The sequence below is a fragment of the Chenopodium album genome, chromosome 18 (genome assembly GCF_948465745.1).
Source record: "Chenopodium album chromosome 18, dcCheAlbu1.1, whole genome shotgun sequence".
NCBI lineage: Eukaryota > Viridiplantae > Streptophyta > Magnoliopsida > Caryophyllales > Amaranthaceae > Chenopodium > Chenopodium album.
The window spans coordinates 38043294-38115382 of record NC_137851.1 but is presented as its reverse complement, the minus strand read 5'-3'; the positions used below and the strand labels follow the sequence as shown (position 1 = coordinate 38115382).

At 37.2% G+C, this 72089-nt stretch overlaps 1 protein-coding gene across 1 annotated transcript; it reads left to right on the top strand.

The window, feature by feature from the left end:
* Window positions 1-19503: 19503 nt before the first annotated feature.
* LOC145590848 (homeotic protein knotted-1-like) lies at window positions 19504-51434 on the top strand. Its single transcript, XM_081647234.1, has 5 exons — window positions 19504-20001; window positions 20321-20446; window positions 20655-20790; window positions 49501-49754; window positions 51206-51434. The coding sequence occupies exons 1-5, from the start codon at window positions 19504-19506 to the stop codon at window positions 51407-51409; spliced, it is 1218 nt and encodes a 405-aa protein (XP_081503360.1). The 3' UTR covers window positions 51410-51434.
* The last annotated feature ends 20655 nt before the right edge of the window (window positions 51435-72089 follow it).

The window sequence follows — 72089 nt, the reverse complement described above, 5'->3', positions numbered from 1 at the left end:
ATAGCAAAAATATCACGAGCCATTGCCGACAAAATTGGATGTTTCACGGCTTGTGATTTCCATCAATCGAGGATGTCGAGGCCAAACTTCTCTTCATCGTCCATGCCTTTCATGAAGTCGTAACTTAAGTACATTTGCAACTCCGAAACATCGCTTTGTGTTCTCCTAGATGATGATGATTCTGTACCTGAATACTTAGACATCAAGTTAGCAGCTTGTGCAAATAAACCTTTGGCCCGTTTACTTACATTTTTGGATGTTTGAGAAGGGGCAAATCGAGACACAGTTCCATATTTACTTTCATAAACTCTATATAAGTTAAAAAACTCATCCGTCACCTTATTCTTAAAAGTTTCAACATCATCTTTAAAATTCATGTTACTATAATAAATATCAATTAATAAAAAGGTGCCATCATATTTTTGTCTAGGATCTAAAATAGAAGCAAAAATATAAATCATAGGAATATCGGTGTAATATTTACGCCATTTATCCTCCATGGATGGAAGATATCCACGATAAACATGTTGTGATCGGTGTTCCGCAAAAAGTTGTGCAAGTAAACATGCATTGCTAAGAAAAGAATGAGCACAAGGATTATATACAGAAGAAAAACAATGTGTCATACCATATAGTAATTGTAAAAACTGCATATATTTTTCACAATTATCCCAATCATCTTCTAGTAAAGCATTTTGTGGAAATTTCATATTATAAAAAAGTGTTAAATGAACCTTGTACTCGATTGCCCGACTCAACATTTCATAGGTGGACTTCCACCTAGTTGGACAATCCGGTGCTATTTTTATGGTTTTTATCCGTTGTTGCCTGCAAAAACCTTTCCATTCTTGATATCTCATGTTAGAGCTATTAATAGACATAATAGCATTCCTTATTTTGTGATAAAATGGACCAATTGCTTCTGTTCCATCCTTCACACACAAGTTAAGAACATGACAAATGCATCTAACATGAAGTGCATCTCCATCTAATATAACATCTTTCAATTGGGATTTGACCAAATTCGCACTATATGTCATAGAAGTTGCATTATCGAAAGTCATAGACATGATTTTATCCCTAAGACTATATGCATCAATGGCTTCCATTAAATGATGTGAAATGTTAAGACCGGTATGAGGGTATTCAAGCATTTTGAAATGAATGATGCGTTTTTGTAACATCCACTCATTATCTAACCAATGACGAGTAACACATAAATAGTGAAGTCCGTACCCACCATCCCATGCATCGGCGGTTAAAGAAACTCTACTAGGAAGATTAGCTAATTCATTTACTAATTTCAATTTGTACTCTAGATAAGTCTTCATGGCAGCAGATCAAACGGTTTTTCGGGAGATTTTTTTGTGTTTTGGTTGTAGTGCTCGGTTAATATAGTTGTTGAAGGCATCATTTTCGGCAAAAAGAAAAGGTTGTTCTGCATGTACAATCATTCTCCCAAGTTCATCCCTATCTCTCTCGTAATTGTAAATGAAACCTTGTGGATGGAATTGAGGAATTTTAGGTTGGGTTGGATCACTAGATGGTCCACCACATTTTTTTGTATGTCTAGTAAGGTGTCCCATCCCTCCCTTGGTATCGGCCGAGAAAATTTTACCACAAGTCCGACACTTGCATTTTTTTCCATCTTTACTTAATTGATAATGTGCCCAACATTCACTTTTTCTTTTGGTTTGAGCAAAATCCTCTTCGGTACACCACTCTAATATGTTAGGATTTTGGGTGGATGGTTCACTCGACCCGGAGGCTTGTGTTTGGCTACCTTGGGAAGGAGGAGGAAAAGGAAATTCATATTGTTGAAATTGGGTCCAAGGAGCCATATCATCCATTTGTTCTTGCCCTCCCGTGTTTTGGGGATGAAAGAAAGGGGTGGAAGTGTTTGGAAAGGGCATGTTAGGAGAGGGAAAGGGCATGTTGGGGGGGGGGGGGGGGGACAGACATTGAAGTGTTTGGGTTTGGTGATTCCCTACGTTTTGACTTGGCTTTTCTAGAGGAGGAGGAAACGTTCGGGGTTTGATGCCATGATTAATTAATAATAATAACACAACTAACAATAACAAAGTAACAATTAACAACAATAATAATAACAATAACAATAAGAATTAATTAGTTAGTACTTTTTATATAAATTAAATTTTTAAAAATAATTATAATAATAGTAGATTACTTGGATCAATGAGATCCCAGGTAGGAGAGGTTAGGAGCGACGTTGTCCAAAGCCCAAATCCCGCCTTAGACAGATTTCAACAATCCAAATAACCCACAATTAAAATCGAGAGTAGTTTTTATATAATTAAGTAGTTCCAAGAATACAATAATAATAATAATAATAATAATAATAATAATAATAATAATAATAATAATAATAACAATAATAATAACAATAACAATAACAATAACAAATTAAAATAAAGTTGAGTTAGATCTTACAATGACGCTTCAATGCTTTCCCAAATTTATTATTTCTCGAACTTATAATTTCCCGAATTTTTTAATTTCCCGAATGTAAATATAACAATTTTTTTTTTTTGGTAGTAGACTAATAAAAGTACTAATAGTAAAAATGTAAAATTTATAAGAGAGTAGGAATTTTTTTTTTCTTTTCACAAAAGAGAGCAAGATTGTATGATTTGTAGGAATTTGAGAATTGAGAATTTAAGAGTAAGAATATTAGAGAATAAGAGAGAATAGATGATTTGATGAATTGTGATATTTTTGGAGGAAAATATGAGGTATTTATAGGGAATTTGGGTGGGAAAAGGGGGGGAAAACTAGCCGTTTTAGAGCTGTTGGAAAACGGCCATAAACGGCTAGTTTTCCAACGGTAAGGCACGTGCCGGGCCGTGCCTGGCTTCGTGCCGGGCCGTGCCTGGCCGTGCCACGTGCCGTGCCGGCGGGTCGTGCCAGCGTGCCGGCCCACGTGCCGGCCACCGTGCCCGTGCCAGAATCCGGATTTTTGTTCACGGCACGGCCCACGGCCCACAGGTGGGCCGCCGTGCCGTGCCGTGCCGCCACCCGTGCCCGTGCCAGAGTCGTGCCGGCACGGCCCGTGCCCATGTTTATGTACACCAATAATTTGGTATCTAAACTTAGTAACTCTAAAAGAAAGTTGCTAAGTTTAGATACTCAACTTTGAGTCTCATTTGACAAAAAGTGTGGGCCCTTGTCAATATTCTAATATATTTTGCAATTTATTTAAGTTTTACCTTTTTTTTTTGTTTTTTAATCTTATAATATTTGGTATTAAAAAAGAAATGGATTTGGTGGGCCATAAATTGAAAGTGACATTTATATATTTTAAGAGAGTCTCACCATTAAGAAATTAGACTTCACATGAGTTCCTAAATTGAAAAATGGGTATGGTATCACCATTGGAGGTAAAAAACAATTCATTTTGTATTTCGTACTAAAACTTGAGTCTCACCATTGGAGATAGTCTATAAGCAAATGCTTGATGACCAAATTAAGAGGCCTTATAAAACTTAGAAAATATGTTTAATTTTAAAAATATATATTAATTTCTGCAATTTAAGAAACTAACTTCAAAAACATTCAGCAACAATCCAAATAAAGCCAACACAATATGAACCAGACAATATTCAATTTTTAGTACACTCATCTTTACACCTTGAAAGCAGAGAAATAACAAACTTGATATCTTGAAAAAACCTAAAGTTCTTGTAAATGCAACATTGTGCTAATTGAATTGATTTATGGAAATATCATGATAGGTTTAGAGAAGTAGAGCTTACTTTAGATGTGATCAGGTCAATTAGATTGTTCTAGCATATATATTCACTTGAACTATCATTCTATAAGAAACTTCGGTAGCAAATGAAGTCTATACACAGATAATATAACTTCCCACATGTTATCCAAAGCCAACAAAATTGATTATATTCTTCCTCATTCTATGACTCATATACTTCATCAGCCCAATTGCAAGTTTGGTCTAAAAGATGAAAACTAACATTTATCTCATTGTAACTAACATACATTCTTCAATTATATGGCAAGCAGTAAGAAGGGTGTCTATCCCAACACAACTATTAATTCAAGGTGGAGGGAGTACAACCAACCACAAACATAAAGTTACCAAATTTTCGTTTAAGCTAGGATTCACAAAAACATGTTGTATACTCAACAAGAAATCACCTTAATATAGTTCTAAGTTCCTAAACTGTCGCATTCTCCAGCTTCCTTGAGTCATTAGTTATGCTCAAAATTTCAGCTAATTTGCTTCCAACAACAGCATTTTGCTGCACAAGTTCACAACAAGCATTAATTAACCCATCAACCAAAAATAATTAAAAACCCCCCAAAAAATGAAAACCCCTACTTTTTAATTATATAGAAAAAAAACCAACATTTGAGACGTTTTTTGTGAATTTGGATTAACATTAACTGATAATTTTGCCGATTTCTTGTTTTTACCAGAACCCATTGCTTCTACTTAAATGGCAAACAGCCCTTGATGAATTTAATTTTGAGATCCTTCATAAATTTAACAATCTACCTAGATTGAGAAATTGCTATTCAATAATTTTATTTTTTTATATAAAAATCACCTAACCTTATAACCTGAATCAATATAGGAAAGAAAGCCCAGTTTGCAATTCAATGGAGAACTCATAGGCCGCTTTAATTGAGGAGAAAGGTAGAGGATGACAGAGAAAAGGGTGTTAGTTTAAGAGAAAGAAATAGGATAAGATTAGATTTAAGTATGAAATATTAAAGAGGGTGAATATGTAAATATACATTTTGAAGGATATAATTGGAAGAACACTATTCATAAGAGTATTCTTTCACTTTTTATAAGGTAGGGAAACACCTATATTAGAAGAAATTGTTAAAGCATTGTAACAGTCTCATATATTTGATTATGAGGTATGAAATTTTGAATATCAAAAGATTTAACAAAAGAATTTAAAAGATTTGTATATAAAAGTTGTAATTTAAATAATTACTTGAAAATATTGACAAGAAAAACAAAACTTTAATTTATAAATTAAAAATTTTGAAAATTCATTTTTGCATACTTAGGTTATAGCAAAATACTTGTTTAATTTGAAGAAAACTTATACTTCTTATAAAGAAACTCTATAATTATAATCACATAAATGACTTTCTAATTTAACAAAGAACTATCATAAGTAATAAGCATGTAAGGAACATCTCTCATCTTAATTTGCTTAACTCACGTAGATTAGTAACTTGATCTCAAGGTAAATTCCAAATATTTTACAATTTTCCTTACAATTTCATGAATCTTGATAATACAACCTTAAATTGTATCAATAACTCTTTGTATTTCAAATAAAACAACATTTCACCATTAAAACTTTCAATAACTTGATCATCTTTACTCATAACTTAATCAAATTCCTCAATTTGATTGTTGTAATCCATAACTTATAATATGATTCAATTGAACAAAATGCAATCATTGGTTCTTGCAACATCATTAATATAAGTTCTCTACATCAATTGACTTTGTTGTCAATCCCTTACAGTAAAATCCTTGAAGTAGCACAACCAATCCCTAGCTAACTTCATTAATCCCTTATCAAGATATAACTTCAATTTCAAACAAATTTCTTTAACTCCATTCTAGAATAACTTATTATTATTGTAATTGTAATTGTAATTGTAATTGTTATTGTTATTGTTATTATTGTTGTTATTGTTATTATTATTATTATTATTATTATTATTATTATTATTATTATTCAAAAACAGATAAAGTCATACAATTTACGTAGTACAATAAATTACTGGGAAGCCAAGATACAATCTGGCCCCCCACTCCTCTCGAAATAGAAAATCCTATCCTAGTAAATATATGAGCAGTAGCACGTGCCTCAATGTCTTGCGTCGTCGAGAACTTCTGAACCCGCTTCAGCAATACAACCGCCTCCTTCTCTAATTCCCCAAGCGAAGAAAATGAGAAGTGAATGAAACCATATCCAATCGTCTGACAACTAGATTCGTACTTGACCTGCTTTCGATGAATCACATCAGTCACAACCTAACCAGGAACATAGTTTGATAGCCCCGACCGTGTCAAAGGAAAAGATCCTATCAAGTCAACCCATATATTGCGACCTCGATCCCATGAATATAGTAACACACGTGCAGGTCCGAGGGCCCCGTCATTCCCTCCAAACAACCCAATGTCAACCTACAAAAACCTATAAAGTCAACTAAATTATTATTATTATTATCATTATTATTATTATCATTATTATTATTATTAGTATTATTATATTATCTAAAAAAATTACAAAAACCTACAAAGTCAACTAAATTACAAGAAATTAGTGGGGAGTCGAGATATAATTTGGCCCCCCACCCTTCTAGTTATAGCAAAATCGCTCCTGCTGAAGATGTGAGCAGCTGCACGAACATCAATATCATGCGTCCTAGTGAAAGCCTCTCAGCAACACAACAACATCCTTCTAATCCCTCAATGAAGAAACGGAGAAAGAAAGAAAACCATAGCCAATAAATCTGCAACTCGCTCCTACTTGTCCCGCTTCCGTTGAGAGCAACCGACACAACATGAGCAAGGAACGAAGTCAAATAACCCATATTATTATTATTATTATCATTATTATTATTATTATTATTATTATTATTGTTGTTGTTGTTGTTGTTGTTATTATTATTAGTTATTAATTATTATTCATAATTTATTATTTATTAATTTTACTTTTTATTTATAAATTTTAAATTATATTAAATTATTTATTCATCATTAATTTTTTTTTAATGATTATTATTATTACTAAGCAGAGCAGAGCAGATTTTGACTAGGCTTAACAGAGCAAAACAGATTTCAAAAGCTCTAAAGAACAGGGCATTAATTAGTTAATAAGTTAATGTTAGTCAAATAAGTTAATTTTACTCAACTAAGCTATTTACCAAACATAACCAATATATTACTCATTCCGTCTCTAAAAGTTCGACCCTTTTATCCTAATTTTAGTCACAAAATGATCGACCCATTTGTATTAAAGTACCCACTAATTTATAATAATATTTGTGCAAAATTAGCTTTTTCATATAAATTTTTATTTTTTCATGTACTTTTATTACTTTCTTTCTCTTTTTTTTTTACAAACCTCATGTAAATTTATCTTTCCGACATACTTTTATTTCTTTTTATTTAACTTTCTTAACACCCGCGAAATCAACCCAAAAAGGTCATTTTTCGGAGATGGAGGGAGTAATATATAGTTAAAAAAAAAAAAAAAAAATTTAATACGCTAATTATTCTAGAACGAATGGATTATCTTTAATTATTTTTATGACAGCCTTACATCCAATTTATAATATTTTATTTACTCTTTGACTACCATATTTAATACTTTCTCTATTTTTTTTAGTTAACACGTTTTTTTATTCACGTTTGTCAACGTATAACTTCAATCATTCATATTTTTAATTATCAATAAGAAAAAATTATGAAAATTTGATATTGTGAAAATATATATCACGACAAATATAACAAGATTTCATATGACTATATTTTTCATTATATATAAACCACAAAATACGGTGAAAGGAGAGTGTGTAAATAGTGATATAAGCAAAACGTATTAACTAAAATGAATGGAGGTAGTAGTTTGCAAAAAAGATCGACACTCAAATAATTGAGAAAATCTTGTTAATTATTTAAATAAATAAAAAAAAATATATATGAATGGTTTAATTTCCCTCCTACAACTCTTCTCCATCCTTTCTAATCTATAATCATTCTTTGGAAATAATTTCGTGAGGGAGAGAGAGATGAATGTCAACATCAAAAGAGTTAACATTTGAAATGATATGAAGTGGGACCAAATATCCTTTTCTTTCTAAAAGTTAAAATTTTTTGATTTTTCAGGATGTGAATTTCTGACAAACCAAAGAAAAAAAATAATTTTATTTTCCAATCAATTAAATTTTTTACAAATATTAATAATAACAATAATAATACTCGTAAAAAAACATAGGGGGCATGATGGTAGGACACTGCATTTACAGAAGAGGTGCATTGGGAAACAGCTCCCGCGCTGTTTTCGCGCGCTATTTCTGAAAGATGTCTCAGGACTTAAAAGTAGCTACGACAAAACCCTTATTGCTTAAAAGGGCCCCACTTTTCTATCAGAACATCTTCTAATTACTTGTGTCACGTTTACTGTTTTTATGTGAATCTTTCTCTTTTTTTTTTTTTTTTTTAGTATAAAGTTTTTGTGCAGTATTTGATTTATTGCTCCTCTGCAGTCTTTTGCTGCACATCGTTATTTCTTCTCAATTCTTGTCAGTTGGACTTTGTATTATATTGTTCCATAGTTCACTGTTACTAATAATACTACTTTATGTACATGTATAGCTCATTGGATGGCTGTATGTGGTTCGAAATACAAGGAAATTATTCAATCAATTAAATAGCTATGGAACTATGGATTTGAGATTTTGTGGATCAATTAACCAGACAATTAGGAATGTGGTTTCTCTTATTTTTTTTTTTACTTTTAAGGAGTCTTGATCAAATTTTCTAATTAGGTTGATCTGTGCAAGATTTCATTATGATAAGGTGCTTTTTTCCTTACTTGGAATAAAATATACTACGTACTATACATGTGTATATTTACGATTGGTTTAAAATTGAAGTTTTCATGGAAAAAAAAATAACCTGATTTTCTAACTCTTTGGTAAATCAATCTATAGAAGTGCTAAATTTAAGGATTCTATATGTAGTAATCTCTAACTTGCATTCTCTATCAAGATAATTTGCTTCATCATCTCAAGTACTCCTTGAGTCCTTGTTTAGTTAGCAAAGCTAGATTAGATTAGTGATAAAGGTTTGGTCTCATTAATGAAGGTTTTTTTTTCCTTGTTTAAGGCTAAACAATGCAGGGACATTTAGCATGATGTTTTCCAAACCACCAATTACCTCCAATACATACCAATGCATGGTAGTTCATTATCCTAACTAGACCAATTACCTCCAGTACGTCTGGATTACACACTAATTTTCAAATGTTAAAAAGGTAAACTAGTAAAGTTTTAATTTTATCCTAACTTATTCCCACATGATAAACATGAAATTTAAAATTCTTCAATCTTGTATCCATCAAATGAGGAATTAAGAATCATCAACGAATTTTTCACCCACAAAATCTCGTTCTCACTCCACGCCCTATATTCTTTAAATTCTAATTCCCACATGCTAAACAAACTAACTAAACAAGGCTTTCAAACCCTCCTTGAATCCTCGCCATCCAAGTTTTTTTTTTTTTCTTTTTTTTTTTTTTGGCAATAATCGTCATCCAAGTTAAGAGAGTCCAAAAACTTCATTATTACATTAAACTTCGTATTAAATTATGAATTTAATGGAAACAAATGCACGTACAAATGATTTATGGTTTTGCAGTTATCCGGTAACTTTATCTACGTTTATCATGAGAAGCAAAGTAATTCTCTGATTTATTGTCCTCAACAAGTAATAAATGATATTGTGAATTATAGATCAAGAAGTATATAACAAGATCCTATGCAATTAATTTTTGCCTGGCATATAATTCAATAAAGGTGGTCAATGCAAGAACATGATTATATATAAATTTATAAATTTTAGAACATGATTATATATAAATTTATAAATTTTCAAACGTTGCAACTAAACGTAAATGGAGAGATGGAAATTTTATTTCTTAAAGATTAGTGTAAGAATTAGGTCAAAATTTAATCAAATCTAAAAATCAAACTAGGTTAGAGGAAATTCATACTAGGCTAGTGTCATTAGACGTAGCATATATCTATGGTTGTGAACTTGCTATTCTTCTTCTTTTTTTTTTTTTTTTTTTTTTTTTTTTTTTTTTTTTGCCTTTTGACGTATGGTAACTCTTCTTGTCATAGTTCTTTCTTTTGACGTATGGTAATTCTTCTTGTTATAATAACAACAACGAATGATTAATTGTCACATTTGGCAACAAATCAAAGGACAAAATTATCCTTGTTATGTACATGACAATTTGAATCAACCTCCTAATCCATGAAAGGGATACGTGAATCTGTTCTAATCTTAAGAACACTGCTACATGCATAAATTTGTGAGTAATCTTCCAATAATCTTTTTATTAAAGGTCCCGCTTGATTGACAAAGGTACTTAATTATGATATGAAATAGTTCTAATTTGGTCATTAAGAGACATAAATGTAAAAAGGCTACATACAACTCACCTAACAAAGCATTTTGACAGTTGTTTTACTGTTGAAATATGATTAAAACGCTAAAGCATTTTGGATAAACTAGTTGATAAATTAGTTAATTGTGTGAATGAAATTGTTCCACGATCTTTTCTATTTCATCAAAGAGTAATTTATACTCCATTAATCTGGAATCAACCTGAGCAAGCGGGGCATCACTCAACTAAATGAAATTATTTGATCCAATGCCCAGAACGAATTTATACAGAATATTATCCCCGTTAGGGTTGTTCATTGGACCGAAAGCCAAAATTTAAATTCAAGAGCCAAAGACTAACCCGATTTTGCTTAGACTAGACTTGGCCTGGACCGATTAAACTAGTTTAAAACCTAAATCGGACCACTACATACCAGTTTTAGATTTTTTTAAAAAAAAATATTTTAATATCATAATTGAAAAAGTGAAAGAATATATGGATGGAAATTTTGCGCTAAATTATACCAATCATTGTCTATGTTGGCTATGTGTGCAAAATAATTCGATTTATGGTTTTGCTTTTAATTTAGCATTACCACCTATTCAAGTATTTGCACAAAATAGTACGCCACCGACTAAATTGAGAGTCTTAGGAAATATTGTATTATCACTACAAAATTAAGTCAATATAGCATCAACTAAAATTTGTTGCTATTCACCAAAAATTCGTTGCCAATTCTATTTAGCAATGGGTTGGAAATGAAAATTTGTTGTTGCTAAAAGGCTTGTTGTCATAAGATTATGGCTATCAGTTGCAAAGCAATTTTGTTACAATATTGCATCCATTTAAATATAGTTTCCATGATGGTTGCTGTTTTTGGTGCATTCGTTGCCAACTTTGGCAACAGATTACCATTGGTTGTTGCTAAAATTAGTAACAAATTATTAATGTTATTTCCTAAATAGCAACAAATTATTAATGTTGGTTCCTAAAAATAGCAAAAAATTATTAAAGTTGGTTCATACAAATTGCAACAAATCATAAATATTGGTTGTTATCAACACTACGAGACAAAAACCCAATCCCTATTAGCAATTCGGTTCAACCCAATCCCGGCCTTTACCAATCTGAAACCTCACTCGAGTCAACTTCTCTTTGAATCCTCGGTCTCAAGAATCGCAGTCGGTAGGAGTCGAACTTGTGACCTCAAAGTCACATGGTGATTCTCTTACCAACTATACCAAATACTATTTGTTTACTTCTATGCATATAATTTATAATAAGTGAACGAAATATTAGAGACGAAATTGAAAAATTTGTCTCTAAATTAGGGACGAAATCAAAAATCCGTCGCTAAATTAGAGACGAATTTGAAATCCATCTCTATTTGATGTCATTATAGCAACAAATAATAAGAAGAGTGTCTTCAAATAATTTTATACATAATAGCAAAAAGTGGCCTACATATAAATTAACAACAAAATGTAACACAACTTGTTTTCAATGTCAACAAATAAAAAAATACGTTATTATCTAGCAACAATAGTTTAGACGACTTGTTTCTAATGTCAACAATTCAAATATTCATTGCCTTTGTTTGTTTCTAAATCAATACGAATAAAATATTTGTTGCCATAGTTTGTTACTATATGGCAACAAGAGAAAAATATAATGACATCTAGTAACAATTAGTAAGAAAATTTGTTTTAAACAGTAACAAATCAAAAACATGTAGCCATTAATTATTAAAAAAACTAAAGCATAAAATATTGCTTTTAACTAGGCAATGAAAAAAATTATATTCATTGCTATTTAGCAACGTTTTAAAAATCTGTTGCCAAACTTAGTTGCTAAAAATCTTTTATTTTTGTAGTGTATGTTCAAATCTATTGAAAATCTATTGATTTGGGTGCAAGGACATGCTTTGTTTTGAGTGCTTTAAATCCGAGCTGCTAAAATTGATTTTTTTTAAAGATTTTGGGGGCTATTTTGGTTTTTAAGAGACAAATTAGAGATCGAAATTGGCAAGACAAAAAATCTCTCGAATTTTGTAGGTGCTTCAAAGTTGCAAAATTAAAAATTGCTCAATTTAGATTTTAGAGGTCATTTCAGACTTTAAAAACCAAATTTAATTAAGGCTGAAGCTGACAAACCAAAAACCAAATTGGTTTTTATGGAAGTAAATGGTTTGGTTTATGTGCATCATTTTCAAATCCAAAATTGTCCGGTTAAGATTTTAGGGATTATTTTGGTCCCAAAGAAATAGATTTTAGGCTAGCAATTGGCAATAACGGCCAAAAACACATTGGTTTGTAAGATACAACAATAAATTTGACCCTTAATAACCAAAATGATCCTCAAACCTTAGGCTTGTTTGGCATCGTTTTTTGTTTTCAGTTTTCTGTTTTTACAAAAAAGCCAAAAACAAGAAACAAGAAAAGGTATTTTCACTATTTTATTGTCAGTTTTCAAAATTATCATGAGTTTAATAAATTTGACTAATTTTTTATTTATAATATGACATATATCACATGACTTTGAAAAATAAAAAACTAAAAGATAGAAAATTACAGTGATGTCAAACGAATTCTTAGTTTACTGATTTCTACAATTCAATAAATGAAACACTCAAATTAAGGAAATTCCTTGCACGCAAATTGAGGATTTTTTTTTTTTTTTTCCAATTCTGACATCAAACTTTGCTCTAGACCGCCAATCAAATCTTAATCAATCAAGCAATTTTGCAGCTTGAAAATGAAGCACATAAACGAGGTATCAATTTATTTTTTTAATTTTTAAATTTTTTTTAATACAGATCATTAAATTTTTTAAAAGATAGATTATTTGAACTAATTAATAAAAATTTCCTAAGGTTTCAATTCTTGTCACTAGCGTATGTACTACTATATTTTGCACGAAAACTTGAATAGATGCTATTGTTGAGAGCAAATATCTTATGTCATATTATTATTTTGCGCACACGACAAAAGTTGAGATTATTTAATTTAAAGCAACAATTTTCCTAAATATAAAAAATGTTATTTAATTCCTATTTTGATCGTATATTATAAAATTGATCATGATGTAAAAGTATTTCTATCACGTTAAAGGTAGATATAGAAGTTTTATTCGATTTTTTAAATAAATAAAAATAAAATCAATTTGATTCTAGATTGATATTTAAATGGATATGAACAGAACTGAACCAAAAGACCAAAAATCAAATTTTGCTTAACCTAGAGACCGAATTGGTTCCCATCAATTTGGTCATGTTCTCTCTATTTCATTTTTTTGAGGTGATTTCCATAAAAATGGTTGAAAAAGTTATAAATTTCAAGAATATGTCACTTTTTGCTAATATTCCCTACATACTGTCCACGCCATCAACTATTTTTTATTTTTTATTTTTTTTATTTTTTACTATTTTACAACAAAACCGCTAATTCAATTAGCGATTTTATAAAAAAGAAACCGCTAATTGAATTAGCGGTTTCATTTATTTTGTTTCGTGTACAAGAATTTTAAGTAAGTAAACCGCTAATTCAATTAGCGTTTTACTTTTAATAAAACTGCTAATTCAATTAGCGATTTTACTTTAAAAAAAATATAAATCAATTATTATGGTGACATGAACGGTATGTAGGGAATATTTACAAATACTAACATAATCTTGGAATTTATAACTTTTCTAACAATATTGATGGAAATCACTCATTTTTTCGGCCCGAAACTGTTTTAAAAATATCCTAATTATTATAACAGTAACAACAAAATTTTGTTTTGCTCCTCTCCTATGTAACAACCTTAGATTATTCTACACATATTTTAGTATCGTTTCAATGAATGATCAACCTACACGATTTTAAAACTTTTATCCATGCGCTGATCTATAATACAAGTGTTTTGACACTGGATTCTCCAATCTACTCTTGCCCATCATTCAAATTAAAGGGTGTAACCTATGAGGAGAGAGAGAGAGAGCGATCAATTAGGGTATTTGTGTTATTGAGTATTAAGTAAACTTATTATGATTTGAGAAAGGGGCATTTTTGCCTGTTAGAATTCAGAGAGTGAGAAAACGATCAATTAAGATATTTGTGTTATTGTGTATATACAACAAACACAAGCGAGCGAGGTCGATGAGGAGAAAATAACATTTATTTAGACTTTGTGATTGTGATGCTAAAAAAAAAAAAACAAGTGGCAAAACAATATCTATATTGGTATAACAAGAAAACACAAGTATTAAAGTAAGACAACATTATGTAGAAAATAACATTTATTTAGACTTTGTGATTGTGATGCTAAAAAAAAAAACAAGTGGCAAAACAATATCTATATTGGTATAACAAGAAAACACAAGTATTAAAGTAAGACAACATTATGTAGGAAACTAAAATTTGATTCTCTCACCTCTTAAAAAAGCTTTATTTACCAAAAAAAAAAAAAAAAAAAAAAAAAAAAAAAGAGTTGCGGGAAAAAAAACTTTATCTAAGATCGAGACTTAATTGTTAATATTTTTGTTCAAGCTGATCATTTGCTTTCTTAGTGAATGAGCTATTGACAAGTTTTTACCAAGCTTTTTCACAAGTATTGTATAGACTCTTTCACGTATCTATAAATATATTTCTTGAACCCAATCATGTTTAATGAAATACTTTTATAGGGGAGTACTGTATGTCTGTATGTCAAGGGCAACATGCCAATTTATTTTTATTTTACTAAAATTTATTTTTGGCATCCATTACATACCTAATAGTCTAATAATGGTCAATGGACGATGTTCATGCCGTAATGTTGTACAGTTTAATTTTGATTAATTTTATTGTCCATTGCAAAAATCATTTGAATGATGACTAAATAGTAAATAGTTTATAGTACAAGTGTACAACTATGAGTAGTGTGTACATAGTGAATTTACCGATTCACAATAAATTGTACTCCCTCCGTTTTTTAATACTTGTTCCACTTTTTTTTTTCCCGCCATTTTAAATACTTGCTCCATTTCCTTATTTGGAAAGCTTTTACAATATTTAATTAATTTCCCCACCAAGTGGACCCAACAATATTAATTCCATATTCTCTCTCCTTCAATTCTCTCCACTACTTTTGGTTTTTATAATTTTTTATTCTTCCACCAACCCCACTATCACCATATTTTATTACTTTCTCCAATTTCTCCTAAAACTCCGCGCATGGAGAAATGGAGCAAGTATTTAAAAACGGAGGGAGTATTGAAAATGATTAACTACGCTTCAATATTCTATGTACTGTACATTATAATATGTATCATTTGTTTAGCCAACCTCAACGATTCTACGAACATTTCTATAATCAATTCTACCTACAAAATTAGTGAATAACTAATTTGATAATTTTGAGGTCACGAGTTCGAACTCCATCAACTATATTTATTTGGGAGTAGGGAGATTCCCTTACCCCCTCTAATCTCAAGCGCTGGGGTTTTTCATCTTACTTTAAAAAAAAAAAAACCTATGTAGAAGTACTTTCTAGCAGATTTTGCCATATGATGCTCTTACAATTGGCTATATTAGGGTTCGTTCTCTTTTCTTGATTGTCATTTGCTTTATGAAAATTATAAGATTATTACATGAGTTTAAATCTGAAAATCTTTGATTAATAGTCATCGATCAATACAATGTCTCAGCTAATTCCATGTGAAATTAAATGAGATTAAGTTCTTACTTAGCATGATTGTTAGATATATTTAGAAACAAAATGGCCGGTATGATGGAAAGTAAAAGTATAATTGATGTTAGGTTGTAAAAGTAAATAGGTAATGGTGAAAATAATTACTATGTATATTCATGCTAATCATTTCTATATATATATATATATATATATTTTTTTTTTTTTTTTTTTTTTTTTTTTTTTTGTAAAAAAGTTCAATTATCTTGTAAATATGATATTACTAGCTCGTGCGATGCACGATTTAAATATTATTTTATAATTTTAACAATATTATTTAGCTTATTTGTGTGTAATATGTACGTAGTACAAATAATTTAATCAACATCTAATAAATTGAGAAATTAATAAAGAGTGGAAGCCCCAATTCATATAATCTGTATAAAATATACAGAGTAGGAGAAAAAGATAATGTTTATAAGAAAATGAAATAGTCTGACCTTCCTTTAATTTTTCCAATCGAAATTGCATAATTAGTCAATTTAAATATAAAATCTGTTAGGAAAATGTATAATTAATTTATCATTTTCAAATTTTTATTTATGTTGAAAAAAAAAATAATGATGTCATTATTAGTTTTGGCGAGAAATTTTTTTATAAGATGTTGACATGTGGAAAGTAATGACATCATCGGTAATTATTTTAGTTATATTTATAGATTATAGATAGATAGGTGGTATGTGATGAAACCAAATAACTTCGGAGTACATAATTATTTACTTTCTCCGTTTTTTTATACTTATAATAGTTTGACTTCTACACTATTCATGTGTTTCACTTTGACTAGCTTTTACGATTTATACATAAATAAAAATATAATCATGTGAGATCTTGTTAGATTCGTCTAGATTTGTACACTTTTAGTATCAAAAATTTATAATTTTTACATATTGGTAATCAAAGATATTAACGATTCAAAACATGCATCGGCAACCGTGGAAAAAGAAGTGTTGCAACTATAAAAAAACAAAGGAAGTATTTCGTATCTTGGTTGGTAAATACTTTCTTAATACACATATAACAATAAGTCTTGTGTAAGTCGGGTGTACTTTAATTTTATTATAAAACGGTCAGTTTGAGGATAACTTTAACTATTTTAATAGTAACTTTAACCACTTTAAAGATAATTTTAATTTGTCGCTGGTTTGAATTTTATTTTAATTTTTAATTTCCTGCTCCTCCGTGTTTTAATAAGTGTTACACTTATCAAATCTGGCCGTGTTTTAATAAGTGTTACACTTTCTTTTTTGGCAAAAAACTACGTTAACATATTATATCTCTCTCCTCTCACAGTCTCCACCAAACTCACTACTACTTTTTTATTATAAGTTTTCTCTCACATTCATTACTTTTCAATAAATTATTAACCCCACTATCTTTCTTTTACCATTTTTTAATACTTCAACTACTCCACTTACCTCTTAATTTATTTAAGTCTATTAAATTACCTAAAGCTATGTGCCGGTCAAAGTGTAACACTTAAAAAAACACGGAGGGAGTATTTATTCATGATTACATACTATAAAGGTCAATATGATTAATTTAATGCATTATAAATTTTTTGTAAGATAATATTAAAAAGGAAAAAGATATATATGCAGTCCTTAGAGCTGCATATAAGAAGCTAAAAATGGAAAGAAAAAACAATAAGTAAACATTTATTACATCGATTACTCGTAAATTGTCGATAAATTTCCAACTTAATACTAAAAAAGAAAGTATATTAAATGCTTATATGCAGCCCTAAGGGTTGCATATAACATTACCCTATTAAAAAATAATAACTTTTGTAATATAAAGGATAACATTAAATATTTTTATGATAACTTTAATCTGTCTTATAATAAATTAACGTACACCTATCTTTTTGGAGAATTTGTGTTCATATAAATTAAGGAAATCATTTAATTGAACGAAAGTTCAATTCGTAATGAAGTTGTCATTTGGTTGATATGAAATGTTGTACAGTCTTGTTTCCCCATTTAGTTTTTATTTCGTATTCAAATTGCAAAAATTATTAATTGAGTATAAAAAGATTCAATTTCCACGGGAAATAGTTTAGGCAAGTAATTTCATTGCTCAATTTTTTTGGATGAAGGATTCTTAATATGTATAGAAGATACAACAACAACTTTGTGTTTGTTAAACAACTCAACATACTTCTGATTTATACCAATTTTCACTTCTCATATTTTCAAGTAAAGCAAACCTTAACTTTTATATACACAACAAAAAAAGAAATAAATGAGAGTGTTCATATCTATTTGAGAAATATTAAAATCATTGACAGACTCTTTATGATATTTGATATAGGGTTTGTCATTGGACAGTATCGTACAATTTTATAAAATGCTCCACAAGTGCTTTGATCACTGTACGCTTAAAAAAGAATTATGATCATCAAGAAGTTAGAAAGCACTGCTAAAATGCTAACTCCACAATCTCCGTATAGAAAAATAGTTTAAGCCCTAACTTTAAGAGACAAGGTACTATTTTATTTCATTAATTTACTACCAATAAACTTTAAAACAAACGTAGTAAACGTGACCAAAATATACTATGTTCTAAACTAGCTTTTGGAAAAATGATCAAGGTAAAAGTTCAATGTCGAATATTTTTCCACTTATTTTTTGTTTTTTAATAAGTAGAATATAAAACATTTTACTAAGTGTCTTATTAAATTTGGTTCGAGTTGTATAATTGATTCATATTTAAATGTTTTTATGCATAGTACAAAGAATTAATTTTTGAACTGTGTTAAGTATGACCAGTAATGTTTTACACAAGACTAGACCAATAACAATCTGTATTGAGAATTTTAGAAACCTAGCCTTAGTAATTCAAAATGGTGTAATTATAAAAAACAGATGAAATATTAGATACAACTATATGAATACTTTGTATTGTGGTGTACATTTTTTACATTGAATATATTGACACGAGTATAAAAAGTTGTAATTTACAAGTATATTTTAAAGGTCAAATCAGTTTTGTGAGGGTAATCCCTTCTACCATACAACAGGTACTAACACTGTCTAACACTTCATAATGGTGAATACCCCACAAAAAGATTAACCAAATTCCACAAAATTAATCAATATTTAATGTGTCATTATCTCTTTTAATAACCAATGGGGCCTAATCTACCTGACTAATTATCAACCATACTTCTTTTTTTTGGTTAAAATAACAAAAAGAATCATCTTTTTATCAATTATCAATCTCCCCTTCTGTCCAAACTCCAGAAAACAAAGCCATCACTATTATTTTTTGTGTAAACTAATCAACACAACTTCTTATCATATCTTCTTCCTTCATTATATTATTTCTTCGTTCTATTCTATTATCCGTACACTTCGTTAACATTTCTCTCCTTTCTCTAGTGCAACTCCTTATCTTTGTTTATTTTAACCCTATCTTCGTCTTTCTCTTCCATCTAATTTGTATAGTTCTACGATCCCGATTCCTTGTTCGAAGTTTCGAGTATCCATCGCTTGTTACCTGTTACGAATGGCGGGATCTTCTCAAAGGATCATCCGAAATATTTAGGGTTTTATCAAGAAAAAAATAATTTAAGCCTAATTTTTTATTTTTTAAAATGGAAGATTATAGTCATGAATTGAGTGAGAATAGTGGAGCTCGGAATTTTACATATGTAACATCATCAATTTTGGGACCGAACAACTCTTGTTCGACTTCACCCTCGTCGTCGTACGTTGGGAGAACAACGACATCATTATTTCATCCTCAATCTTGTTTTCTGCAACAACAGCCTCCGGTTGTGAAGACGGAGGCTGGTACAAATAATCATCATCAACAACACCACCATCATCCTCAACAACATTTTTCTAGATTTCATTACCCTTTACTTACGAGTTGTGGCCGAGGTGTAGAAGATTCGACACCGCCTTCGCTTCATCCTCATATGCAGCAGCACCACCACCAAGATCAAGACGATGTAGGTGGTGGTGAGCAAAATAATCATGTGAATACCACAAGTAGTTGTGGTAGTCATGAAGTTGATGCTATTAAAGCTAAGATCATTTCTCATCCTCAATATTCTAGCCTCTTGGAAGCTTACCTTGCTTGCCAAAAGGTATCCTCTCACCCTCTTATATTTTGCTAAATTAATTTTTTTGGCATGAATTTTATGTGAGATCTCATTGGTTTGACAACACATAGAGAACACCATTTTTTTTTCCCTCTTTTTTTTTTTTTTATTTTTTTATTTTAATTTTAGGTAAACCTACCAATGACCCCTATCTGAAGCCTCTTCCGACTAATTCTTGATTTGAGCCAAATTAAGACCAAAATGATTGGACAACTCTCTTATCAGTTGATCCGAATATGTATTGGACAGAGTAAAATAAAAACTCTTTTATGATGGACTTATATAGTGTTTCAATGTATGGTAGGTGGGAGCGCCGCCGGAGGTGGCTGCACGGCTAGCAGCGGCGCAGCAGGAGTTTGAAGCAAGGCAAAGGGCTTCCTTCTCAACTTGTAGGGACCCATCTAAGGATCCAGAATTGGACCAATTTATGGTGAATCACCTTAATCTAATCTCTAATTTATTATTTGTACAAACTTTTATCTTACTCTTCTAAATAAAATATGGGGAATTGATTTTGGCACTCCTATTAATACGGAAACCCATGTTTAAGTTACAACAGTAATTCTTATAAACTTGTAAGATTGTACTGTATTAATTAATGATTTAATTGTTGACAATAATTAATTATTTTTGGGCAGGAAGCATATTATGATATGCTAGTAAAGTATAGGGAGGAATTAACAAGGCCAGTCCAAGAAGCTATGGATTTTATGAGGAGGATCGAAGCTCAGCTCAATGTCCTTGGCAATGGTCGTGTCAGTGTCTTTTCTACAGGTACAGTTTGAACAGTTATGCAGCCTACTTTCATTGATTAATGCATTATTAATAATTAGACCTGTTAAACGAGTCGGTTTAGTCTGGTTCAAGTTTGAGAATGTCGGGTTTGGATCCTACTTAAATGAAATAAAGGTAAAACAACAAAATTCATCAGATAATACAAAAATTAGTTTCCAGTTAAACCTGGCTACCATCTAGATTGTGAGTGTACGGCTTTCTCACCTCACATTCTATGGCTGCAACTTTCTCGTCGTGATGATATATACATACGATGTATAAGCATTACATATTTTCTAAAATAATACACAGTATTTCTTGCTCAAATTTGAAAATTTATGACAAAATTAAGAGTTCATCAATGTTATTAATGCGTAATGCTTTAATACTTCATATTTCTTTCTTTAATCTTTTTAAATGCGGCCTATATAATTATTGGGTAAGGGTAACCCTAACCTATAATCACTCAATTCACGAGTTGAAAAGGGGAAGCATCCATTCTAAGTTGTAACGGTTTGTGAATAATTAAATTTTTTTTGCTTGTTTTTTCTTCTTCTTGCCTTTCTGTGTTCTTCTTCTTTTTGTTTTGGCATGGACTATTCTAGATATTTTAGTTTCCGTGGTAAGTGTCGAGCTGAAATAAGTAACCAAGTCATTATGAATGTCATTTAGCTTAGTTGATACGAGTAAGATTCTATCTGAAGATGATAAGTAATCTCGTATGATAATATCAAAATTTTGCCTAAGTTATTGCATTTTGTGGCTTTATTATACAAATCATAAACATGTTTTATATTAATCTATTAAAAATGTTATACTAGCATATAAAGTGTGTTTAACTTGTGAAAATTTCCTTTTGTTTTCTTTGTTTTTTTTCACTTTACAAGATGACCCCTTAGGCCTTTAGTGATAGGTTGCTTAAACCACGAAAAGAGATCAAGCGCCTTGTATAATCTTCACATATTTATGATATGCTATGTTCGACGTTTACTTTTTTAAAAAATTTGGTAACACATAGTCATATCAGAGTGAATTAAATAAGTTTAAAATTGTTTTGAGAAAATAAGTTAAGATCAATTTCGATCCACAATTATATTAAGCAATAAATTCAAATAAGTTTCAAACTACATATAAGTTAAAAAAAAAATTCAATTAAGTTTGAATAACACTCTCTACATTAAGTAGATATGTGAAGGATTGGTCCATATGGATATATCTAAAGATATGATCTATATGAGTTTCTCATAATAATAGGTTGTGTTCTTGTTCAATTTGGTTTGAATTACGAAAACTTATTTGAAATTCTCTAATATTATCTGAACTTGTATAAACAAAACAATAAGAGTACATGGTATTATTAGATATATTATAATGCTTTGCAACTTTCCTATCTAATACGAAGTATTATCTAATATTGGGCATACAATTCTTATGATTGATTATTGCTCCTGCATTCTAAAATGTTCCTAAAAAAAGTCCACAATAGTTTGGTAATTGGAAAATTTTCGACTTAATGAAATACTTGTAGCTTTTAGACATTTTGAGGCCAAAATTCTACAAAAAGGTCAGAGAAATGAACACGTACATTTGGTGCCACAAATTTTCTTCTCTATCTCTCCTTTATTTTCAATTAGATGTTTATGGTTTTTTTACTTGAGAAAATTATTCTCACTCCAATTGTATTGGCTAAACATTTGATAATTTAATTCAGATAGGTATCCATTTTGCTTTAGTTTCATACATCTCATGCGAACTCCAAAAAAATTGTTTTCTACTTTATTTCCTTTTTTAAATTACCAACAACATTTTCCTCTTTGTATTTTATCTTTGCCAATAATGTCCTCCACATAAACTGTTTTAGAGATACGGAGTAAAAGTTAACCTATTTGATCAATAAAAGTACTCCTGTTTATAAGATACTCTTTAACTGTTTTCTTTTGTTTATGCATTTAATTCACTTGATACTCATTTGTAATCTATTGTTCCTCAACTCCTATTTTGATTGTGTATATTTGTCATTATCCATTTTTTTTTTTACTATTTATTATGTATCTATATGTATGATTAAATTATATATATATTTTCTATAATGTTTGTTTTGTTTAATGTACGGAGTAGATGTTTTTTCATAGTTTTATTTCCTCTTTCTAAATAAGCATTACATATGCATAACAGACATGTTAAGATACTAACTACTTTAAACATAATTATTATTTAAGTACGTATTAATTAATAACATTATAGATATTTAAATTGGTATTTAGAAAATTCACATCGACATGATAAATCACTCAATTGACTATACAAGTATATATAATGATAAATCACTCAATTTACTATACAAGTATATATATATATATATATATATATATATATATATATATATATATATATATATATATATATATATATTCTTTTTTATTTTTTTAAAAGTAGCTATATATCGTATGTATTGATGGTCAACAATCGTAAATTTTGATCTTGAACATGATTTATGGTTTCATTTTTAGTACGGGGTAATTTATTTATATATTCTTATTTTAAAACCGAAACATAGCTCTTTCTTTAACACAAGTATAGATATTATGTGGTAATTAGAGTCAAACTGATTATTTTATTTTGTGATAAAAATTTTCTATCGCCTTTTCGAGTATATTTGTAGATTATTAATCTAATTTGATTTGTAAGCTATGAAGTACGGAGTATTATCTTTTGTATAGGGAAAGAGAATTTTTTGTTGGTTATATGTGGACGTAGCTGACTCAACGTTGATAATTCTGCCAAATATAAACTGGTATTTATGTGTTTTTTGCAATCTATCAGACTCCAAATTTCCCTAAGCCCCTAACTTGACATATTATTCTAAAGTCAATCAGTAAGTAAAATTATTACTATGAGGTAAAATGAAAATTAGAAACCAACACTTCTTTTAATTCTGTAGTTTTATCTGTACTCCGTAATTTTTTACTTTTTCTTTGATACTGAATAAATAATTTGGCCCCAAAAAAAATGTTTTTGCAGTTTATAAGACTATCTAATACGAGTATTCAATACGCGGGGATAAGCTTCTGCGTTTTATTGTATGGGCGTCAAAACTTAGTTATTGAAGTACTATCATGATGAAATTTTTTCCATGGAGGCGGATGCACAATGCTCCGTGTATCCATTTTCTTTTTAAAAGGTAGAATGAATATTTAGTTGTTCAATAAAAAACATACAGTTATTTTATAAAGAAAATCTAGATATTTTATAAAAAACCTCACATAGTTGTATTGTAATAACCATATAGTTGTTTTGTAAAGAACATATAGCTATTTTGTAAAAAAAAATCAAACTTTATGTTCTTTATACATATCTAAAGAACATCCGTAATATTAATAATAAACATGATAATTAGAGGTGGTCAACCTCAGCCCGGTCCGAAAATAAGGCAGGTTTGGGCAAGCTTAAAAATGCATTTTTAGTTGAAAATCCAAACCCGATCAAAAAAATGTTTTTGCAGTTTATAAGACTATCTAATACGAGTATTCAATACGCGGGGATAAGCTTCTGCGTTTTATTGTATGGGTGTCAAAACTTAGTTATTGAAGTACTATCATGATGAAATTTTTTCCATGGAGGCGGATGCACAATGCTCCGTGTATCCATTTTCTTTTTAAAAGGTAGAATGAATATTTAGTTGTTCAATAAAAAACATACAGTTATTTTATAAAGAAAATCTAGATATTTTATAAAAAACCTCACATAGTTGTATTGTAATAACCATATAGTTGTTTTGTAAAGAACATATAGCTATTTTGTAAAAAAAAAATCAAACTTTATGTTCTTTATACATATCTAAAGAACATCCGTAATATTAATAATAAACATGATAATTAGAGGTGGTCAACCTCAGCCCGGTCCGAAAATAAGGCAGGTTTGGGCAAGCTTAAAAATGCATTTTTAGTTGAAAATCCAAACCCGATCCGAAAAAGCCCGCCATATTTTCCAGGTTTGGGCACGAGATATTATGTTAAGGCTCGGCCCGACCCGAATTTTTGATCACCTATAATGATAATTTAATGTAATGAAAATTATTTTTATTCAACCACCATAATCTAAAGACAAAATTCAAAGAACATTTTAATATAAACAATTAACATTATGTTACGAATAAAAGTATATTATACTGATAATTAAAGAACATGAAGATAAAGAATATTATTTAACATTCTATGACGTGTTCTTTTCACTTTAACCGAATGGTCTATACATTTCTATACAATGTTTTTTACAATTCTATAACATGTTCTTTTTGCCATCATGATAACCATCTTTTTCTCATATTTTTTTCGAGTAATTTAATAAAGATGAATAAATAACAGGAAGTATATAATTTAAAGCAGTAATAATTAAGAAGAAATTCACACGTTTTCATTTTCTGTCTGTACTCTGTAATAATTTAAATTTCATTGTTTGAAAAAATAATTCCATTAGGGTAATAGTCCAATCCGACAGAAGACTTGTACTCTCTCTGCCTCAAAATACAAGACACAATCAACATTGCACATATTTTCTTACACTAGTTTGATTTTATTTTTATATAATTAAATATTAACGAAATTTATTTTATAAATTATATTATAAAACTTTAACTACATTTCTAACAACATGTTTTATGATTAAATATGTTTTTACTATGTTAAAAAAAATTATGATCCAAGCTAATGCATGAATAGTGAAAAAAGTCCAATATTTCATATATTAGGGAACGGATAAAGTATTTTTTACGGAATAACCAAATTTCATTTAAGGTCTTTTTGCTACTTTTTTTTTCTATACAATTTTACTATGTATAACAAGTCACAAATTATTTATCATTAAAGACGTGTGTAGCATAGGAAGTACTTTTAAAACAAAGGAGCACTCAGTAAAGAAATAAAAATAATCCTAAATAGGCATGGAAATTGTCGGCATAATAGAAAAATAATTAAAGAATCTTGGGGAAATAAAATAAAAATGACGAGAATAGTAATTAGAAAAAAAATTAAAGAAATGAACTTAGGATGCTTATGCTATAATGGTCGAAACAATGAGTGGGATAGAGTTCCTGTAGGTATAGCCTGTACGCTTTGTCAGAACATCTTTTCATATTAATGGCACTACTACTCTTCTACCACTTTAACTTCCTGTCAATCCATATTTCATCTTTCTTTCTTTTTTTTTTTCATTAATTTAGACTACTCCCTCTCTAATTTTTATTGTGCATGTGTGGTGTGTCTATATATATGAGCCTTGTTTGTACTACTACTTCTCTGTGGTAAAAATTGTCTGTTTCCTAGTGGAGAAATTTGAGACCACTGTCACTTCAACACTTTTTTTAGACAATTGTATCACAGTTAGTACTATCTCTTATTTATTTATTTGTTCATTTTTATGATTTAATATGGAGTATTTCTTGAAATCCGCACTAAAATGATTTATTATTAGTAAATAAAAACGAAGGAAGTAATAGTAGAGACAAGATGGACAGGAGAAGGAGCTCGAGGCTTGGTTTTGGGGTATAAGGTATGGTATGTTGGGCAAGAAACGAGCCACAGAACAAGGAATGGTGGAGCTAGGAACGGAGTTGGTGTGGTTCTCGATGAGAGGTTGGCAAAAGAGGTGATCGAGGTCTATCGGAAGAACGATAGGTTGATAAGGCTGAAGTTGCTATGTGGCAAGGAGATTGTGAATGTTATCAGTGCTTATGCTCCCCAAGTGGGTTTAGATGCAGAAGAGAAACGACAATTTTGGGAGGACCTAGACGAGGTGGTGCAGGGTGTCCACCACTCAGAGAAGTTATATATTGGAGGGGATCTAAATGGGCACGTTGGGGCGAGCCGAGATGGCTATGAGAGTGTCCATGGAGGCTTTGGGTATGGGCAGAGGGACGCCGGTGGTGAAGCTATTATGGATTTTGCCCAATCATATGATTTAATTTTGGCTAATACTTGGTTTAAGAAGAGGGATTCACACTTGATAACTTTTCGGAATGGAGCAAATGCAACTCAAATAGACTTCCTGCTCACAAGGAGCATAGATAGACAAAGTTGCATAAACTGTAAGGTTATCCCAGGGGAGAGTGTGGTCACCCAACACCGGCTATTGGTAATGACTATTCGTCTGAAAGAGAAGGCGAAGAAAAAAGTTAGACAAGAAGAACCAAGGATAAGATGGTGGACCCTAAGGGATGCAAAAGCTAAGGTTTTTACAGAAAAGGTAATTGAAGAAGCGGATTGGGATGGAGAGGTGGATCCGGACATGACCTGGTTACGAATGAAGAACTGTTTCCTAAGAGTGGCCAAAGAGGTCTTAGGGGAAGTAAGGGGAAGAACTTCGGTACAGAGAGATACTTCGTGGTGGAATGAAGAGGTGAAAGCAGTAATTAAGCAAAAAAGGGAATGCTATCAAGCCCTAGGAAAATGTAGGAGTGATGAAACCTTTGCAGCGTATAAGGAGGCTAAGAGTAAGGCAAAGGCAGCTGTTCGCCAAGCAAAAGAAAAGGCATATCAGGAGGTTTATGAAAAGCTTGATTCCAAGGAGGGAGAAAGGATCATTTATAAGATGGCAAAGAGAAGACAAGAGGCAAGGAAGGATATTGGCATGGTGAAGTGTGTCAAAGATAAGAACCAAATGGTCCTAGTGCAAGAGGAGGGCATCAAGGACAGGTGGAAGGGGTACTTCGATGAATTATTTAATGGAAGTAATGGAGTTGTGATAGGAGATACCTCTATGAGTGATGAAGAAATCAACATGGAGTATGTGCGAAGGATTAGGAGAGTAGAGGTGGAGATTGCACTGAGGAAGATGAAACCTAAGAAGGCGGTTGGCCCTGATGGGGTACCGATAGAGGTGTGGAGGTGTTTGGGTAAGATTGGTATTGATTGGTTAACAAACCTTTTCAACAAGATATGGACGGCTACAAGGATCCCACAAGATTGGAGGAAGAGCACCTTGGTCCCGGTTTATAAAAACAAAGGAGACGCTCAAGATTGTTCTAACTATCGAGGAATTAAGCTTATGAGCCATACTATGAAGTTGTGGGAAAGGGTGATTGAACAAAGGTTGAGGGCATGCACAAGCATTTCAGATAACCAATTTGGTTTTATGCCTGGGAGATCTACTATGGAGGCAATCCATTTGATAAGACAAATGATGGAGTTTTATAGGGTAAAGAAGAAAGATCTTCATATGGTCTTTATTGATTTAGAGAAGGCATATGACAAGGTGCCAAGAGAGATACTTTGGTGGGCAATGTTGAAGAAAGGTATCCCACGAAGGTATGTAGACCTAGTTAAGGATATGTATCGGGATGTGTCAACAAATGTGAGGACATGCGGAGGGTTGACAAAAGATTTCCCTATTACAATCGGATTGCATCAAGGGTCTGCATTAAGCCCTTTTCTTTTTGCAACGGTTCTAGACGAATTAACTAGACCAATTCAAGATGAGGTTCCATGGTGTATGCTGTTCGCAGATGATATCGTTTTGGTGGATGAGACTAAGGATGGGGTTAATGTCAAGTTGGAGCAATGGAGGCAAAGGTTGGAATCTAGAGGGTTTAAGCTAAGTCGGAGTAAGACTGAATATTTGGTATGTCGTTTTGGCACTCAGAGGGGGACAAGCAATGAAGTGGTGAGTTTGGATGGAAAGGATTTGACCATGAGTGAATGTTTTAAGTACCTAGGGTCGATCATCCAGAAGAATGGTGACATTGATCAAGACGTGACCCACAGGATTAAGTCAGGGTGGCTTAAATGGAGAGCGGCCACGGGAGTGCTATGCGACCGCAGCATTCCCTTAAAGTTGAAGGGAAAATTCTACAGGACTGCCATAAGACCAGTGTTGCTCTATGGTACAGAATGTTGGGCTTCTAAGAAAGAGCATATTAAAAAGATGGAGGTTACGGAAATGCGCATGTTAAGGTGGATGTGTGGAAACACTTTAAGAGATAGAATCAGAAATGAGGTTATTCGCAAGAAAGTAGGTGTGACGGGCATTGTAGATAAATTAAGGGAAAATCGTCTGCGTTGGTTTGGACATGTAAGACGGAGACCCGAGGGTGCACCGGTGCGAAGAGTGGAAGAGTGGGACCATGGAGGGATTAAACGAGGAAGAGGGAGACCAAAGATGACTTGGTTGGAAGGAGTGAGGAAGGATATGAAGTGCATGGATTTACGTGAGGATGAAGTTTTGGATCGTAAGGGATGGAGGAGAAAGATTTATGTTGATGACTACACGGAATAATCAAATTTGGTTCATGTTAGCCGACCCCACTTTTGGGATTAAGGCTTTGATTGATTGATTGATTGATTGATTGAAGTAATAGTTTAAAAGAAAAAAAATAAAAATACTGAGTATAATACTTACTACCTCCGTTTCATATTATTTGCAACGATTAGACATTTTTCCTCTCTACTTTATGTCAAATCGTTGCAAATAATATGTAACGGAGGCAGTAAAAAATTTGAGAGAGTGTTATATACACCGGGTGTACGGTGCACTCAAAGATATTTGTTTATTCATTAGACGATAAAATGAACAATAATCATCGAAATGAGCAAACAATAGCCTTAAGTGCACCGTGCACCTGGGTGTATATATAATTTCTAAAAAAATTGACCGCATTTAGAAATTTTAACACTTAAAAAGAAAGATGGAGGGATTATATGATTAGCGTAAAAGTCAAAATGATACATTTAGTAAAACAATAAATTAACTTTTAATCATTTTAAATATTTGCTAAAATATATTTACGATCTCTATTTCACTAATATTGCAGCATGTTGACCTATGCACTTGTCAACAAAGTAATTTTTAATTAGTTATGGGCCCGAGCAGGTCATTATAAATTTGTTAGTTTGACAGAAATTATTAAAATTATACTTTAGTCATGTTTGTCAATGGGAGCTTAAGTAAACTATTTGTATGAGCTGGTTTGGTTATAAGAATAATTTTTACAATATTATATAATGGATAAATAAAAGATCAAATCCTTATAATTTTGATGTCAATGTCTACTAATAAATATTACACTATAACTACAATTTTATGAATTAATGCACAAGAAAAAAAGAGTAATGATTAATTTCTTACAAATTATATTATTATGCAATTACTAAGGAGTTACATTCCAAGATAAATTTAAATAAGATGGTTATATATATGAAGAGTTTTTCAATCAAACAAAACAATTACTACATAGAGTTTAAACCAATGAAGAGTTTTTTTTTAAAGAGACTAAACATAGTTAAAATGTAATGATGGAAGAGTGATGACACGTAGGATGACACATAACGCTCATATAACACCAAAACATTTTTTTTTCTAGACATCACAATAAACAGTACAGACTACGTTACAAAGCTTGACAAACTAGTTCTACAGCTTTTAGCTATGTCATTTGCTATTTTAACATGATCCCTATCTGAAATTTAAAGCCCCATTGCTGAATGCCTTCAAAAGTCCAATGAGTGCTAATGGGTGTCGGCACCCCTCCACAAAGAGTCGTCACCGGCTCACAAGAATTTGTAAAAACAACAATGTTAGCGTAGTCTTTAGTGTTGGCCCATCTAAGAGCATATAAGAGAGCAAGGGTTTCCGCATGTAGGGCCGAAGCCGCCCTGCAAAAAGAGCCGCCACCATCCGGGAACACCACCCAATCCATAGAGATAGCCCACCCTATACCCGCATTTCGTGAGTGCTTTTGCCTAGTAGAGTCATTCCCATCCCCTCGTCCAGCGGCCTAGTAGAGTGAATAAACCCTAGAGGAGGGCCTAGAACACCAAAACATATCAAGGGAAGAATGACATGTGAAGATATCATGTTATCTCTTTGAGTTTTAATATATTTGTTATAGATATGTTTAACTCTTATTATATACTTCCTCCGTTCTAGTAATATTGCAACAACTAGAATTTTACACAATTTATTACGCTTGTTTGACTACATATCTATAATCAATAATAATATTATTAAAACTCAAAGGGACAACATGTTACGATATATGTCCCTCTTATGTCATCATGAGAATTTGACATAGTGTCACATGGATAATAACATGTCAAATGCAAATAATTATTTGGACCACATTAAAACCATACACCCTTTAAAATTTCCATCTTTTATTACCATTATTGTCGTATTTAGTGAAAAATTATTTCACATTGATTCACCATGAATAAAATTTCCATTTTATTTGTTGTATTTATTGTTTTTATTTCACAACAGTGTCATTTTATTACTAAAAAAAACATTCATTCAAAAAATTATACAAACTGAAGGTCATTTTTTAGAATTTGTAGTCAAAAGAAATTCGGGGCGACGCGCGAGCGACAAACTAGTCAATATTTATATGTTCAGTAAAATATATTCATGTGGGGTCTTGTTAGATACGTTTCGTATAATATTTTCACAATATTAACTTTTTGGAAAATGAAAGTAAAGCTTACCTTAATTTGCTTCAATATACATGCATTAATTCTACATTTAGCAACCATCTACAATTTTAAGTTCTCTATCTACTCTACCATGATCCCCACTCATTACATTTTATTGGTTTCGTTCTCCCTCTTTTATTGGTTTCTCATAAACCTCCCTTTAAAAAAAATTAATAATAATGTTTTTCTTAAACCACTTTCACAATATAGATTATTATACAAAAGTTGCACTAAAATGAATAAAACACTCTTACTGTTATATTGTCTTTTGCAATTTTAATTAAATTAAATTACCACTTGTTACTAATTACTTTACCCCTTACACCACACTTTTTCTTCCCTTTTTTTCATTACAATTTTCTTACATTCGCTTTTTTTTTTCCTCCTTCCTTTTGTACTATTTTCATTTTTTTCCTTACACAATCTAACTCTTATTTCCATTTTTTAATACTTCACTTTTTCTAAACGTGAATTGAGTGGTATTAGTTACTTATTATTAATTATTATTATCCATTTTAAATTATTGATTATTAATCTGATAGAGTAATTAGTTATATAATTTATGATTTGATCATAATTTCTAATTTATGATCTATTGCCTCTATACATCATAATTAGTACTCTCTTCACTTCTTTTGTTTATCCCATATAACAGATCTTGATTGATGCATCTTGTATGTTTTCAGGATATCAACTTCTTCTTGTTCTTTTTTATTTTTTTTTGTTTTTATTTTTTAATTTTTTTTAATAAAGTGTAACTAAAGGCATTTTAAAAATAATTTTATGCATTACAAAATTGTGCAAAAAGCAAATGTGACAAATAAAATGGAACAAAGGAAAGAGTCAATGATTAATCATATAAGTATCAATATTAAGTAGATAATAATTATCAATTGTACATTAATAGTTATGAGTTAATGTTAAGTAATATATAAATAATTATATGAAATCATTACGGAGTACTAAATTAATTAAATATTAATACTGTCATTTTATCCGAGTCTTACTTTTCTAGTAACGGAAATTAAGGTAACTTAAAAGGGGGCCATATTATTAAATATAATTAGATCACAAAAAGTGGGGTTGAAGATGATAAATACTCCGTAGTATGAGTAAAAGATTGACATAGATGAAATAAAGTAAAAGTAAATAAAAATTAGAAAAACGAATATAAAAATGAAAAGTGAGTAGAAATTAACAAAAAAGATGAGTAAAATAAGCGATTGTATGTCCATAGAGATTATGTTGCATAGTTATAGCCGAAGACTACCTGTTGATTTTACCGATCGAACATTAAAATATTACATATCAAAATGATAACATGGTGTTTAGAAGCATACCTTGTATCATGCTCCTAAATAAAAGAACATACATGTAATATCCGTGTATCATGCTCCTAAATAAAAGAACATACATGTAATATTAATGTACTTTGACAACTTTGTTAAATAATACTTCATATACGTGATATCCCATATACTTCATAATTTGTGATTTTTAAATTAGGACAAATATAGTAAAATGAGACGTTATAAATAAAAATGTTACTAATTCTTACAAATTGACAATTAAAGGTATCATTCGATTTCCAAATAATATAATTAATATTGCATTAAAACAATAACATGGATGTCATGTACTATAAACTAAGAACTTATATCCTTTTTATTTTTCCCTCCGTACATGGACAATACAAAATCTTCCATCAATCGTCTCTTTCTCACACACACTCACTCATTGTGGTAATCTTTTTATCTCCCTTTCCCTCTTTTATGCATCATCCCCAGCTTCTTGGTACATTTCGTAACCTTTAACCTTCTAACTAAAAACTTAACCTTGCTTCATTTAATTATTGCATTACAATGTAATAGGGTGAATTGGACATGCTTCAAGTGAAATTAAGCAAAATTGGTGGAGAATATGTAGTAAATTGTAATCCTGTACTCCTAAATTGTAATCCTATGTACCCTAAAAAAAAAATCCATAAATTAATTACCGTCACATGATTTAAAACCCTAATTCTAAAACTTATGGTTCATTTGGTATTGTTGTGGTTTTCGTTTTCTATTTTTTTGAAATCACATGATATATGTCATATAATGAATTAAAAACTAGTTTAGCTTATAAAAATTATGATATTTTGGATAACTAACAACAGTGAAAATACCTTTTTCTTGTTTCTTGTTTTTGGTTTTTTGTTTTTTAAAAAATCAGGAAAATAAAAATTAAAAATGATGCCAAACAAGCCCTAAATATTCTGGTTTTGAATATTATGTACAAATTCAACTTATATAAACCTAACATTACATTAGATAAATTAATTTAAAATTCAAGAATTATACAAAGCTCTTGTTATGATCACCAAATTTTTTCTAATAGCCTGCTTAGATGAAGAATTCTTATGATCACTGATTACCTTCTCATTAGCGTTGCGGAAAAATATATAAGTTATAATATTCCTAACCCTAGAATCCACAATATACTAGGAAGATATGAATTGACTACAATATACAAGATAAAATATCCTGTAAGATAATCCCTAAATATGAGATATGATATTATATTAGTACTCTCTTCAAGTTGGAGCATGTAGTGAAAAAATGCCCAACTTAGAAACTTGGAAAGCAAATAGTCGAACTGTGACTTGTCGAGAGCCTTTGTAAAAATATCTACAAGCTAAGACGAAGTCGAAACATGAGAAGGAGAAATTAAGCCTTCATTAATTGTATCACGAACAAAGTGAAAGTCAACCTCAACGTACTTTGTTCGTTCATGAAAAACTTGATTCCTTGCAATGGGTAGTGCAGACTCACTATCACAAAATAACTTGATTGCTTTCGGATGTTGCACACTCAAACTTAACAATAAAGCCTTAAGCCAATTTAATTCATAATTTACCGCAGCCATAGACCGGTATTCGACCTTTGCCGAAGAAGCTAAGACCTTGACACTATGTTGCTTCTTCGTTTTCCACGAGATTGGCGACTTACCAAAAAAATACAAGCCAATCGGACAAAGATCTACGAGTGAGAGGACAAGTCGCCTAATATGAGTCACACCAACTCTACAAAGTCAGGTCTTGCACTCAACAAAATTCCCTGACTCGGAGTACCTTTCAAATAACGAACCACTCGCAAAGCCATATCCCAATTCTCTAATGTTGATTGAATGGTAGCAATTTTATGTTTTGGTACATAAGCAAGGGTAAATGTAATTTTTAAAGAAAAATGAAAATTTTGAATTTGGGCCTAGAGATGAAAAAGTGGATGTAAATTAAGTGACAGTTGTTTAGGGTAATTTTACCCCGCCATGTGGACCAACCAGAGGGCGACACGTGTCAGCCCCAGGGTGGTCCAAAGTGGACCTATCCCTGCTTGACACGTGTCATCCCAGATATTTGGAGGATGACGGCCTTCAGGCCCAAATCCCGAGAAAGCCGTAAAACGGCGCAGCCCACCACTAATTAGGGTTCTGTGACCTAATCAGGGGCACAATTCCCAAGGACCCTATAAATAGGGAGATTCTCCTCTTTTGGAGGGCACGTTCTATCATTTATTACAAACTGTCCATTTGATAGAGACAATTGAGCTTGGAACCCGAGCAGATCCCCACCTAAATTCCGCACCTTTTTCTCTCCTTTAAAGTTACTAACTTGATCGTCGGAGGCGGAGCACCTACCAACTGGTGTCTCCGTTTGTCTTGCAGGTACAGGCCGCACCGGACCAGTCTTCGAGCTGTAACTCTCCCGAGGGACAAAAACACCCAAAACATTTGGCGCCGTCTGTGGGGAGAGTACCTCAAAGATGGTTGGAGAGTCTGTACCCATTCCTGATCTTACAAACTTACAACCGGTTATACAACCGGAGAACCAAGAAAACCCTCAACCGGCATCTCAGTCGGGAGGTTCTGGAATCCCTCAGTCGTTCCCTCGGCCTCCGCCTGAGGTCGTCACTGAGGATGAAGCTGATGATGAAGATGATGATGACGTGGAGACCTACATCACAAAGGATGGGTCCTTCATGTCTAAGTACAAGCGTTCCAAAGATAAATTGGAGCGCAATCTTGACCAGGCGGGCCCAAGCAGGCGCCCCTCTAAGAGGCCAGAAGGGAAAACCCAGAAGGCCAGAGGTCAAGTCCCAGTCACCCGGGATGAGCTCATGAAATTCATGAACTCTTTCAAGGGTGAAATCAAGGCCATGATCAACAAAAACAAGGCAGGCTCTAGCAAGAGTCCGCCGGCTAAGAAGTCTCCCACTCTTGGGAAGAAAAATCCCGTCAAGGACAGGCGTCCAACTCCCCATCCCAAAGACAAAGAAAGGGAGAAGGAGAGGATGGCCTCCAGACTTGACTGGTCGAAAATTCTACTGCCTACTGGTCCTCAGAGGCAGCCTCGACATGAACAGCCGGGGACCAGCAAGAAAACAGCCTCCGACGCTCGACACATTATCGAGCGGAGGAGAAACCAGCAGCTGTCTGAGTCAGCCTCTACTTCGAGCTTTCCAGACAGCTTCAAAGAAACTTCTGTAGGGAACTCACAGTCCTTACTTGAGAGTCGGACAGGCGGCAAAACCATCAATACCGAGCCTCAACTGATGATTGGGTCTGTCCCATATGCGCCTCAGGCGCAGAATGGGCAATATGGCCTACAGTTCATGCAGCCTCCTCCTTTTGGAGGACAGGAGGCATACACCTCCGTCCAGCCTTTGGACTAGCAGCTCCGGCTGCTTAAGCTTGGTGAACAACCCTCTGCGTTTCCCAAGAATATAACCGATGCGGCTCAGCCGTCCAAGGTTAAGAATGTGTTGGTGGGCACCTATGATGATACCACCAACCCAGAAGACCACCTGATGGCATATACCAACCTCATGTGTTTACAGGGTTGGGACGATGCCACCTGGTGTCGATGTTTCCCGACTACACTGAAGGGCATTGCCCAACAGTGGTTTGGCAACTTTCCAGCAGGCTCAATTGATTGCTTCAAGAAGCTAGCCTTCTTGTTTGCCACCAACTTCTCAATGAATATCCCTGCTAAGAAAACGAGCTTTAATTTGAGCACCGTTAAGCAGGGTGAGAAGGAAGGGCTACGCTCATATGTCAGGCGGTTCAACCTGGTCAGAATCCAGATCCAGGGACTGTCTGACGAGGTAGCTTTTACAGACTTTTTCAAGGGACTGAGTGACGAGTCGGCTTTTAAGTTCGACCTTGTCAGAAAGGGGGCATTTACGCTACAGGCGGCCCTGAGGGAGGCGGAGAGCTACATTCAAGCTACCGACCTCTACACGCCTAGTAGTCAGTCAGAAGTCTGACAAACAAAAAGAAAGCCGGTCTTCTCAGCCGGGTAACAAGAAAGAAGAGAGCAAAAAGAGAAAAGAAGTCTGGGCGGTTAGTGATTCTGACCAGCCGTCCCAGAAGAAAAAGAGAGAGTTAAAACCGTACGTCCCCAAGTATGAGTTTAACAAAGACTGCAACTCCATCCTCATGGAGGTAAAGAACCGGCTGTCCATTGAGAAGCTGAATCCAATGAAGAGTTCTGTCCAGTCACGGAACAAAAATAAATTTTGCCAGTTCCATGAGGAGGTTGGCCATGACACCAACGACTGCTTCAGTCTACAGCGGACGTTGGACTGTCTGGCTGACAAAGGGCTTCTAAAGTCCTACATTTCTAAGTCCCTAGCTGGGGCAAAGAAGAAAAACAAGGGTCAGTCCCCCAAGACTACCCATCAGCCTACTAGTAGCTCGGATACCGACAAGGATCCGGTCTACACTATAGCAGGCGGATTTTCATGTGGTGGCCCTACCATCCGGGGCACCAAGAGCCATCTTCGAAACATGGACAAGGATGATGATGATGAGCAGGCGTCTGCCATTTCCACCTTCCCAGACGTCCTCATAACTGAGAAGGACAGGAGCAGCGTCCGCCGTCCGCATGACGACCCGGTCGTCATTGAATGTAAGGTTGCCAACCAGCTGGTTGGACGGATCCTTATTGACACCGGCAGCTCGTCGGACATTATCAGTCTCCGGTGCCTGCAGAAGTTGAAATACAATGTCAGCTGCATGCATCCGGTCACCCACCCCTTGGTTGGTTTTGGGGGTGGGATGGTCTACCCAGCCAGAAAAATTGACTTGCCCATCCGGCTGGGAGAAAAAGGCCAGGGACGACACATTGTCGTCAGATTCTTGGTCGTTGAGGAGTTGAGCGCCTACAATATCATCCTTGGTAGGCCAACCCTCAACGAAGCTAAGGCGGTAATCATCCCATCTCTCATGCTCATCAAGTATGAGCGGGATGATGGCTTTGTTGGTTCCCTGAACGGGGATCAGAAGACGGCTCGGGAGTGCTACCTCTCAGCCGTTAAAGACACTGTGGCCTCAGACGGCCAAGAGAAGGAACCAATAGACCTTGACGATGTCAAGGATGCCAATCCTGCCCCACCAGCCGTTGGTAAGAACAGAAAAGCGCCTCTGCTGGTGGAGGTGAAAAAAGAGAAAAAATAACAATCATTGACCGGAGAACGGTCAGACGAGCTCCGTCCCCAACCGGCTGGTGAAAACATTGATCTCGCTCTGGATGACAGCCGTCCAGAGCGTATTGTGAAGGTTGAGACGGTTGTTTATGCTACTCTGGGTGCAAGCTTACACCTTCTGCTGAAAGAATTCAAAGACATCTTTGCCTTTGAAGTGGAAGAGATGCCAGGCGTCAGCCCGGATCTCGCTGTCCACAAACTCGCCGTGGATCCTAAAAAGAAGCCCATCCTGCAAAAGAAAAGAAACCATGGCGAGGAAAGAAGTCAGGCGGCGGCTGCCGAAGTCAAAAAGCTGCTAGACGCCAGGTTTATTCGGCCTTGTAATTTCCCCGACTGGGTGGCCAATGTGGTCCTTGTTAAGAAACCGAATGGGACCTAGCGCATGTGTGTTGATTACACAGACCTCAACAAGGCGTGTCCAAAGGACAGTTACCCGCTTCCAAAGATCGACAGTCTGGTCGATTCTACAGCCGGTCACGCCTTGATGAGATTTATGGATGCCTACTCCGGCTTCCATCAGATACCCCTCTAGAAAAAAGATTAAGAGAAGACGGCTTTCGTCACTGATTTGGGGTTATTCTGCTATACTGTGATGCCGTTTGGCTTGAAGAATGCGCCTGCCACCTTCCAACGGATGATTAATACGGTCTTCATTAATCAAATTGGGAGGAATGTGGAGGCGTACATCGATGACATGATAGTCAAATCCAAGCAACAGATGGATCATCTGGCTGATCTCCGAGAAACGTTCACCACCCTCAGGTGGCATAAGGTCATGTTAAACTCCAAGAAATGCGTATTTGGTGTTGAGTCTGGGAAGTTTCTCGGATTTCTGATTGATCAGAGGGGGATAGAGGCTAACCCCGAAAAGATACAGGCGGTAATTGACATGAAGTCACCCCGTTCTGTCAAGGAAGTTCAGAGACTAACTGGTTGCCTAGTCGCCTTGGGAAGGTTCCTCAGCCGGTCAGGCGACAAATGCCTTTACTTCTTCCAAGCAATCAGGAAGAAGACCAGGTTTGAATGGGGAGACGATGCTGAGACGCCATTTCAGAAGCTAAAAGAGCACTTGCATTCTCGGCCTAGGCTGGTCAGTCCTCTGCCTAGGGAGACGTTGTACATGTATTTGGCCGTCTTAGATCATGCTCTCAGTGCCGTTCTCCTTGCTGAACGAGACGACGTTCAGCTCCCGGTTTACTTCATTAGCCATGTTCTAAAAAATGCTGAACTCCGGTACCCCATGGTTGAAAAATTTGGCCTTGCTTTGTACATGGAATTCAAAAAATTGAATCCCTACTTTCTGGCTCATCTGGTGGTAATTTACACCGACCAGCTACTGAAGCGGCCAATGTCTACTTTGGAGTCAGCCGGCAGAATGTTGAAATGGGCTATTGAAATGCAAAGTGTTGAAATCACTTACGAACCAAGGAAGGCAGTGAAAGGTCAGGAGTTTGCCGACTTCATTGTTGAAATGACCCGTCCGGTGGCTCCGGATAATCTTGATCGGGTTTGGAAAGTGTATGTAGACGGGAGCTCTACAAAGAACGGCTGTGGTGTAGGAGTAATCTACGAGTCTCCTGAGGGGGACAGATATGAGTATGCACTACGGTTCAAGTTTCAGGCCTCAAACAATGAGGCGGAACATGAAGCCTTGCTAGCCGGAATCCGCATGTGTAAGGCGGCAGGGGCAACAAAAATTGACGCCTACTCTGATTCACAGTTGGTCGTTAGCCAGTATGAGGGAAAATTTGAGGCAACTCACCCGGCTATGATCAAATATCTTCAGGCGGTCAAAGAGGAGGCTGGGTCACTTGAGGAGTTTCATTTGAATCAAGTGCCCAGGTCTGATAACAACCAGGCGGATGCACTGTCAAAACTTGCATCTTCCGCCTGCCATGATACGCCTCGGTCAGTCTTTTGGGAAGTTCTTGAAAAAAGAAGCATCTATGAAGATCCCATTGGAGTCCTGGACCGAAGCTCTACCTGGATGGATGGCATCCGGGCATACCTCTCAGACGGTACACTTCCTGATTCGCCACAGGAGGCCGCCGTTCTAAAAAAGCGAGCCGCAAGTTTCGAGTTGAGAAATGGAGAACTCTTCAAGGCGGGGTTTCTTAAGCCTATTTTGAAATGTGTAGCCCCAGAAAAGGGGAAAGAAGTTCTTGAAAACTTGCACTCGGGGTTTTGCGCCTCCCACATAGGCGGCAGATCCCTAGCCGTCAGAGCCAGACGACATTACTTTTGGCCCACTCTGGAGGCAGACGCCAAGGAGTTGGTGAAGAAATGTGACAAGTGCCAAAAATTTGGCAAACTTATTCACCGTCCGGCTACTGATCTGACGGCCATCCACAGCCCAATCCCGTTTGCAAAATGGGGCATGGACATCTTAGGTCCTTACACGCCTGCACCAGGCGGAAAGCGTTACATCTTGGTGGCTGTGGATTACTTCACCAAGTGGGTAGAGGCTGAGGCGGTAAAGAATATCAAGACATCAGACGTCATCTTTTTCATCTGAAAGAATGTTATCACCCGGTATGGGGTTCCTATGTCCATGGTGTTTGATAATGGTCCTCAGTTTGAGACGCCTCAGGTAAAAACTTGGTTGGGAGATCAAGGGATCTCAAGTTGTTTTGCATCAGTCGGCCGTCCCCAAGTAAACGGCCAAGTTGAAGCCTTCAACAAACTGATCTCAGACGGCATTACGAAGAAAATTGAAAGAGTCGGTGGCTTATGGGCCGAGGAATTAATCCATGTCCTATGGGCCATCCAGACAACAGCAAAGGGGGCAACCGGTGAAACCCCATTTCTCATGGTTTACGGTGTTGAAGCCGTCTTGCCCATTGAACACTATGAGCCGACTCTCAGAGTCATGCTTTATGATGAAGAGGCAAATTGGGAGGCAATGCGCCTGGCATTGGACTCACTCCCAGAACGCAGGGGCAATGCCGCCTTGCGTCATGAGATTTACCGTCTGACAATGACAAGAGCCTACAACAAGAAAGTACACAGGCGTCCTTTGAAAGTGGACGACCTAGTGTTACGGAAAATGGAGGCAACCGGTAGGGCCAATGAGCTTGGAAAGCTAACTCCAAATTGGGAAGGCCCCTACCGGATTTATGAAGAAGTAAGAGACGGCACCTACCGCCTGGAAACTCCAGACGGCAGGCGCCTGCCTAGAACTTGGAATGTAGACAATTTGAAAAAGTACTACTTCTGAGATTTGTAATGTTGGTAAACAAGAAGTAAATTAATGAGAAATTGCTTTTTGTTTTCACTTTTGTTTTGTTTATCTGTCTTGTACTCCGTCTGAAGCTCAGACGGGCCACTTGTTTATTTCTCTGAGTTTGTCACTTGAAAATTGAATTAACGTCTGATTGACGAGAGGTCAATGGCCAGATAATTAAGCTAAGCACAAAACCGCTTAGTGGCTATACAGCCGGTCTCAAACAAGACCAGAAGGCCAATGGCCGGATGGCTGCATTTCCCATAAATTCGCCTATCCCAACATGGACAAAGGCGTCCGGCGATACCCCTCCAGGTGCAATCGTCGCAGAGAGAAGCCAACCTGCTTACTCTACGTACCAATGCAGGCGACCACGATTGGACGGTTGAATCAGCCATCCATAGCCGTCTGACCTGAACAGTCTAAGGAACGACCAAGTTTTGGAACCCGAATGTCCAATGACATCAGTCGGCGACCGACTGAAGTTCTTACTTAGCATTTTTTCGTTTTAAATTGCATACATCCTCGTTTGGGGCAAAAGAGTTGTGCAATGGCTATACAATCTCTACCTAGACGGTCAACACCGTCTAGATAGTGACTGGAACGCCTGTTAGTGTACGGCTGTGCACTTGGTTTGGGGCAATCACTACTGTGATTGATTGACTTACAAACGTATCATGCTCTATACAGCATCAGACGTTCCCAAGTCAATCAACCAACTCCACTTGAAACCAACCATACAGCCGTCCAGGGGCAAGGACAGTCGTATACTTTTGATAAGTTAGGCAGAGATCGCCGCATGCTTTTGATAAGTTAGGCAAATATTGAAAATGCAAAAAATTGAAATGAAATTGAAGTGCAAACACAAGCGCAAAGTAATAAAAACCGACTCAGTCGGTGCATTCATTGAATTTCCACCCAGCCAAACGGCTGTGATGGATTAAATGTTAACCGGACCCCGTCCGGGTAAAGGAAATTGTTTGACAACACGGCCCTATAGCCGGTAAAGATACAAATATACTCGGCTACAGGCCGGAAACGCAAGTTTGGTGGCATACTGCCGCAGATAAATAAAAAAAAGAAAGAAATTAGCACACAGCCGCTGAGTTCATTGCCCCGCAGACGGTCCCTCCTGGCCCTTCTCCCCTTCTTCTTCAGTCTCGGGGGCTTCAGGCTCGGGGTGCTCAATGTTGGCCCAGGCGAGGAAAGACTCAGGCTCTAGCTCACCCTTCTCTCTCAGGTATATCACCTCTTCAGCATATTTGTAAGCCAGAGCCCATACACCATAATCCTTGTTTGGATACAAGGCAGCCCAGGCGATCTTCATCATGGCCTCGCTGTCGGCGGCCATCTCAGCTACCAGGCGGTTTTGATCCGCCTGCAGAGTCGCTCGGAAGTTATCCTGAGCTTTGGCCGCCTCCTTCTCCAGCTTGGCAACCTTGCCCTTCAGATCAGTGTTCTCTTTCGAGACACCATGAAGCTTCTCAAGGTCCTCCTGAACCTTCTGGAGGTCCTCCCTGAGCTTGGGGAGGTCCTCCTCCGCCTGTTTCTGGGCCGTCTTTACATCCGCCGCCTTCTGCTTGGCCGCCCGTAAGTCCGCCTCCAGCTCTTGGATCTTGGCCGCCTGTGTCATTTGGGTTGCTTTACTTTCAAGATCGTCAATGATATACGAGTATAAAGCAATATTATTGGCGTCTGAGGCGGACTGCTTGGCCCGTCTTACCTCATCCCGCTTGAGCCCGTCTACCCGCAGAAGAGCCTGTAAAAGCAAACAGGGTTAGCACTGCAGGCGGAGAAAAACTTGGAGAAAAAATGATTCAAATTATTCAAGTGTCTTACCTCATCCAGGAGGGACAAGATACGTTCAAGATTGAACGTCTCAATCCCCGGGATAGCATCCTTATCCCGCTTTCTCACAGCCTCCAGCATGGCCTTGGCGTGCTTCTGGACGTCTGGCCAGCGAGGTGATTGATCTGCACCACAATCAGCGTTAGAGTGTGAAACTAAAGCAGCACCAATCTGGTTCCGACCATCTGAGGATGACGTCTGCTGGGAGTGTGATTTCACTCGCAACGGCCACCCCGGCTCAGGCGGGGATTCAAAAGGGTTCTTACCTGTAGAGCCGGCCAGACGAGAGCCGCTGGCAGGTGCGGTGAACCCCCCGGTTGCAGATAGGGGGTTGGCCAGGTCGAGGCCTAGGGAGCCACTCACCTTCTCCGTTCTTCCCCCTATCCGCATCTGAGTCTTCTCGCCTGGGGCAATGAGAGTTGCGGTGGAGGCTGCCTTTTTCGAGGACTTGCTGGGGTTAGAGGCGGTGGTCTCCTCCCTTGCCCGTTTGAGTTTTTTCTCAAACGTCTTATCCACCTCTCCCCCCTAAGAAAATAAACAAGTTAATGTTAGTAGTCAAGAAAGCAAACTTTGAAAGCAAACTCAAGAAAAGAGTCAGACGTTTACCTTGCCCCTGAGTTCCCTCGCTTGAGCCTTGGCCAGGTCTCTGCGGATTTGAGCAGAGGACTGCCTGGGAGTCTTCTCGTCTGGCAACATGTTCAACACTTCTTCTGCAAAAAACAAAAAGGAATTGGTTAGTACATCATTAAAAACGATTCCGATACAAAAGTACTACAGACGGATATTGATTCAGGCGCATACGTCTGGTGAACATGTGCCCTATCCCGCAGGCGGCTAGGAAGCATTCGTCCCTGAGCCAGACGCTCTTAGGGATCCAGTTTCTGGGACTTTTATTGTCTCCCCGGTTGACAGTGTGGCGTCTTTGAGGCCGAATAAGTCAGCCTCAATTATTTTATCGAAGTCCTCATCCGGGATCCGGGGCAGACAGCATTTCCAACCCAGAAGGTCGGGCTTTTTATTGTATTGGCGGAGCTCGCAATTCTCCCACCTGGTTGGGGCCGTCAGCACGTAGACCCTGTGCTTCCAGCCATCAAATTTGGAGACCTTATCCAAGATCATCATATATTGAGGAAACGTGGTCAAAGTATACCACGCTCTGTACCCGCCTGGGCTGCGGCTAAGATAGTGCATCTTAGCAAAAGCTTCCCTGCCGGGGTGAATTCCTTGGAACTCACAGACGGCAACATATCCCAGAATGTTTGCCCAAGAATTGGGGGTAAGTTGCCAGACTCCGAGGCCGTAGCCTCTCAAGATTGCCCTCACCGCCTGGTGAAGGGGGAAGCGCAGACCAGCCTTGAACGCCGCCTCGTAACAGCCGAAGTAGCCGTTGGCGTTTCGTTCAGTGTCTTCCCAAGAAATGGTGCCGTCTGCAGGAGGCACCCTTATTTTGTACCCGTCTCCTAACGGGTGCACTTTCAAAAAATTTTAAAGGCCTCTTTCCATGAGGTCCCTGTCTTTGTTGGAGTCGTGGATCTTGTAGGGATCGTCTTTCTCATTCCACTTCTTCCTCGCTATCCTCAAGCGGGGGAAGATCATCACTGCTCTCAGAAGAGGAGACGGTAAATCCGCTCCCCGTCTCCTTCCCAGATTGGGAGACAGAAGCTGAGGCGGCCTCCTCACCACCTTGGTCGCACTCGTCCAAAAACGAGTCTGGAGGAGTTGGGGGGCCACGCGGAGGGGATATCTCCGGAGTCGTCTGGTGTTCTGAGCCAAACGTCTCACCCTCAGGCGTTTGGCCGCCTGAGCCTTCGCTCCTATAATTCGGATCATGTGCCGTCTGCATAGTCCGAGCCATTGTGTCCTGCACAGACGCGCAAATGGTCGGAATCTAAGCATGAGGGTGGTCCCAACACCCTGAGACGACACTACCAGTCCTAGACTCAGCCGTTCCTGGTGAACGGCTGGATTCTAACCTAGGTTGTGCCGTGTGTGTTGGTGATGAATCCATTTATTGCAAGAAATATGTACAAGCGGTAAAATGAAAAAGAGCTGAGAGTGTCAGAGACGGTACCTTTAGATTTGAGATTTGAAGGTAGACGGGTCTGCCTGTGTTGAGAAGAATGAGTTTTCTTAAAACTTGCGCTTGCCTCAGACGGATGACTTCTGCTCTCTCTTTCAAGATTCTCTCAAAGTTCTCTCTGAAAATTTTTGTGAAACGTACAAAAATAATGAGGGTAAACGGCTATATAAGGAGGGTAAATTAAGGGGTATTCCTGTAATTTACTCAGATGGTGAGCAGTAAAATTTTGGCGGTAAAATTACCACCAATCAGAGAGTGACGCGTGTCACAGATGCCACGTGGCGTGCCACGTCACATTTGTGAGGGGCAAATGTTTAGGGTAATTTTACCCCTCCATGTGGACCAACCAGAGGGTGACACGTGTCAGCCCCAGGGTGGTCCAAAGTGGACCTATCCCTGCTTGACACGTGTCATCCCAGATATTTGGAGGATGACGGTCTTCAGGCCCAAATCCCGAGAAAGCCGTAAAACGGCGCATCCCACCACTGATTAGGGTTCTGTGACCTAATTAGGGGCACAATTCCCAAGGACCCTATAAATAGGGAGATTCTCCTCTTTTGGAGGGCACGTTCTACCATTTATTACAAACTGTCCCTTTGATAGAGACAACTGAGCTTGGAACCCGAGCAGATCCCCATCTAAATTTCCGCACCTTTTTCTCTCCTTTCAAGTTACTAACTTGATCGTCGGAGGCGGAGCACCTACCAACTGGTGTCTCCGTTTGTCTTGCAGGTACAGGTCGCACCGGACCAGTCTTCGAGTTGTAACTCTCCCGAGGGACAAAAACACCCAAAACAACAGTGCTGTTTAATTTCTGTCCTTGTAGCTCTCTAAACACCAAAAAAAAAAAAAAAAGTGCTACTTAATTTATTAATTTAATTTTTAAAATTTTTTGTGTTATAATTATTTTTTTAAAAAAATTTACTTATTGTGCATCACTAAATTTATCAAATTTCTCAATGTGCTTGACTAAATCTATCAAAAAGATTATTTGTAGATGGATTGACATTTTCTTTTTTATATTTTCTACTTCGTACAAAATAAAGGGAAAGTAAAATGGGATGACTACTTTTATTTAAAAAAGAGAGATCGATAGAAATAAGTGATTTATTTCACATAATTGGTTCCCATAATGTAGGATTGTAGTAAAAGGTAGTCAAAGAGGAGCAAAGCTGAGTAGAATTGAGAAAAATGGTCTTGCTAAAGAGTCCTCTGTGGTGTTACATAAGTAATTTATAGTCTAAAATAGTATTAATTTTAAAATGCATGTCAAAGTCTCGTATTGATCAGTGTGATTAATATTTATTATATCTTAATATTTTCACTTTTAGTTTTCTTATTTGACATCTCGTGGGCATTTATTAGGTTTTGCCTTAGAAAATTAGATGAAAACAAAAAGTGTGAAAATTTAGAAAAATGGAGGAAATGGGTAGTTTAGGACAATAAATTGTACTCATTGTCCACAAATAAACATCTAGCATTTTTTAATAGGATGTACACAAAAAATACAAGTAGAAACTAGAAAATTCACTATCCTATGTGAAGTGGATATCTTTATTTAGGGTCTGTTCTGTTCGGCTTAATTTCAGTTCAATTTAGCTTCAATTAGTTCAGTTCAGTTTTTAATTTCCTTCTCTCATAAACAATTCATTTCACCTCTATTCAGTTCCAATCAATACAGCACATCTTAGTTCAGTAAATTAGGCCCTTACTCTTTTTCTTTACACTCTCGTAGTCTCCCCTCATCTTATGTGTTGTGGATTGTGAAAATTTGTACAGTGGAATTGAAGTATGTCTAATATGATACACTAGATGAGATTTAATCAAAATGTTGAGTACCACACCAACTTTAGAGAATTCTAGGTTTCATGCAGAAGTCTAAGTTTCTGCATTTCGGAATTAAAAACGGAAACGTTTACCCCAAACAGAGTTTTCATGCACCATAGGGAGAATTTACAATAGCTAGCATTGACAAACAATATAAGGAAGCTGTTTATGGTTAGAAATTAACAAGAATCATTCATCCTTATCATTAAACAAACCTGCACATCTGATGGTCATGTTCTAGGAAATTGTAGCCGCAGAGTTGCTGGCAAGCTAGCTAAGCTTAGACCACCAGACATGACATTTGATTGACGAGTTCTTTGGGGTTTTACTTATTTTATTATTCAATGAAGTATTTTTTATTTATTTTAATTTAAGATATTTATTTATTCTGAAATTTGGTTTGTTTTCATGTTTGAAAGTTTTGGAATTAATTGGTCAATACTGAGATGAAGTTACTGAGTGCCAGTGGTGTCATTTCCTGTCCGGCAAAGTGGGCAAATGCATGTTTTCCTCTGACATATGGGCCTTTGAACTGAGAGTTTTATACCACTTTGCTCTTAATTTTCTTGGACGACTTTTGGTTTTTTGATAATGTGTTATTCTTGGTAAAATTTTATTTCCCAAATAAATTTTACTGAAGATTTTATTAGTAATAGTCTACTAGATGAGTTGGTTAAAAGCATTTTAGGTTTTTTAGCATTTAATTAATTTTTTAAAGCATACTAGTTAAATTGGGGTAATTATTTGAAATGATGTTGATGATTATAAGAATATATACGCAGGACATAATAAAGTGTGTAGATGAACAAGAAAAGGCCACAAGAGATCTACATCAAACACTCATTTTATAGTAATTTTAATTTTAGTTTGTGCGGTAGTAAATGTAACGATTTTGTTCGTGTTCTTGCAAAGAAAGTCTCGTGTCAATGTCTATAGCAATGTTACTTTTTGTATGACATTGTTTTGGTCTGACACGAATAACTCATTTTATAGAAAGAGAACAATAACAGTGCAATATCGTTTACTAAAACCATAAATTATAGACCCAAACATAAACCAGGTGGTAAAATATGCCTTGAGCAGTTAACTTCTTTTGAAAACTCGCTAGTTGGTTAGCGATTGAGGTCTAGGGGCGTGCCTTGGTTTGGGAGGTAAGCTACCCCCGATAGGGGTTTGGGGTATTGTCTCGAAAACTAGTGCTCATTTGATTGAATGTGGGAATTGCAAATTCCTTGGAATATTATATTACCATGTAAATGAATGTCCTAGAAAAAATTAAATCGTGTTTGGTTAATTATGGGCTGAAAATTCAAGAGCATGTTATGTACACCCGGATTCATTTGCACATTTTATCAACAAATGAACAACAATAATTATTTGCTCATTTCTTAATTAAATAAGCAAATGACCCTCGGGTGTACCGTATACTCCAGTGTATATAACAAATTCTATAAAAATTTCCTTAGGGAGTTTCATTAATTAATTTACATAGGTCCTCCTAGTCTCCTAGAGTCCTAGCTAGATAACTAAGTTCCTAAATTTTGTGATAAATGAAACTTAGGCCTGTTCTGTTCATCTTAATTACAGTTTAGCTCAGCTCTAATCAATTCAGTTCAGTTCCTAATTTTCTTCTCTTATAAACAATTCATTTCAACTTTATTCAGATTCAGTTCAGTTCTTTCCCGTAAATCGAAATAGGCCCTTCTTAGGAATTTTTATTTCCCATAAATTTGTCAACCAAACACCATAAGGAAATAAATTTTAAATCTTAGAAGTTTCAACTTCCTATAATATTTTTTTTTTGTCTATCAAATGACACCGTAGTGTTTTGTGGGCTATGATGTCTTTTGTATGGGCCTATTTTGTAATTTTATTAGCTCCAAAGTAAATAGAAATCCCCTTTCTTCTGTCCACAAACGTAGTTAACTTATCATGAGTGAACCACATAAAATATATAATTTTGTTTGTTGATTTTGTTAATATTTTCAAGTTTGCTAAATTATAACATCATGGATTGGAAAGCTGATATCCATTTGCTAAAAAACTAGTTTGGATGTTAAAATTGTGTATATTGTTTTTTGGAGCAAACATGAGAAAAGTAAATTTATTCATGAAGGTAACATATTTCTGGGAAAAGTGGTGTATTGAATGTTTTAGTCTATCAAGCGTCTAAATCATGTAAAAATAGGCTTGACATATACTTTTGAATAGCTGATTCTAAAGTAGTACATTAAACATTTTTGATGGTATGTAAAAAATAACCATGCTGGTAAAATTTGAATAGCGCTAAGAAGGATATACAGATGAATGAGACATTTGATCGTAAAGGATGAAGGAGGAAGATTTTTGTGGATGATTATACGAAATAATCAGTTTTAGTTCATGTAGCCGATCTCACTTATAGGATTAAGACTTTGGGACTCATTTAGTTGTTTCTAGGCATTCTTGAAACTTTAGAAGGTAATTATTATGTACATTGTGTAACATTATCATTAATCAAAAAACTTGTGTGCTGATTAAGCATGAGACCTATATTACATACCGATTCTATATTTGGCTGTTTTACATACTGGTTTTCCTGAACACAATCCTTGAGAATATGGTAAAATGGTGCTCAGTATCATGTAATATGGGCAATTTTTTACACACTGATTTTCCTTAACACAATCCATGTAATATTTGTGTGAATTTTTTTACATTCTAGTGTTCCGACTTCTTACAATCTTACTTGCATGTATGGAGCAGATGATAAATCTGAAGGGGTTGGTTCATCAGAAGAGGATCAAGAAAACAGCGGAGGTGAAACAGAACTTCCAGAGATAGATCCTCGTGCTGAAGACCGAGAATTGAAAAATCATCTTCTGAAGAAATACAGCGGTTACTTGAGTAGTCTCAAACAGGAGCTCTCTAAGAAAAAGAAGAAAGGGAAGCTCCCCAAAGAGGCCCGTCAAAAGCTGCTAAGTTGGTGGGAATTGCACTACAAATGGCCTTATCCTTCTGTAAGTTTTCGATTTCCTTAATTTCTTTCAGGTCGTTTATTCCATATGTATTGTATAATTAAAGATATTATTGATCAAAGTTTCGTTTTGACATGTGTCTACACAGACAATAATAATTAGGTGTCTAAGGGGCCGTCTACATATTACGCAAAGAGTACAACCTTTCTCTAGTCTCAAGTCTATCAAACATACTTGAGAAGTATGCATGATAGCAAAATAGGGTAGATTATACCTACCACAACCCCTTGATGCCGATTTACCATCACTTGATTTCAAGCATGCCATTAATTACAAGGGTCCATATAGTATGCCATTGTTGTTTGATGATCTTGCTATTGATTATTAAACTACCTATTTCCCTTCCATCAATTTCTTGATGCTACTTAATTCTATTCCAGCTGTTAGTTACAGCCTGTAAGAAGTAACATGGTTTATTGGATTGTAACACCATGTATGCACCAATCATTATTTTGGATAACGGACCCATTTCAGCCATAAATTATCAGCGTGGCAATTCACTTGCTAAGCATACTTTCCGATGACAGCTTTGTTCCAGAGCTCACAATCTTAATCGCCATTACAAACTAGGTCCCAGGCCACTGCCCACACGTAAATCTAGTTCACAAGCCGTAAGCAAACTTGAGCCATATAGGTCTATTGATGGCCACCCAAAACAATATCAACCAAGAATTGTACTTTTAGAAACCAATGTTTATTTCATTCAAGTCGAGTGAGTCAATCAAAAATATCACAAATCATGTTATATTGCATTATAATCCTTCTAGTAGCAAAGAAACCTTTAGGGGGCGTTTGGTGTAGTAGTTTTAGATGTAGGAAACAGATTCAATTAAGTGTTTCCATTTCTAGTTGTTTGGTATGAGTTAAAAGTAACAAATACCGTTTTCGGAGGATAACAAAATCCCTCAATTTATTACTCTTGACAAACTATTGGAAACAAAATATGTTTCCTTATTCAATCACAATCTCCTCAAATTGTTTCCATTCCACTAGGATACCAAACATATAGTAAATGTAACGTTAATCATTACCCTTTCCCTTACTTATTTGAATCCTTTCCGTTTCATTTACAATGTTTATACCAAACACTCCCTTAATGGTAAAAATAGCTCATTTTGTATGTGTGACTAAACTTTGTGTACTAAACAAGCGATTTATGGTATGCTATAATGTTATGAATGACCATCTTAATTGGTACATACGGTAATAATCATGTTCAACCCAAATACAGTTATTTTAAAATTACATCTAGCATTGAATTAAAATATCTAGAGACAAGAAGAAAGAAAGGAGGTCAAGCTTGCAAAGCATGTCTGTAACGTACTAACCATTTTGTAGGGTTTGATTCGTGCGTACTAATGTCTATGGTAATGAAACTTTAACCCCAAGCATATGTTGCAAATATTGATTGTTGTTAATGTTAATAAAACCAGGAATCGGAGAAGGTGGCGTTGGCTGAAGCCACAGGATTAGACCAAAAACAGATCAACAACTGGTTCATAAACCAGAGGAAACGACACTGGAAACCATCTGAAGACATGCAGTTCATGGTCATGGACGGCATTCATCCCCACAATCCTGCCCTTTACATGGATGGTCACTACATGGGCGATGGCCCTTATCGATTTGGAACGTAACAAGTCCTGTATCCTTGGCCTACCTGCTTTGCTATCGTGCCTTGTTACTCGAAAGCTCCCATGTAAAGGTTTCATTCATGCTAGTATAAGTTTGTACGGATGGAATGAACACGATTCGATTACCCTAGCAACTGTTGGCATAATTTTGTTTTACTCTGCGCTTGCTATGAACTGCTTCTGTTAGCTCATAGCATGTATGTATGGTTATGGAATGTGTAGTAATTAAATTGGTGTATTATCATATTGTGTGTATTCAAGTGTATAAGAAATTAGTTATGTGGCAATTGTAAGCACTTGGCATGTTATTTTTGCTAATAATTAGCTTTCATATGACATTATGTAATGATGTAATTCAAATTAAACACCTCAAAGATTCATAATAAGTTTGATGATCTGAATAATCTGCGTTTTAATTTTCTTGCAAGTGTGATGCTAAAGGTCGTAAATATATACAAAGTTCTCAATCTTAGTTGGTTCTCATTCTTTGAATAACATACTGTAATACTTGAGCCATCAATTTATTTTTTACTTAAAATTCTATGTTTTTTCTACAAGTCTACAACAATAGACTATAATTAGAATATTAGATAATACTTTAAAACCCCTGATGCCGCCGATTTGAAACCACGAGAAAGGAGGAGAGAGAAAACTCATTTTCTTCATTATTTATCGACGACCGCCGTCGCTCTTAACACCACGAAACCACCATGAAAATGGGGATGGAGGAGGAGAGAGAAAATTAAAGGGGGTGAGGGTTTAATTATTTAAGCTTGAGGTTTAATCTAATGAAATCAGATTTGTAATTTAACAAGGTTGTTTAAAAAAAGTAAGGGTATATTGGTAATTTACCACCAAAAGACATACTAAAATAGGAAAGAAACACAATTATTGCGAGTAATATGAACCATCCGTTTTAGGAAATTGTTGCGATTAAATTGGACCGGAGATAGTATGATGTTATAGATATATTCTAAAATAATTCCCCTTTACATGTATTCTAAAAAAGTTCTCAGTCTTAGTTGGTTCTCATTCTTTGAATAACATACTGTAATACTTGAGCCATCAATTTATTTTTTACTTAAAATTCTATGTTTTTAATACAAGTCTACAACAATATATAGACTATAATTAGATAATACTTGACTACCCAAGCCATGCTCAGTTTTTGAAATTATTGATAATTGAAATATAGTAGTTTCTAGAGAACTACAAAGTATAACACAATTGTCAATTAAAATAATAATCTTCAAAAAAAATTATAGTAATAAATAGATGTAATGAATTTCCTAAACAAATTAATGATTTTATATATAAAAAATGTAAAGTTTTGGAGGGAAAATTCAGTTAAAAAATACTCCAATTTAATATACAGTAATAGATAATTGAAATAAAGAAATCAAATGTGAATTATTAAATTTAAATAGATGTGTAATCCATTTTTGGCGTTGGTTAAAGTTTAATGTATGGTATCTTATACTACCTCTGGTCCAATTTACTCGCAATAAATAGGGAAATTGCGGTTCCTAAGTCAAAAGATCTTAAATATAGTTAGTGAAAAATAAGGGCATACACTTAAGGATTATGTAGATATCTACTTTTGGCCTCCTGTCCCGACCGGAAGTGCTATGACGATAAATAGAATCATCTTTGTGTTGGATCAATGTGAAGAATACTTATGGACTACTGATTGAGTCACAAGAATACATAATGACTATCCTAACCCAAAATGAAAATGAATGAAAGTTCAATTAACTAAGCCTGATCAATAATTAGGCCTAAACTCGAAGTTAAAACCTAATTTTGACGGATTTAGGGTCGCCTAGGTTAAAAACCAAAGCTGTAGCAGGAAAATCCGTGCGCAAGTTGCACTGGCCTGACGCGTGCAACTCACAAGGTTGCGCGTTGCACCCAGCGCAACCTCCAGTGATGCGCCCACGGAAGATTGAGAATTTTGTGTAAATACTGAATTGAATCTTACCATAATACCACACGCATTAAAATTAGTTGCGCTGCCCCTGGCACCGCATCTAAATCACTTGCGCGTAGTAGGCGCGCGCGACCCTCTGAGATGCACGTGCCACATGCTGCGGTTAACTGCTCAAAACCCTAAAACGCACTCATTCCCTATAAATAAGGGGCTTAATACAAAGCTTAAATACACAGAAATTAACCCGAAAAGCTAGCAGAAACTTTGTGAACTTGTGTACTAACAACCTTCTTGTCTTAAACACTTACCCTTCTTATTACTTGTCCTTACGGTGGAGGTTCCCTAACAAGAAGGAGTCCATAAGTGTTCTAAACGAAGATCTGGCAAAGAAAAGTGGTTAGTTTCCCGAACACTTAGATAAATCACCTTCTTTTTATTGTTTAAATAACTTTAAATCAATTAATTAGTGTTGGTTGATCACTTTAAATAAACTTTAAATTAATTCTTTTCACATAGTTTCTTGCGTTAATCAAGATTAGAATTGGAATAATTAATTGTTGTTTTATCACCTAAGCCAGGCGAATCTTGTTTATTTATCGTTCTTTTTTACGAATTTGAATTAAATAAAGAATAACGACTTTGCAATGTAATTCCTATGTGATTAATGCTTGTAAATAAAATCAATTAACTTAGTTTTGGATATCACGTTGCATATATTGTTCGATAATGAAATTGTGAAAAAGGAAGAGTTAGTAGAGGCCGCACTAGGGCTAGAATAGCGATTACCCCCTAAAAGGAACGTTATTTTAGTACCCTCGCTCCCGAACTCATTTCTGTACAAGTGGACCAATTTGGGCATGGGTAAACTTATGATTCGTGCTAAATATCCCTTGAACTCTACTTGGGAGAAAGGCATGAACGAGGTTTATGAGTTTTTCTAAAACTCATTAGCGACTCCTTACTAGTTTCTTACAAAAAAGTGTAATGATAGGACCAACTATAATTCAAAGTCCCCTAAACAGTCAGGAATTCAAATCGTAATACACCTTAACAAGTGTAAAGTCCTAGGCTTTTAAAGGGCCATGGGAATAAAGGAGAAGGATCCCCTACGATGGGCACACCCTCCTTACAGTGGCGACTCCACTGGGGACTTAGAGGTTACAAGATTAGTTTTTAGTTATGGTTTAAGGTTTCCAACACTAGGTTCCCTATGGGTTGTAACGGGCACTAACTTGGATAATCTCTAGTTAGAAAGCGAGACTTGAGCGCATAATATCTTCCTTTTTCACAAAAGTAAAAACCAAACAAGCAACATTGCATAATGCATAATCATAGCACACTATAACCTTTGGGGATTGGCTTATTGACTAGTGGTTTCCAACACCAGGCTTCTATCCCGAAATCAATAACAATCATCCCACCCATATCGCCAACAAAATGTTGGGAGGACCATATCATGAGTCAACACATTGAGTGATTGATTTGTGCATGGTTTCCTAAGATATGGTACCTTTAGGAACCCAAACTTCAACCTTAAAAAGGCATTATATGGATAAATGGCTTTATGGTATGCTTACATGATTGCCAATGACTATTTGTGACGTGGTTAGGATAGCTTTCTAGTCTTGATTTAGGTTCCCAATTGCGAATTTGTCCCTTCGTAATTTTGAGTCACATTCGAAGGATATCATAAAAAAAATATATATATAAAAAAATCGTAAAAAAGAGAGATACGAAAAAAAAAATTGTTCGACAAAAGAAAAATATTGCACGAATAGGTGGCGCGCGCAACTCATTAAGTTGCGCGACCACACCCAGCGCAAGAAATAGGGCTGCGCGTGCCATCCGCACGCAACCTTGTGTCTTGCTGTTGGTTTCGGTAAGTCTAACTCACCGCAGAACAAAACTCGACCCCGAAGACCGCTCACAATTAATTTAACTAAATGACATAAATAACAAGAAAGAGAGAAAAGACGATCTTACCCTTGTCGCGTGTTTCGTTCACACCCGAAGCTCTTACTTCAAATCCAAGTCTTGCAAGTGCAGAGGCCTCCTACGGTATCCACCCGCAACTCGACCCGATTGGTCTCTTACTCGGAGTTTAGCCGAGTCGGACCAAAACACTACTCGAGTATTATATGAAGTTAAAGGTTTTCTCTCAAGTGGAGATGCCTTTTTGAGTTCCTACTCAAGTGAACAATCCCAAGGTATGCCTTGGCTATTTATAAGGAGTGCTTCCTTGTGAATTCCTCTCATCTTTCAATGTGGGACTTTTTCTCAAAAAGATCCCACATGGAAAGAATGTTGAATTCAATTCCTAGTTAAATAAACCAAGGAATCACTAAATAACAAGTGTCACATGGTTAGGTGAGGACCACTTCCTCCCTTGCTCCCCAAGGCAACTCACATCCATTGTGAGCTAACCATGTGGCACCCAACCTTGACCCCCAAGATAGGTTCGGTTGGGCCGCCACCCTTCGGCCCGTTTCCATGACCCGTCACCTGGGTCCGCGGCCCGCTACCAACGAGGCGCGCTGCCAATGTGGTGCGCTGGCACGCTGCCACATGGCGTGTTGCCATGTGCGTTGCCTCATGGCGTGCTTCCAGGTGCGCCGCCACGCGCGCTGCCACATGGCGTGCTGCCATGTGCGTTGCCACGTGCGCTGCTACGCGCGCTGCCATGTGGCGCGCTTCTATATGGCGCGCTTCCCTAGCCTTCGTGTGGCTAGGGTTTTTACTTGTTACTTGAAACATTTTTCCGTCTAGCCAATTCCTAAATTTTTGCTAGACTTTTAAAATTCGGTTCTGACACTCTAAGCTCGGAATCCGACGTCTTTGTTCATAATACTTGAGTGACTCATTTATTCCTTTCGGATTAATTCGTCGTGTCGGATTGTTAGTTTCTTGGGTGTGAGCCGTAGGGTTATGTCAATATTAAGCTGTAATATTAATTATACATTAATAATACTAATCGGAAGCGACCTCCAACTAGGCATTCCGATCACTTGACCTCACTGAATAATTAGCTTTCTAACAATTCTGAACCCTTATCGGAATAATACACTTGTTCTAAGGACATCATTCCTATCAATCTCTCACTTGTCCTTTTGGACAAATGCGGTTTTTGTGTATAGCCTATTTCCTATGTCTCTTAATGAACTATAAGGTAAGATTATTCGTCATCCTTATTATGTCCAGAAGTGTTTCTCGAAATCCGAGTTCGACTGTCAATAAACAGATGATTTCTTAAAATCCATTTGAGCACGGCCATGCAATTTACAGTCCGCTATTCGAGAGGCGTTGTAAACAACAAAGATATGTTCCCTATTGTTAGTAGAGGGACATTCCTAGTCTTGCACTGTCAGCTTCTCTTACTAAGAGGACCTGGCCGCCCGAGTGTTGCCGTTATAATCTCTATGTGCGGCAGACGTTTGACTAACATCAAAACGGACTAGTACTCGAACAAGAGAACTCACAATACTCATGGTCGAGGAAAGAGGTTTCGATAGCAATAATGAGAAGTATACTTATGACGATTTTTAAATCTCTTCAAGTATTCTCATAGGTTGATCCAGTATGGTTCTAAACCAATGCTTGTGCAAATGATTTATGACAACCATGTCCTTGTAGCACAAGAAAAGGTGCTATAAATCAAACTACACACTAATCTCAAGTGGTCATTAATCGTCCATCATTTAAATGACCTCGATTAGGGATAATATTCGATTATAATATTCAATGTTAACTTAATAGGTATTTCTTTATCCAAGACTGGTCTTGATACCCTATTTTGAATTTTCTCAGAATCGAATGGACTCAATATTTAATCCTAAACCACAATTGAATAGAAACAGAGTGATAAAATTACATGAAATTAAAATACTCCAAAACTTGAATGGTTCATCGTAGTGTTTTACATTAAAATGTTCAAAATTAATTAAAACACTAAACAGGGAAATCAAAGCCAGTGTTCAACGTGCCTGATTCCCATTGCCTCAACGTGCTTGTTGTGCTTCACTTGAGGCAGAGGTTTAGTAAGTGGATCAGCTACATTTTCGTCTGTTCTAAATTTACAAATTCTGATTTCACCTTCTGACTTCCATTACCTTATCATGTGAAATCGCCGCTTGGCATTTTGACCTTCTGATGTTCCCTTGGCTCTCTAGTCTGAGCAATAGATCCATTGTTGTCACAATAAAGGGCTATTGGACCCTTGATGGAGGGTACAATATCAAGTTCACCAACGAACTTACGAATCCAAACTGCCTCCTTAGCCGCTTCAGCAGCTGCCAAGTATTCGACTTCAGTTGTAGAATCCGCAGTTGTGCTCTACTTAGCACTCTTCCAACTAAACGCTCCTCCATTTAGACAGAACACGTATCCAAACTGTGATTTGAAATCGTCTCTATCTGTTTGGAAGCTTGCGTCGGTATAACCTTCAACAACTAATTTATCTGAGCCACCATATACCAGGAATTTATCCTTGTTCCTTTTCAGGTATTTTAGGATATTCTTGGCCGCAGTCCAGTGCGCCTCTCCTGGGTCTGATTGGTATCAGGTCGTAGCACTCAAGGCATACGATACATCTGGCCTAGTACATATCATGGCATACATGATCGATCCAATAAGCGAAGCATATGGAATCTGATTCATCCTTTCCCGCTCATCAGGTGTCTTTGGACACATCTTCTTTCTTAGGGTTATGCCATGTGATATGGGTAGGTGACCTCTCTTGGCCTCCTCCATGTTGAATCGAGCCAGTACCTTATCAATGTAAGTACTCTAGATCAATCCAATCATCCTTTTAGATCTATCCCTATAGATCTTGATCCCCAATATGTACTGAGCATCTCCCAAGTCTTTCATTGAAAAACATTTTCCAAGCCAGGCTTTTACAGACTCTAGCATCGGGATACTGTTTCCAATGAGCAATATGTCATCAAAATATAAGACTAGGAAGGCGATGTCACTCCCACTGACCTTCTTGTAAACACAAGACTCAACTGGATTCTTGATAAGACCAAACTTATTGATGGCTAGACCAAACTTACTGATGGCTTCATCAAATCGCAGATTCCAACTTCTACTAGCTTACTTTAGCCTATAAATGGACTTTTTAAGCTTACACACTTTCCCAGCATTATTTTGGTCGACAAAACCTTTAGACTGTGTCATACACACAGTTTCTTCCAAAATTCCATTGAGTAAGGCGGCTTTGATGTCCATTTGCCATTTTTGATAATTGCAATATGCAGCAATCGCTAGGATAATTCGAATGAATTTAAGCATTGCGACCGAAGAAAAGGTTTCATCATAATCAATACCATGAATTTGCCTGTAACCTTTTGTTACCAGTCTAGCTTTGTAAATGAATACATTTTCATCTTTGTCGGTTTTCAATTTGAAAATCCACTTACATCTGATAGGTGTGTAACCTTCGGGTAAGTCAACCAAGCCCCATACTTGATTTTCAAACATGGAACCCATTTCAAATCTCATGGCCTTTTTCCACTTAGCAGAGTCGGTGCTCGCCATCGCTTGCTTGTAGGTTGCCGGTTCGTCTCCATCCACTATCAGGATGTCCTAATTCTCGGTTAATACGACACCAAGATACCTATCATGTTGAGACCTTGGCCTCCGCGACCTATGTAGGGTAACGGACTAAGCATTTGCATTGTCGGTTTGACTTTGCACATTTTGACCAACGTCAACAGATGTTGTTTGAGCACTTTGACTTTGTTGCTCGCCTTCTCGAACTTCATCGAGTTCGATTTTCCTCCCACTTATCATTTTGGAAAGGTGTTCCTTCTCCAAAAAGACACCACCGCGAGCAACAAACACTTTGTTCTCGGATTTGTTTTAGAAGTAATACCCTTTGGTTTCTTTTGGGTAGCCCTCAAAGAAAACCTTGTCAGATTTAGGGTGAAGTTTGTTAGAAATTAATTTCTTGACATATGCTCCGCATCCCCATGTCTTGAGAAAAGACAACCTTGGAGGTTTATTCGTCCATAACTCATATGGAGTCTTTTCCACATCTTTTGATGGAGCATAGTTCAGTGTTAGTGCCGCGGTTAGAAGTGCGTGTCCCCAGAAAGATATAGGAAGATCACTAAGGCCCATAGTTGATCGTACCATGTCTAGCAAGGTTCGATTTCTCCTTTCGGATACTCCATTCCATTGTGGAGTTCCTAGAGGTGTCAATTCTGAATGTATATTCCCTTATCTTTCAGATGGTCATCGAATTTTTGGATCAAGTATTCACCACCTCGATCCGATCAAAGGGCTTTGATTTTCTTGCCAAGTTGATTTTCAACTTCACTTTGAAATTCTTTGAATTTCTCAAACGATTCAGATTTGTGCGATATAAGGTAAACACATCCATATCTACTATAGTCGTCTTTAAGGTGATAAAATATCGATGGCCGTTTCTTGTGGTTGTGCTCATTGGTCCACATACATCGGTGTGTATTAGGCCCAATAAGTCACTTGCCCTTTCTCCCAACTTGGAGAATGGCTGCTTTATCATCTTGCTTAATAAACATCCTTCGCAATTTTCAAACGATTGTGAATCGAATGAGTCAAGAACACCTTCCTGTAGAAGTTTCTTAATGGGTTTGATGTTAATGTGGCCAAGACGACAATGCCACAAGTACGTCTCATTTGACTTTATGGTTTTAGCTTTCTTAGCGGTGTTATTAACATTATAAACTTGTTTGTCTAATGAAAGCACATAAAGACCATTTTCAGAATGTGCAATACTGTATAAAACATTATCGAGATAAAATGAACATTCATTGTCCTTTACTCGAAGTTCAAAACCTTTGGCGTCCAACGCCGAAAAGAAATGATGTTTTTGGTAATGTCGGGAACATAATAACAATTTTCAAGTTCCAAAACTAGCCCGAAGGGCAAAGACAAACTGAGAGTTCCTACGGATACGGCCGCAATTCTGGCTCCATTGTTGACCCGGAGTTCAACCTCTCCCTTCGCTAGCCTTTTAGTGTTCCTTAGTCCCTGAGAATTAGGACAAAGGTGTGAGCCATATCGGGTATCTAATAGTGATGTTTAAGTCTATAACGAATATACCTGATCTAGAAGCAATGGTTCCGTTCATCTTATCTTCCTAGAATTTGAGTCAATCTCTGTTCCAATGTCCCTTCTTCTTGCAATAGAAGCATTCGGAATCAGATTTAGAAGATGCTACCTTCTTCTCCCTTTTATCTTTGGTAGCTTTTGGCTTAGGCGGAAAGGTCTTCTTACCCTTCCCCTTGAAGCCTTTCTTCTTCTTGCCTGAGCGCTTAAACGGCTTGCCCTTTTTTATCATGAGCATATCACGCTTCCCCTCATCCTTGAGCGTTTGCTCGGCTTGCTTCAACATACCTTGAAGCTCGGTGAGGGTTTTCTCCATGTTGTGCATATTATAGTTTATTTTGAACTGATCATAGCCTTTGTGAAGCGAACGAATAATGATGTCAATGGCCATCTGGGTTGAATACCCTACGTCAAGCTTTTCCATGTTCTCAAATAACCCTATCATTTTGAGTACATGTGGGCTGACCGACTCTTCTTTCTTGAGCTTACTCTCAAGGATCTGCTTGTGGGTTTCAAACCTTTCAGTTCGGGCCTGCTTTTGGAACATGTTCTGAAGCTCAAAAATGATCTCAAAAGCCGTCTCCTTCTCAAAGAAAGTCTTCTGAAGGTCGAGAGACATAGTGGCCAACATGATGCATTTGACATCCCGATTGGTAGTTTGCCATTGGTTGAGGGCAGCCTGAGTCACTTCCTCGTTGGGAATCTCGAGCATTTCCTCATCAAGGAAGTATTCCTTTTGCTCTTGCATGAGAACTATACGCAAGTTTCTTTCCCAATCAAGAAAATTTAGCCCACTCAATTTCTCCTTGTCGAGAATTGAGTGCAACAACAATTGGTTGTTTGAGTTATTTGCAGACATGGTTCTACAATTGAAAGAATTTGAAATGAAAAACCATTCATAATACTTAAATAAGTTTGAATTCATGCATATTTATCAAACTTATTTAAACGTCTTATTCACACATTTAAAATTGTCCCCATTTGGCGAGAATAAGTCGATTCCAAGATCCAAAGAATCAATGACTAGTTAAGCATGCTTTGGCTTGTCTTAACACTTAATATTCTAAGGTAAGCAACTCTTTTCTAATAGCTCCAAGCCACTCTTGGTTAGATAAATCGTCGCATCTAATGCTCTCTCAACAACTTATCCACTTTGTCACGACATGTTAGGACTCCATCACTCATATCATTGAGTATAACCAAAACCAACATGCATACCCGGTATGCCTTACGTTTCCTAGGAGTAATAGTGATGCCTCGCTTTGGCGTAGCCCATCACTACTCTCAATAGGTCGGTAAGTGTTGTTTTGGAATGGCAAGTTTTACTCAATATTTTAGGGACCTAGGGTTTCTATGTTGGTTGATTTAAGTGAACTTTATTAATCATCACAACATTCGAAATCCTAAACATGCACCTACCATACCATTCATATATATAAGCATAAATATATATCGAAAACATAAATAAATGATGCATTAGGCAACTAGCATGATCCCTTGAGTCTTCAAACCTTCGAGGGTCTTCTCTTGCAATTTTATGGCTTTGTCTTCCAAGAACCTCTGTCTTCAAGACATAACCAAAAAAATGCAAACACTAGTATCTACGATTAGGACTAATCTAAACATTAAGGTACAAAAATACTCAACGGTTCGCAGACCGTATTTAAATTAACAAAAATACATGACGAAACGTAGTCCGTATTTCTTTATCCTAATCGGGCCCCACTAGTTGCCATTTTATAAAACCTGTGAGAGAAGATATATTCCATTCATCCATTCACTATATGTGAATGACCCATGCATTTATGATAAACAAATAACAATGCATAAACACGCGTAAACTAGTAACTAACTTAGGTGGTTAATCCGATTAACGCGCCTAATTAAAACTTGTCAAAGTTGTTCAACCGATTATGTGATTAAGCGCAAAAAAAATTAAAGCTCCCACTAAATTCTGCATCCAACTTAATTAATCCAATTAATTAAGCCGGTAAACCCGAAATTTTGCCAAAATAAAATTTTGCAAGTGCCGCTCAAAACTGAGGCCTAGCCTCCAAAATGTAATTAAAATAATTTAAACATAATTAAAATAATTAATATCGGTAAAACACAAACAAATATAGCCCTAAAACCCCAAAGTGCCTAACGTCAAGCCTCTCGACTTGGTGTGCTATGCACTGGGGTAATAAAATCATTCAAGTGCACTAAATTAAATTAATTCCAAGAACTATTCTTTAATGAAATTTGGTTCAACTTGATGCAACATAAAATGAGAAAGGACTATTCTCATTATTAATTTAACCAACATAAATTAATTATGAGGTTTGACAAAATTAAAAGAGAGTTGGAATTATGAACATAAATATTCAAATAAAGATTCCAACTTTAACTTGTGAATCTTGAATAATTTTATTTTCCAATATGAAGATTAATGAAAATTCTATCACAAGTTTGAAACTTTATGATTCCAATCAACTTAATAATGATTAAATAATAAAAGTTCAATTAACATACATGGAATTTAGTAACACAAAGTTCCAATCACTTAAAATAATTAAAGATTGAATCTTTAGTACTTAAGAGCCTCAAGATACAAACTTTTCATACTTAAAGCAATTTATTTGCAATTATGTGAAAATTTGAGCCAACTATTAAGCACCAATTACTACCAAGTAATTATGCTCAAAAGTGGTCTAAAATTGTAGAAGCATAAAGGAAAGAACCAAATGCATAATCACAATTAATTTGCCATTAAGATTCAAGGTTTAGAAAATTTAAAAATTTTCGTTAAAACGAAAAATCCCTCGAAAGAAGCATTTCTGGGCATAATTTGGTTTTTTCGCAACCCTGGAAGAATTAGAATGTTTTCAGAATATCGATTCCACCCAAAATTCACTAGACTTGGGCGAAAATCTGGGTTCTAGAGCCAAAGTTCTTAATAAAACGAGATTAAAAATTAATAAAATCGAGCTACTAATCTAATTAGCAACACAACTAGAAATTAAAAGAGTAAGGCTCCGATGACGCTATTGGGTTTCGGTAAGTCTAACTCACCGCGGAACAAAACCCGACCCCCAAGACCTGCTCACAATTAATTTAACTGAATGACATAAATAACAAGAAAGAGAGAAAAGACGATCTTACCCTTGTCGCGTGCTTCGCTCACACCCGGAGCTCTTACTTCAAAGCCAAGTCTTGCAAGTGCAGAGGCCTCCTACGGTATCCACCCGCAACTCGACCCGATTGGTCTCTTACTCGGAGTTTAGCCGAGTCGGACCAAAACATTACTCGAGTATTATATGAAGTTAAAGGTTTACTCTCAAGTGGAGATGCCTTTTTGAGTTCCTACTCATGTGAACAACCCCAAGGTATGCCTTGGCTATTTATAAGGAGTGCTTCCTTGTGAATTCCTCTCATCTTTCAATGTGGGACTTTTTCTCAAAAAGATCCCACATGGAAAGAATGTTGAATTCAATTCCTAGTTAAATAAACCAAGGAATCACTAAATAACAAGTGTCACATGGTTAGGTGAGGACCACTTCCTCCCTTGCTCCCCAAGGCAACTCACATCCATTGTGAGCTAACCATGTGGCACCCAACCTTGACCCCCAAGATAGGTTCGGTTGGGCCGCCACCCTTCGGCCCGTGTCCATGACCCGTCACCCTGGTCCTCGGCCCACTGCCACATGGCTGCCAACGAGGCGCTCTGCCACATGGCGCTGGCAACGTCACGTGCTGCCACGTGGCACGCTGCCATGTGGCGCGATGCCACATGGCGCGCTGGCACGCTGCCACATGGCGTATTGCCATGTGCGCTGCTACGTGCGCTGCCACATGGCGTGCTGCCATGTGCGTTGCCATATACGCTTCCATGTGGCGCGCTGCTATTTAGCGCGCTTCCCTAACCTTTCGCGTGGCTAGGGTTTTTACTTGTTACTTGAAGCATTTTCCGGTCTCGTCAATTCCTAAAATTTGGCTCGACTTTTGAGATTCGGTTCCAACGCTCTAAGCTCAAAATACGACGTCTTTGTTCATAATACTCGAGCGACTCATTAATTCCTTTCTGGTTAATTCGTCGTGTCGGATCGTTAGTTGCTTGGGTGTGACCCGAAGGGTTCAGTCAAGATTAAGCTGTAATATTAATTATACATTAATATTACTGATCGGAAGCGGCCTCCAACTAGGCATTCTGATAACTGGACCTCACTAAATAATTAGCTTTCTAATAATTCCGAATACTCTATCGGAATAATACATTTGTTCAAAGGACATCATTCCTATCACTTGCGTGCGCCTTCTGCTATGAGACCACTTTGATTCTTCGAGGACAATTAGCTCGTGCAAACAATATCATTATTAATGAATTGTTTAAAGGTGGGTTTGGGGGAGGACTTGTGCACCCAGTCGGACGGATAGATCTGCCCATCCGTCTGGGGCAAAAGGGAAACGGTCGGCATATGACCATCCGTTTCCTCGTGGTTGAAGAGCTTACTGCCTACAACCTCATCTTTGGTCGACCCACTCTGAACGAGTGCAAGGCCGTTATCATTCCTGCTCTCATGCTTGTTAAGTATGAGAGGGATGATGGCACAGTCGGTTCCCTTAACGGGGACCAAAAGACAGCTCGGGAGTGCTACCTCTTGGATGTCAAGCCCGCGGTTGCAGCAACTTTCCGGGGCAAACAAACAGTCGACCTTGATGACAACAGGGAAGACCAGGCGGCCCCACCAGCCGAGAAAAAGAGAAAAGTTGATCAACTGGTGGTGGTAAAAAAAGAGAAGCAATAGCAATCACTGACCGGGGAACGGTCAGACGATCTCCGTCCCTAGCCGACTGGTGAACACATTGATATCCCTCTGGACGACGCTTGGCCAGAGCGGACTGTTAAGGTGGGGACGGTTGCATTTGCTAAGCTAGGTGACAGCCTACACCAGCTTTTGAAAGAATTCAAAGACATCTTTGCCTTTGAAGTGGAAGAGATGCCTGGCATCAGCCCGGATCTCGCTGTCCACAAACTCGCCGTGGATCCCATAAAGAAGCCCATTCCGAAAAAGAAGAGAAATCACGGCGAAGAAAGAAGTCAGGCGGCAGCAGCCGAAGTTAAAAAGCTGCTGGACGCCAAGTTCATTCGGCCGTGTAACTTCCCTGACTAGGTAGCTAACGTTGTGTCAGTAAAAAAGCCGAATGGAACTTGGCGGATGTGTGTTGACTACACCGACCTGAACAAGGCATGTCCGAAGGATAGTTATCCATTGCCAAAGATCGACAGTCTGGTCGATTCAACAACCAGACATGCCCTGATGAGTTTTATGGACGCCTAATCAGGCTTCCACCAGATCCCCCTGTGGAAAAAAGATCAAGAAAAGACAGCATTCGTCACTGATCAGGGGTTGTTCTGTTATACTGTGATGCCATTTGGTTTGAAGAATGCGCTTGCTACTTTCCAACGAATGATTAATACGGTCTTCATTAATCAGATTGGGAGGAATGTAGAAGCATACATTGATGACATGATAGTCAAATCCAAACAACAAGCGGATCATCTTGCTGATCTCCGAGAAACATTCGCCACACTCAGGCGACACAAGGTCATGCTAAATCCAAAAAAGTGTGTCTTTGGTGTTGAGTCTTGGAAGTTTCTCGGATTCCTGATTGATCAAAGGGGAATAGAGGCCAACCTTGAGAAAATACAGGCGGTCATCGACATGCAGTCGCCCCGTACTGTGAAAGAGGTTCAAAAGCTTACAGGTTGTCTGGCGGCCTTGGGGAGATTCCTCAGTCGGTCAGGCGATAAGTGTCTCTACTTCTTCCAGGCAATTAGGAAGAAGACTAATTTTGAATGGGGAGATGACGCAGAGGCGGCCTTTCAAAAGTTAAAAACTCATTTGCACTCTTTGCCGAGGCTTGTTAGCTCTTTCCCCAAAGAGACGCTCTTCATGTATCTGGCCGTCTCCGATCATGCCCTCAACGCTGTTCTCTTAGCTGAGAGAGACGGCACTCAGCTCCCAGTCTATTTCATCAGCCATGTTCTCAGGAACGCTGAGCTTCGGTACCCCATGGTTGAAAAATTTGGCCTCGCTCTTTACATGGCCATCAAGAAATTGAAACCCTACTTCTTGGCACATGCGGTAGTGGTCTATACTGACCAGCCGATCAAGCGGCCTCTGACAACCTTGGAGTCTTCTGGACGAATGCTCAAATAGGCGATTGAAATGCAAGGATTGGAAATCACTTACGAACCCAGGAAAGTAATAAAGGGGCAAGCATTCGCCGACTTTATTGTGGAAATGACAAGGCTGGTTGTTCCGGATGATACTAGTCAGGTTTGGAAAGTGTATGTGGACGGGAGCTCCACTGCGAACGGCTGTGGTGCAGGGATTATCTGTCAGTCTCCTGAAGGGGACAAATATGAATATGCACTACGGTTCAAGTTCCTGGTCTCTAATAATGAGGCCGAATATGAAGCCCTGCTTGCTGGCATTAGGTACTGTAAGGCAGCAGGGGAAAAGAAAATTGACGCCTGCTCGGACTCACAATTGGTCGTACTCCAAGTCAATGGGACGTACGAGGCCACTCATCTGGCCATGATAAAATATTTGCAGGCGGTCAAAGCTGAAATTGGGACACTTGAAGAATTCACTCTAAGTCAAGTGCCAAGGTCTTCCAACAATCAGGCGGATGCCTTGTCCAAACTGGCATCATCCGCCTCCTGTGAGACGCCTCGGTCAGTCTTCTGGGAGGTCATGGAAAAAAGAAGTATATCTGGGGAAGACCCCATTGGAGTTCTTGACCGAAGCTCAACCTGGATGGACAGCATCCGGGCCTATCTTACAGACGGCACGCTCCCTGACTCACCACAGGAGGCGGCTGTTTTGAAAAGCGAGCGGCTAACTTCGAGTTGCGACAAGGAGAACTCTTCAGGGCTGGTTTTCTGAAACCCCTATTGAAGTGTGTTACCCCCGAAAAGGGTAAGGAAGTCCTCGAAGAGTTGCATTCAGGATTCTGCGCCTCCCATATAGGCGGCAGATCCCTCGCTGCCAAGGCCCGTCTATGGTTTTTGACAATGGTCCTCAATTTGAAACACCTCAACTCAAGACTTGGCTGGGAGACCAGGGGGTCTCTAGCTTCTTTACATCAGTCGGCCGGCCTCAAGCAAACGGCCAGGTCGAGGCCTTCAACAAGTTAATCTCAGACGGGATTAAAAAGAAAATTGAACGGGCTGGTGGCCTTTGGGCGGATGAATTACCACACGTCCTCTGGTCCATCAGAACGACTGCTAAAGGGGCAACTGGAGAAACCCCATTCCTTATGGTGTATGGTGCAAAAGTTGTCCTGCCCATTGAACACTATGAGCCGACTCTTCGAATTATGTTGTATGATGAAGAGGCGAACTGGGAGGCCATGCGCCTAGCATTGGACTCACTACCAGAGCGCAGGGGCAATGCTGCCTTGCGCCATGAGATATACCGTCTGAGAATAACTCGGGCTTACAACAAAAGAGTACACAAGCGTCCTCTCAAAGTAGGGGACTTTGTGCTACGGAAAATGGAAGCAGTCGGTAGGGCGAATGAGCAGGGAAAGCTAACCCCAAATTGGGAAGGCCCCTACCGAATCTATGAGGAAGTAAGAGACAGCACCTACCGCCTGGAAGAACCAGACGGCAGACAGCTGCCCAGAACTTGGAATGTAGACAACTTGAAAAAGTACTACTTCTAAGTACGAATGTAAATACTTCAAATTTTGTTATCTCAAGTTTTGTTAATGAGAATATGCCTCCATTTTCCAACTTGTCTTTTAGCACCGCCTGTACCAGATACAGACGGCCAATATGCTTGGAAAGCGTCTGTTCCAACAGCAGACGCCCCAAACCCTGTGAAGGAGCCGATTGTTCTAAAACAGTCGTTCCTACGAAATTTCATAAAGTTTATACCAACATTTACTTAATCAATTAAGAGGCCAAAGGCCAGATAAAAACAAAAAGAGACCAAATGGTCACAGTCTGCTCCAACATGAGTATGACCGTCTGCTCCAACATGAGTCAGATAACCGGCGACGTCCATTCGGGCGAATTCGTCGAGGAGAAGTATCTCCCATTTGGGTGGCACATTGCTCTACGAATATAACAAGCGGCCCTACCGAATGCTAAGGCAGCATTCGCAGTCGTTTGTTCTAATCGAAAGTGAAACTAAAAGGCCAAAATTTTCTATCTGTTCTAGCACAGTTTAGAAATGGTCACTGTTTCATAAGTAGAGGCTAACCGAGGCATAAAGCCGGATGCGCCTGTTTTAGCTCAAGGGCAAAACATGCGGAATATTTTTACATACACGAGTTAAGTTAACCACTTAGCACTTATTTGAGGTTATCAGTCGGATGACGCCTGATCCTTACCTAAGGGGCAAGACAGGCGGACAATTAATTTAAAGAAAATTGGCTAAGTTACAAACTTAGCATTTTTATCTCAAGGAGGCCAATGGCCGGATGCGCCTGTTTTTGCCTATGAGTCAGAACAAGCGGGGATTTTTCCTTAGCATTTCAGCTAAGTTGGAAATTTGAGTTTAGTTCGAGCCAATGGCCGAATGAACACTTATATTTGCCAATTCTGGATGGACGTCTGCCGAGTGGTTTGGGGCAATCACCATAGTGATTGATTGACTCAGAAACCATGAATGCTCTTCTAAGTATCAATAATTTCTAAGTCAATCAATCCCATAAACCGAAACCACTCGACATCCGTCCTGGGGCAAGAACATTCGCATGGTATACAGGTTATAATACTTAGCCAAAAAACATGCAAAAATTTTTTAAAAAAAAATTCAAAGGACAATAATATGCATAACTTCAGCCAAATGGCTGAAGGATTCAAATTAAAAAGACCAATCGCCCCCAGGCGACTGGCTTAAATTGTTATCTGGCAAAGCCAGAAGAATTGTCAAATCACCCGACCCCTCGGTCGGTTAAAATACAGAAATACTCGGCACACAGGCCGGAAAAGCAAGTACTTGGCCATTCGGCCGCAGAAACAGAAAAAATAAAAAGCTTAAGTTATCAGGGGAGAGCATCTTCATTGGCAGCCGGCCTGTTGTCCTTCGGCTGCTCTTCATCTTTTTTCTCTCGCTCCTCCTCCTGATCCTCCTCCTCCCCAGAGGACGACTCCCCAGAAGAGTCGGACTCAGAGCCTTCGTCAGCCTCGGCCTCGGCATCAGCCTTGGTAGCTTTTTCCATCTCCTCAAGGAGGCGATCGTCGAGAGCTTTGCTAAGCTCATCAAACTTGGATTTCCGAATTTGATAGTCCGAGCCTGGCTGCACAGCCGCCCAAGTGTCCCGCATGATGGCTTCATTGTCACTGATCATTTGTTTGACCAGATCAGCTCTATCCTACTCAGCACGGGACTCAAACTTGGCCTTCAGCTGGTGCTCCTGGTTTGTGAGGCGCTACTCCAGGCGGCTCACCCTCTTCTTGGCTCTCTCGGCCTCATCCTTGGCATCCTGAAGGGGCTCGAGCTCCGCCTTAAGAGATTTGATCTCCTTCTTAAGGTTGGAGACCTGTAGGCGGGCCGAGTCCAGGTCCTTCTTCACCCACAGATTGGCCTCCGACTGTGAATACGTCATATCAAGCGTCAGAAATTCATTCTGAGCAATATCAAATTGAGCCCTATCCAAGGCGGACTCGGCCTAAGCCTTAGCGGCCTTTACCTCTTTGGACTTGTCCTTGAGGGGTTTCCCGAGCCCTTGGACGCGCAGCATGGCCTGCAAAAAGAAGCCGGATGGTTAAAAACCAGGAGGATAAAGACTTGAACAAAAAAAAAACGAATGTAAAGTTGTTCAGGGTTAAGTCTATACCTCACAAAGGTTCCCTAGAATGCCATCTAAGTCTAGGGTGCCGACTCCTCTAACGGATGCTTTATCATCCGGATCAATCGCCCTCAGCATGGACTTGGCCATTTGAACTACAGTCGGCCTCTGTACAGGAACTGCAAAAAAAAAAAAAAAAAAAAAAAAAAAAAAAAAAAAAAAAAAAAAAAAAAATTAGAAAAAGGTTCAAGGTTGGATAACTTGGAGAAAAAGAAAGGGGGGACGAATGGTCTTTATCGTCGTCCTCTTCTTCCTCCTCTTCCCCCAGAACCCTCTTCTCACCAGCAGAAGAGGCGGGCCTTTTCCCCAGAAACCTCTTCTCACCGGTAGAGGCGTCTGGGGCTCTCTTGGGCTTGTGAGCAATGTGCTTCCGGCCGCCCTTGCCGGATGCGCTCACATCACCCGCCCTAGTTTTTTGGAGCTTAGGGTCGGATGGTTTTGATGGAAACTTGGAGGAGGTACCCTGCATCAATAAAGACAAAACACAAAGTCAGAAAACATTCGGACGAACTCAGCATTAATCAGAAAAATGCTAAGTACAAAAGCCTCACCCCTGGGGTACCGACTGGTTGCTGCTCTTCCACCCTTGTAGTGGTGGCCTCCGCCCTGTTAAGGACGTTTGATCTGTATCTAGCAGCAGATACAGCTGGCTTCCTGGAGGCCGAGAGCTTCTCCATTGCTTTGTCTGCGAAAAAGAACAAGTGTTAGAATCATTTAACAAGTGAAGACAAGCAAAATAAAAGTGCATATAAAACAAACGGCCGACTACCTCTCGGCATCTCAGTACTTAGCCCACAAGCGGCCAAGAACGTCCCTTCCTCAAACCATTTGTACAAAGGGAGATAGCATTGAGGGGTGATTTCCTTGTCCCCCTCATCATTCGTCCTCACGGACACGGTGAACAGACCCGCGTCCATGATCTCCTCCTTTGCTCGTCTAGGAAGAGCTGGCAACGCACTCCTGCCTGCTAGGAGAGGTGGATCCTTGTTCCACCTGTTATACTTTTGGTTCAGGCGGTTGTCGGCGGTTTTGACTATGTAGAACTTAGTTCTCCAGTCTTTCCACTTGTTCTCTTTGCCAACAGCCATCATGTACCCCTTGCAAGTAGTCAAGGTGTACCAGCCCTCGCCACCCCTAGCAGGCGCCCTGCTAAGATAATGCATGTGGGCGAATGCTTTAAAACTCGCCTCCACCTGCAGCATCTCACAGGCGGCAACGTACCCCAGAATGTTGATCCAGGAGTTGGGTACAAGTTGCCAGATACCAAGTTGGTATCCATCCAAAATACTCTCCACGGCCGGATGGAGAGGGAAGCGCAAGCCAGCCTGGAAGGCCGCCTTATAGCAACCGAATGCTCGGTCTTCGTAGCTGGCCATACTCGGCCAAGTAATGGTGTCGTCCTTATTGGGGACCCACAGAGTAAAGCCATGGCCCAAAACAACCTTGCGCCTAAAACTTGCAAGGCCGGTTGCCATGGTGTTCCGCCTGCTTTGCGGAACATGATGATGGTAGGGGGCTTTCCCCAAGCGCCTGGAAGCACTCGGCTCGGCCCAAGATTCCCCCCTCTCAACTGCCAAGGACTCCCTGGCAGTATCTATTCTGGCCCTTGCCTCCCCAGAAGAAATGGAGGCATTATCTGAAGAAGATGACGAGGCCGACTCGTCATCAGAGCTCTCATCAGAGCTAGGGGACTGCCGACTGGTGCCAGCAGGGTCCTCCCCTAGACTCTCTTCCGGCGCCTGTCCAGAAGGCCCGGGTGCATAGGTTTCATCCGCCTCCTCCAGTATCCTATCACTAGGAGTACCACTT

What these genes read in the sequence shown, in the direction of transcription:
- LOC145590848 (XM_081647234.1), top strand. Translation starts at nt 19,504, where the DNA reads ATGGAAGATTATAGTCATGAATTGAGTGAGAATAGTGGAGCTCGGAAT. An exon ending in CAGAATTGGACCAATTTATG is followed by an intron (nt 20,447 to 20,654) that starts GTGAATCACCTT and finishes ATTTTTGGGCAG; the next exon opens with GAAGCATATTATGATATGCT. An exon ending in TGTCAGTGTCTTTTCTACAG is followed by an intron (nt 20,791 to 49,500) that starts GTACAGTTTGAA and finishes TGTATGGAGCAG; the next exon opens with ATGATAAATCTGAAGGGGTT.